At 49.9% G+C, this 70625-nt stretch overlaps 2 protein-coding genes and 3 pseudogenes across 2 annotated transcripts; 1 reads left to right on the top strand and 4 right to left on the bottom strand.

The window, feature by feature from the left end:
* Nucleotides 1-12115: 12115 nt before the first annotated feature.
* LOC128940211 (epimerase family protein SDR39U1-like) lies at nt 12116-16520 on the bottom strand (annotated as a pseudogene).
* Nucleotides 16521-18323: 1803 nt separating this feature from the next.
* Nucleotides 18324-19268, bottom strand: LOC128940114 (olfactory receptor 12-like). Its single transcript, XM_054281411.1, has one exon. It carries the CDS (start codon nt 19263-19265, stop codon nt 18324-18326), a length of 942 nt encoding a protein of 313 aa, XP_054137386.1. The 5' UTR covers nt 19266-19268.
* Nucleotides 19269-22752: 3484 nt separating this feature from the next.
* On the bottom strand, nt 22753-24586 carry LOC128940113 (olfactory receptor 6Y1-like). The gene is made up of 2 exons (XM_054281409.1): nt 23673-24586; nt 22753-22834 (listed from the first exon to the last, which is right to left on the bottom strand). The coding sequence occupies exons 1-2, from the start codon at nt 24584-24586 to the stop codon at nt 22753-22755; spliced, it is 996 nt and encodes a 331-aa protein (XP_054137384.1).
* A 3865-nt stretch (nt 24587-28451) lies between these two features.
* LOC128940112 (olfactory receptor 6B1-like) lies at nt 28452-29410 on the bottom strand (annotated as a pseudogene).
* A 5271-nt stretch (nt 29411-34681) lies between these two features.
* On the top strand, nt 34682-42978 carry LOC128940111 (histo-blood group ABO system transferase 2-like; annotated as a pseudogene).
* Nucleotides 42979-70625: the final 27647 nt, after the last annotated feature.

Raw genomic sequence — 70625 nt, 5'->3', positions numbered from 1 at the left:
CCTTGTCAAGAACATCCATGATGTACTGAACCAAGAGCAAATCAGCCTCACTGAGCTCAGGCAAACCCTGGAAATTGCCATGGAGCAGAAGGATTTGGAGAGGTGAGGAAGAGCAAGAGGTGCAGGCAGAGGAGCAAAGTGGCATCTGCTCCCTGCCCTTACCTGCTCTGCATCCTCTGCCTCCCTGTACTTGTTCTTCCTCCATGTCTGTTGCAGTTTTACAAACAACCTGAAAACCAAAGAACATGAGCAGGGAGGTTTGGGCAGGGAGGGCTGCAGGAGGTGCAGCTACCTGTCCCTGCTTGGGGGCATTTCAGCTGAGCCCAGGGAAGATGGGGGCTCCAGAAAGGACATCCCTGACTGGCCCAGCACATGCACCCCATCCAGGGCAGCATCACTGGTGCATGAAGGGCTGGTTGGGCTGGGAGCCCCCGGCCGTGCCCAGCGCTGCCGCTCAGGAGCCGCTCGCCCGGGGCTGCCCCAAACGCGACGTGTTGGAAACACAGCCGGGAGAGTCCTGGGCAGCGGCTCCAGCGCGGCTGCGGGGCCCCAGGAGGAGCTGCTCTGCACGGGAAAGACTGTTGGTGGCACAGCAGTGGCAGGGGCAGGGAGCAGTTACCTTCTCAGCCACACATTCCTTCTGAGTAGCTGGCAAACAGCTGCAGAACATTGGGAACACACCTGGGAAAGGAGGCAGACGTTTAATACCAAAGTTTTCTTGTCATGCTCTACAGAACATGGGAAACCAAAGATTCTTCATCCAACCCAGCCCGTTCTGCACACGTGCGAGTCTGTGCCAGCAACAACAACTTTAAAGAGAACCTATCCTCCCTTCCCAGTTTCCTGTCCCTGTCTGCAGCAACTCCAAGAGCTGTTCTGAATTCCCACAGCTCCCAATCTCATGGCTCTGTGGCTGAAGGGAGGAGAGCAAAGCAAAGCTGGGGAGAGCCGGGACAGAAGGCAGGACAAGCTTCCCTCAGGCGGGCTGGACCCTGCTGAGCTGGCTGCTGTGGATGCTGCCACAAGCTCCAGGCTTGGAACAACATCTCCTGTGGTAGCCAGCACATGCAGGGCCATCTGCAGTGGCACATGGGGCTTGTCACCTGAGCACTCCAGCTACAAGGCAGACAGCTCTGTGTCAAACAAGAAATTGGCTTACGTGGAAGACACCCCGCAGTATCACCAAAACAACTGCGATGACAGACAGCAATACAACAAACGAGATCGTGTCATCCATGGTCTCTGGCTTTGGCTGGGAGAATAGGAAAGAAGATGGTGGGGCTAAGAGAATTACTCGTTCCATTCTCCCTTGCCCAGAAGGACACACGCAGCAGTGCCCGCAGCTCTCCTACCTCCTCTGTGGGCTCCTGATCCTCCTCCAAAGCTGTGCGCCTGGAGATGTTCTCTTGCAGAGGACACCGGCCCATGCCATCGTAGGCGCCCTTGTTCTCCTTCCTCTCACTGAGCACCTTTAGAAGCAGCCCCGTCTTTGAGACCATCTTGGCACACACCACCTTGAGCTGGGGCAGGCTGCAGTCCATCCTCAGGGCTCGCTCCACGTGGGCCATGAACATCTGCACGCTTTTGTCCGGCACCAGCAAGCGCAGGTGACGATCAACCACGGATTCCAAGAGCTCTCCTGGAACTGGCGCAAGGTCTGGACCGTGGGGGCTCCAAGGTTTATTGAGGAACCTGAAGTCTCCTTCCTGCTGCTTAGAGTTTGTGCCTGTGGTGTCAGGCATGATCAGGAGGTGCCCACCTAGAGACGATCGCTCCTCCCCAGCCGTGGCTCCTCTCCTGCTGCTCCCAGCGGGGCCTCTCTGAACCAACGGGTCAGAGAGGAAGTCCAGGTTCCTGTTTAGACGCAGCTCATCTTTGGTGACGGTGGCTCTGGGCTCTCCCTCTGCTTTCACAGGGCTCAAACCCTGGTAGAAAAGATGATTATGTCCAACCCAGTAACGGGTGTCCTCCTTCTTTCGCTGTTTCTCAGAATCGACATAGTTCTGCCTTTCAGCTGGATCTTCCAAGTCATCTATGAGGTATCTGCCAACCAACTTGTCATGAATGGGGTTTAACCCACCAACTACATCCCAGGGGTTCAGTGCTTGCCAATTCAAAAATGGTTCCATCTGCTTGTGATCCCAGCTTGAGCGTGTCTTTTTCACCACATCCCTGAGCCTGACAGGCTGCGGGTGGTGTGGGACAATGCTTTTGGCAGTCTTGATCCTTTTAGTCTTGTACAGCTTCTTCTTGACCTTGGCTCTCAGGTCATGAGCGCTTGTTTTGCCTTCACGCCCCAAGAGATGCTGAGGGGGATGTGAATTTGTACTGGAACTGTCCAGGCTGCTGACATCACCCTCAGATCTCAGGGTCAGGCCAACAACAAGCATTACACTTTCACCATCTCCCAGTGAAGGCTCCTTGGGCTTGAGGCTCAACACGGGGATGGTGTTCAGCTCTCTGCCTTGTTCCAAGTCCATTATTTCTCCTCGACTCTGTAGAAGAGTTCTGTGAGCTGGAGAACAGCAAGAGAGCAGATCAGCAGCTGGGCACAAACACAGGCTCAGAGGTTATCCAAACCAGCAGGAGCTCATCTCAAGGCCAGGGAGTACAAGAACAGAGTGGAGGATGTGTTGTGGTGAGGAGAAGAGCCCTTCAATCCATGCCATTATGCCCTTGGGGCAGAGCAGTGAGCTGGTTCTTTCCTGGTGTCTCCTGGGGCTCTCTTTGGATGGAACGGAAACATCCCAGGGGAACGGGATTGCTGTCGGAGACGTTCCCACAGCTCCAGATGAGCAGGCTTGGCTTGCTCTGCAGGAGCCAGTGAAGAGGCAGAGACCCCAGAGGAAAGATCAGCACTGCAAAGGGGGCACACACTGGCAGGGGAGGAATGCCCAGGGACTCCTTTGCTCTGGGGCCGTTGCCAAGAGCAGCAGCTGAAGCTGTCAGAGCATGAAAAACTTCCTCAAGCGCACCAGAGATGTGGCACTGTGCTGTGGGAAACCTGGGGCTGAGGCAGTGAGAGAAGCGAGCTCCCTGGGGCCCTTGCAAACCTGGCTGTCTCTGTTTGCAGAAGGGCAGCCTGGCCCTGCTGTGCACAGCATGTGCTGTGCCCCGTGCCCAGCTAGAGCAGGACGGGGCTTTGCTGCCCCTGCACAGGCCAAGCGGGGCATGACGGTGCTTGGTGTTCACCCTGCAGAGCACATCAGGGGCCCTGCCCTTTGCCCTGCAGTGGGCACTGGGGTGGCACAGAAACCAGGCTGTTAGGGCAATTAGGGGCCTTTATGGGCAGCCCTTGCCTTCCAGCACCTGGGAAGGGCACGGGGCATTCCTGCTTTCCTTTCTTGGGGGGCATGGTGTGGGCAGGAAATGGGTAGGTTTGGTGGGCCCAGTGAGCTGTTCCTTCTCCAGACAGTATGTGACACACAAGATATGTACAATCACCAGGAACTTTCCTTCCCAAGGTGTTGTGTCCAAGGCCTATACTGCAAGGGCAGGTCAGCACGCCCCAGCACGGGGCAGTGCTGCAGCATCTGCCCAGGCTCAGGAGAAGGGGCAGATTGGAGCTCCCCCAGCCCCTCCGCACACTCACCGCACTGCGGGGCGCTGGTCCTGCACAGCTTCTGGCACAGGAACTGGATGGTCCTGCAGGGGCTCTCGCGCAGGGGACGCTCCTGGCACAGGCAGCAGGCCGCCTCCTTGGGCACTTGGCTGCAGACAAGAGGGGATTCTTGGAGGAACACCCGGCCACCCAGTGCATGGCTCAGAGCCCAACTCAGGGAACACACCCATACCACGCCTGGGGCTGGTGCCTCACTGTGTGCCACAGCTCTGGGAAAGGGCCCTGACTCCCAAGGCAAAACATTAAAAAGGGGATTTTATCCTGGAAAGTAGAACAGCTCCCAAAACACCACGTGACACAGAAATGCACCCGCCTGGAGTTCAAACTCCCCTTTGAGCAGCCTGCAGCAAGTCACGCCCAAGGTGAGATTCTGCCTCTGAGCTGGTGAGCTTTGGCACTTTGCCCAGGAGGAAACAGCAGCTCTTGAGCTTACTGGGCTTGTTCTGATTTTGTGGCACACGGATTTGTTTCCCAAGCAGATCCCCTGTCCCACCACTCTGGGCCTGCTGGCGGCTGGGGCTCAGTCCCACACACTCACAGGGTTTCCAAGCTCACTGTGGTCTGCAGCAGCTGCAGCAGCATCTGCGATTTCACTTGGGTGGCACTCAGGTCTCTGCAAACATTGGAAAGAGCTGATGAAACTCTCTGGTGACATTGCCACAACTCTGCTCTCAGAGCAAGCCCCGGGCCTGGATGAAGGTGGTGCTGTTGGCAGAGGCATCCACTTCTGCCTGCTCCAAGAGAAGCCAGGCAAGTTGAGGCTCCAGCAGACCCAGGCTGGCCAAGAGGGACATTTGCTCCTGCACCACTTGTGCTGCTTTCCTGAGAACAGGGCACTGCAGAGAGACACAGCTCTCTGTGCATCTGCTCCAAATGAGCCAATACTTACAGAGAGCTCACTGAGGGCAGCTTGAAGAAGGCAGCATCATCAATGACAGCCAGCGGGTTGTGGCTGAGGATCCTGAGAAACAACAGAGCTCTGTCAGGGCTGATGGCAAGGATGTGAGCTGGCTGTGCCGGGCACGTGGGCAAGGCCTGGCCCCATTCAAGGAAGCCTTGCTGGGGAGGAGCAGGGCAGGGGAAAGGGCCTTGGCAGCTGCACACTCCTGGTGCTCCCTGGCTGACATCCACAGTTGGAATCAGGACTTTGCCAAGGGCAAATCTGCTCTTGCCCACTGACCCTGCAGAGACCCTGCAGAGACTCGCCCTGCTGTGCCTTTAGCCCCGGTGCCACTTACAGCTCCTGGAGGAACTGCATCCCATGCCAGGCCTGGAAAGTGTCGCTGCGGATCTGTGTGAGGCCATTCCAGGAGAGATTTCTGGGGAAAGAGGAGGTCACACAAAGCAATCAGGCCTGCCCTACAGAGAGAGGGGGCAAAGAAGGAGCCCTTTGCAGGAAAGGTGCCAATCCACAGTGGAAGAGGGAGGAAAATGCTGCTTCCTCAGCGTTTGTAGCCTGCCCAGGAGGGCAAGTGAAGGACACACATGCTGACTCTATTTCTGTTCCAGGATGCAGCCAAGGCTGCAAGAAGTGGCTGCTCTGATGGCTGTGTGTGGACAACCCCGCTGGGCTCTGTCCCCTGGCGTGGCCGCCCAGCCATGGGCATTGACCTCTGCAACTCAGCTGGGCTCTGGGCAGGGCAGATTTAGGAACTGTGGGGAAAACAACAGCAGCATTTGCCTACACAGGCAGGGTGCCCATGGAAAGACTGAGCTAAAACCACCAGAGAGAGACTTAATCACTCACAGAGACTTCAGGAAAGGCAGTGGCTCAAATGCCCGTTCCTCAACAGACAGGATCTCATTGCAGGACAAATCCCTGTTGCAGGTACAACAACAAATGTCACTTCCATTTGCCCTGTTGGTTTTACCTGCCTCTGCAGCCTGGATCCCAGGAGGGACAAAGGCCACGTGCCCGTGCCTGGGCTGAGCAGCAGGGCCCCAGGCAGGGGCAGGCAGGAGCCCCCCCGTGTGGGCAGGGCACGGTGCTTACAGGTGCTTCAGCAGGAACAGCCCCTCCAGGGAATGCCTCTTCACTGCCCGCAGCTCATTGTCCCTGAGCACTCTGCAAGGGAACACAGGGACATTGTGACAGCGCCCACAGCCCAGCAGCAATTGGGATTCTCATGGGAAAATCTCCTGCAGCAGCTTGACTGAAGCATCTCTTTGGGGCACCGCTGCAGGGATCGTCCCCACTCCTGGCCACAGCAGGCCCTTGCTCCTGGCCGGCTGACGCTGACCACAGCTTGATCCCTGGGCAGACAGACATGGGGATGGTGCCCTGGCTGATAGAGACTCAAGGCAATTCTTGCCATGCTGGGAAGCTGTGGTGATTCACACCCCTCCTGGCAGAGCAGCCAAGCTTGGAATTCCAATGAAAGCGGGTGGTGTGGGGGCTGCTGCTCCAACCCCAGACCAAAGGATGCAAACTCCCCACACTCCTGACATTTGAAATGCGGCAGGGCACTTACAAGGTCTCAGTCCATGGGTAGTGCTTCCAGGTTCGTTTTCCAACATCCACAATGGAGTTGCCAGTGAAATCTCTGTAAAGAAACAAAAGCCCCGGTTTCCCCTCAGGAAAGCCCATTTCCCTGCCTTTCGGCTGCTGAGCTGGAATTGGGCTTTGCCTGGAGAAGGCGCAGCGTGCCCAGCCTGGCTTCACCTGGCTCATGCTGAGCTCAGGCCCACAAACCCCCCCTGTCTCTGGCCAGGGATTGCCCCGGTTGTCCCTGGAGGGGTTTGCAGAGCCAGGGAGCCGAGGAGGGGCAGCTGCAGGGCTCTGAGGGGCCGCGGCACTCACAGGAAGGTCAGGGCTCGGCGGCGGCTGCCCGGGGGCACGGTGGCCAGGCCGGCGTGGCCGCAGTTCAGCCGCCCATGGCCTGGGCAGTGGCAGGGCTCTGGGCAGAGCTCCTTGCACACTGCTGGCGAGGGGACCACTGCCAGCAGCAGGGCCAGCAGGAGCAGAGCGCGCACCAGACGCATCTCCAGGCCCATGGCTAGGCAGGACTGGCTGCAGTCACCTGGGACGCAGACCTGAGCTGCAGCTGTGGCAGCTCCTGTGTCCCAGTGCTGCTGCCAATGTCACAGTGGTCCTTCTGATGACACTCTAGCAATGCTCTTGTCACCGGGATGGTGCTTGGCATCAGAGCTTGCAGCAAACCGCAGTTCAGGCCATGCTGTCACCAAATGACTGTCTCAGAGCCATCAATCTGCAGAGTCATGGAATGGATGGGCTAGGAAGGGGCCTTAAAGCCCGTCCAGTTTCACCCCTGCCATGGCAGGGACACCTTCCACTATCCCAGGCTGCTCCAAGCCCTGTCCAACCCGGCCTTGGACACTGCCAGGGATCCAGGGGCTGCCCCAGCTGCTCTGGGCACCCTGTGCCAGGGCCTGCCCACCCTCCCAGGGAAGGATTTCTCCTGAACACAAGATCTAAGCCTGCCCTGTGTCACTGTGAAGCCATTCCCATCTGTACTAGGTCGGTGTGGCCAAGTTTTGGCATGGCTTTGGGGCCACAGGTGCTGTTGAAATTTATTTTGCTTCTCATTATCCTGCTCTGATTTTATGGGTAATAAATGTAATGAATATCCCCAAGTTCTATCCGTTGTGTCCGTGACCGTGGAGGCATCTCTCCCTCCCTTTCTGTAAAGTCATGAGCCTTTCGCTGTCCTTTTTCTCCTCTCCACTTGTGCGGAGCGCTGAGAGCGCCTTTGGTGGGCAGGCGGCAGGCAGGCGGGGCCAAAGGCCGCCTGGCGCTGGGAGGGCGCGGGGAGCTTGCCGAAAGGCGGGCAGTGTGGGCATGGCCGCCGGCAGAGGCTGAGGGAGCCGCAGCGGCAATGGCGGGAAGCGCCGGGAGCCTGAGCGGCGGCAGCTCCGCCTGAGCGCGCCGGCCCCGGCAGCGAGCGCCGTGCAAAGGGAGCCGCGGGCAGCTCGGGCAAGGCCGGCACGGCCCCGCAAGCAGCGGCCAGAGAGGCGGCCCGGCCCGGCCGGGAAGCGCGGCCGCTCCGCCGCACGGGCAGCTCCGGCTCCGGGCGGCGGCTCCGGCAGCGGCCGCCCCGGCCGAGGGGAAACGCGCGGGACAACAGCTCGGGCCGGGGCGGCTGCGGCAGCGCTGGGGCCAGGGCGGCCTCCAGTCCTGGGCATGGAGTCAAGAAAATTCCTTCTGTTAGAAGCTGCTGGAAGCTTCCAGCTTCCACAAAATGTCCACCTGAACCAATCCCTGGTGGCTCCTAAATGTGGATGTCCACCCTGGAGCCCACTGGCATTGGCTCTGCCAGACATGACGGAAGGTTCTGGCACCTTCTCAAGGCTGGCCCAAGTAGAAATGGCCATTAGACCTCTGTGGTAACAGATTTCAGAAGAAAGCAAAATCAAGTTGTGACACAATTTTAATTTGGACTAGAGAAAAGCAGTAGTGAGCACATGTGAGGAGAACCACCTGCAGGCTCCACGGGCAGTGCAGACTGAGGCTGAGGAGATCCTCCAGGCTCCAGAGCTGAGATTCCTCTGCAGGCATTGGGGAGACCATGGTGGGGCAGCAGTGCTGCTGCAGCCCGCAGGGATGCACGGGGCAGCAGAGATTCACCTGCATGCTGTGCAGGAGCCCTGCAGCAGAGCAGCTGGATGCCTGCAGGAGGCTGTGATCCTGTGGGAGAGCTGTGGAGAGAGGGGCCCTGCTCCCAGGCTGGAGCAGCCTGTCCTTGCAGGACTGCACCTGTGGGAGAGTGACCCATGCCGCAGCAGCTCTGGGAGGAACGTTGCCTGTGGGACGGACTGATGCTGCAGAAGTTTGCAGTGAGCTGCTGTTGGTGGGATGGAGCCACATTGGAGAAGTTCCTGGAGAACTGTCTCTCATGGGAGGAGCCCCGTGGTGCAGCAGGGTGATAGATCTGCTCTCTGAGAGCCGGGGAATAACCCCCATTCCCTGTCTCCTTGTGCTGCTGGTGTAGGCAATAGTGCTGGGAAGGAGGGAGGGGTGAGGGGAAGGTGTTTTTAAGGGCTTCTTTTATTTCCTATTATCCTGCTCTGATTGTGTTAGTAATAAATTCATTTAATATCATTAAGTCAAGCCTGTTTTGTACTTGATGGTATTTGATGAGTGTTTTCTCCTGGTCCCTAACTCATGAACCTTTGTTAATATTCCTCCCGTCTGTCCAGCTGCAGAGAGGAGTGAATGAGCAGCTTTGGGAGTGACCAGCATCTGGCTGGGGTGAACCCACATCAATCTCAAACTGAATTTAGCCAAATCCATAGGGGGAACAGAAACTGCTTTTACAAATACAACAGCAACACCAGGAGGAACAAGAAGAAACTTTATTTCTAGTGAATGCAGGGGGAAACATTGCCACAAGGGAAGAGGAAAACCCTGAGATGCCTCCTCTGGGTGTCCAGAGCTTGTGCTTGCCTGCAGCACCCTCCGGCCTTCCCTCAGCAGGGGCAGCAAGAAAATAACAGCCAAGGAAAAAGCATCCAAGGAAACAATCACAACCAATGAAACAGCATCCATGGAAATAACAGCAACCAATGAAACGGCATCCAAGGAGAGCCTCAGCTAAAATGGGAAGTAAAAAATTGCTGGCATCCCAGTAAATTTTTCGGAGTCTTCCACCTTAGTTCTTCACACTATGCCTCTTCCTGGGATGCTTATCTATGGGATTGATAGGCATCCCTGAGGCTCTGAAGCCATGGCAATTACGACTTCCTGAACAGAGAATAGCAAGGGGAACAGGTTGGGGAAGCATCTTGACCGGACTGGGAACAGGAGCAAGTCACAAGGGAGCTGTCTGCCCTTTTCTCTTCTACATTCAGTATCTCGCTATCCTTCCTCCATCTCTGTCACAGTATTACAGAGAGCCTGAAAAAATCAGAAAGGGAAAATAGGGTTAAAGAGAGAAGGCAGCTGGTGATGGAGGCTGTGGGCAACCGGGCTGCCTGTGCTCTGCCCTGTGTGGGCAGCAGCCGCTGGAGGAGTTGGGAAGGGGCGTTTCCAACGCTGCAAAGCAATGGAGCGAGCGAGGTGAATGGGGACAAAAAGGCTTCTGGCCACCCCATGCCCAGAGCTCCCAGCTCCCACTCTGTGAGCAGGGAGGTCTGGCCAGGGAGGGCTGCAGCAGGTGCCAGCACCTCTCCCTGCTCGGGGCTGTGCCAGCAGAGCCCAAGGAAGATGGGGAGCCCCAGCAGGGATGGCAATGGCTGGCAATGCAGAGAATGAGCCCTGCATGCAAAAGGCAAGTGGAGAGGATGGGAGTGAGTTCTTCAGCAGCCACTGTGGGGAGGGAACGGGGAGAAATAGGGCAGAGCCATCAGCAGAGGAGACTGTTCTGGAAACACAGAGGCATTGCAGGTGCTCATAGAAACTCAGGAGCACACCAGACATCCATCCCAGCGCTGGCGTGGCAAAGGCTGGTTGGGCTGGGAGCCCCCGGCCGTGCCCAGCGCTGCCGCTCAGGAGCCGCTTGCCCGGGGCTGCCCCAAACGCGACGTGTTGGAAACACAGCCGGGAGAGTCCTGGGCAGCGGCTCCTGCGCGGCTGCGGGGCCCCAGGAGGAGCTGCTCTGCACGGGAAAGACCCTCGGTGGCACAGCAGTGGCAGGGGCAGGGAGCAGTTACCTTCTCAGACACAAATTCACACTGTCGCAGAGTTTGGACTCAAGTTCACAATGTTGAGAGCGCTTCTAGGGAAGGAAAATGAGAGATTTGCAACATCAGTTTTCCTGTAATATTCGGCCAAACAGGAGAGGGCAAAAGCTCTCATTGCTGTGTGGCTGAAGGCAGGAGAGCAAAGCAAAGCTGGGGAGAGCCGGGACAGGAGGCAGGACAAGCTTCCCTCAGGCAGGCTGGACCCTGCTGAGCTGGCTGCTGTGGATGCTGCCACAAGCTCCAGGCTTGGAACAACATCTCCTGTGGTAGCCAGCACATGCAGGGCCATCTGCAGTGGCACATGGGGCTTGTCCCCTGGGCACTCCAGCTACAAGGCAGACAGCTCTGTGTCAAACAAGAAATTGGCTTACGTGGAAGATCCACTTCAGGATCAGGAAAACGAAGATGAAGAAAAGCAGCAAAAGCACAAACTTGACCATGTACACCACAACTCCTAGTTTGCGCTGTGAGGAAACGAAGATCACGCAGGTAAAAGGATTGATCCTTCCATTCTCCTTTGCCCAGAAGGACACGTGCAGCAGTGCCCAGCAGCTCTCCTACCTTCCGTGTGTGTCCCTTGCCATTGTCCACGGCCATATGAATGATCATCCTCTCTTGCAGACGACACTGGCCCATGGGATCATAGGCTCCCTGGTTCTCTTGCCTCTCAGTGAGCAGCTTTAGAAGCAGCCTGGTCTTCATGACCATCCTGGCACAGGCGTGCTTGAGCTGGGGCAGGCTGCACTCCCTGTTCAGGGCTCGCTCCACGTGGGCCGTGAATGCTCGCAGGCCTTTGTGTGCCTCCTGCAGCGGCCGGGGATGATCAACGTTGGTTTCCCGTCCTTTTGGAACTGGCGCAAGGTCTGGACTTTGGGGCCTCACAGGTTTGTTGAGGAACATGGAGTCTTCCTCCTGTGTGGTGTCAGGCATCATCAGGAGGTGCCTGCCTATAGAGGAATGCTTCTCTTCAGCTGTGGCTGTTCCTCTCCTGCTCGCAGCGGGGCGGCTCCCAATCAACAGGTCAGAGAGAAAATCCAGATTCTTGTTTAGACCCTGGTCAGATCTGGACCTTCGCTCCACTTTCACAGGCTCTGAAACCTGGTAGAAAAGATGATTATATCCAACCCCATACTGCCTATCCTGCTTCTTGTGCCATTTGTGTCTCTTGATGTAGTGCTTGCTGGCAGCTGGATCTTCCTCCTCATCTCTGTGTGGGGCAGACATGAAAGTATCATCACCACGTTTTAAACCACCAGCTACCGCTGAAGCCTTTGATCCTTGCCAGTATAAACGTGACTCCATTTTCTCCTGATGCCAGCTTGAGGGTGTCTTTTTCACCACATTGCTTTTGGCAGTCTTGATGCTTTTAGCCTTGTGCAGCTTCTTCTTGACCTTGGCCCTCAGGTCATGAGCGCTTGTTTTGCCTTCATTCCCCAAGAGATTCTGAGGGGGATGTGAATTTGTTCTGGAACTGTCCAGGCTGCTGACATCACCCTCAGTGCTCAGGGTCAGGGCAACCACAAGCGTCACACTTTCACCATCTCCCACTGAAGGCTCCTTGGGCTCGACGCTCAGCACTGGCATGCTGTTCAGCTCTCTGCCTTGTTCCATGTCCATTATTTCTCCCTGACTCTGTAGAAGAGTTGTGTAAGCTGGAGAACAGCAAGAGAGCAGATCAGCAGCTGGGCACAAACACAGGCTCAGAGGTTACCCCAGGCAGCCGGAGCTCATCTCAAGGCCAGGGAGCACAAGAGAAGAGTGGAGGATGTGTTGTGGTGAGGAGGAGAGCCCTTCAATCCATGCCATTATCCCCTTGGGGCAGAGCAGAGAGCTCACACAAACAGAGCCCAGCCCAAGTGGGAAGGCCTCAAGCCACAATGTCCTTGAGAGCAGCAGGCAGCTCAGGGAAGGTGAAGCGGTAGCCGCTCTCCAGGGTGCGTTTGGGCAGCACCCTCTGTCCCTCCAGCAGCATGGCCGCCCTCTCTGCCCCAAAGAGAGCCCGCACGGCCCAGGCGGGCACCGGCAGCAGCGCCGGGCGCCCCAGGGCTGCCGCCAGCTCCTGGCAAAGGTGCCATTGGAGGTGCCAGGTGAGGACGGGGCAACGCCGTTGAGGACGCCTCGCACTGACTCCGTCTCCAGGGCGTGACACACGATCCCAGCCAGGTCCTGGATGTGGATCCACGGGAAGGGCTGCAGTCCAGAGCCCATGGGGCCTCCGAGTCCCAGGCGGAAAGGCAAGAGCATCTGGGAGATTGCGCCGCCATCTCGGCCCAGCACCACACCTGTGGGGAGAACAGAGTGACACCAGGTGCTGCTGCCAGAGGGCAAAACCCCCTTCACACCCACACCAACAAGCAGGAGAATCCTTAAGGGGCTGGCTGGAACAGCACCCCAACAAGGGAAGAGAGAAGAACTGATGCCCTTTACCCAGCTCTTCCCAGCAGTAAAGCAATCCCCATTAATAACCACAATGCCCCATCTCACCTGATCTCACCACAACACCACGAGTTGGGCTCCCAGGGATGAGAGCTGCAGCCTCCCACGAGCTCACCAGGTGTGAGAAGAAGTCAAAATCCCCTCCTGCACTGTCTTCAGTGTACTCAGCTGTGGGGCTGGGCCGGTAAAAACCTGCAGGGTGACAGCAGAAAGGGGGTCAGGGTTGAATGATCACACCAAGCCCCCCTTTCCCATCAGACCTTCTCTGCCTCCAGGAGCCCAGAACTCCTGTGAGGAAAGGCTGAGAGAACTGGGATTGTTCAGCCCGGAAAAGAGACCTAATTGCAACATTCCAAGACCTGAGGGGAGCCTACAAGAAAGCTGGAGAGAGCCTACAAGGGCCTGAAGTGCCAAGGACAAGGGGGAATTGCTTCAAATTTAAAGTCAGTTTAGACTGGCTGCTAGGAAGGAAATCTACCCTGTGAGGGTGGGGACGCCCTGGCACAGGGTGCCCAGAGCAGCTGTGGCTGCCCCTGGATCCCTGGAAGTGTCCAAGGCCAGGCTGGATGGGGTTTGGAGCACCCTGGGACAGTGGAAGGTGTCCCTGCCATGGAACTGGATTGGATTTAGGGCACCTTCCAACCCAGACCATTCTGGGATTCTGTGAGCTTGATCACTCCACCAGGGATATCCTCACGAGAACAGCTCAGGGTCTCTGATCCTGACAAGTTTTTGAACTACCAATGTGCTCTACAGGTTCAGCAGGATGCACTAACACTCAGGCAGCCCCAAAACCCAAACAGGCCTACAAACAACACACTGAGCTGGCTGGAAGGTTTAAACCATGGCAGCTTTAAAGATAAACCTCAGCTTTAAAGACTGCAGCAAGCAGGAAGTTGGAGATTATGCAGAAGGCCTTACTGACACAAATTGATTCTACAGGATGCCTAAAGGCTTTCACAGGAAAACACAGAACTGCCCTAGACAAAGCACAGGGAGCCAAATTCCTCTCCGGCAGCACTAAAAGCTTATCAAGGCTTGCCTAAACACAGTGACACTGATAGCAATACAGCTGACATTTCAAGGCAAGAAGGTGCTCCTGAGGAACTGTCTGCAGGCAAGGCCTCTCCAGGTCAGCACGAGTGCTGTCTTGGCCAGGCCCAACCAATACCTACGCCAGTGACGAGGACCCAGGCACGGGGAGGCTGCTCAGCAGCACCGATGGCTTTGGCCAAGGCCTTCGTGGTCTCCACCCGGCTGCTGACGACCTCCCTGCAGAAGGCATCATTCCACCTGGGAAAGGGAGAGCCAGGGATCAAACACCTCACAGGACTGCCACCAAGGGGGACCCAGCCAACACCAGCTCACACGCACAGGGTGATGCCTCAGGTTTTAGTTTTTATATTTCTCAGGTTCTCTGTTGCTTTAGTGGGTGGCTCTGGGCTTCTATTAGGGGATGGTGAGCTCTGTGCACAGAGCAGGGAGACAAAACAATTCCTGCTCCAGCTGGGGACCAAGGACAAATGAGCCAAATCTCAGGCCAAGAGCACAAACAGCGTGGGCTGGAGAGGGAAAAACAAGGATGGGACTGCATGGGCCAAACCTGGAATTGGACAATTAACTCCAATATGCAAATGGAGAGGAACTTATAAAAGTGAGAGACCTCATGAGCATTGTCGTGCATTTTGTGACCATTTTGGTTCATTTTGGGACCATTTTGTGTTAATTTTGTGGCCATTTTGGTTCACCTTGGGTGCAGCCCTGGCTGGGCTCTTGTAGTGCCCAAGGTGGATCCATGGAGGAGATCCTTTGAATAAATCCCTTCATTATTCTGTAATTGGACAATTAACTCCAATATGCAAATGGAGCAGAGCTTATAAAGTGAGAGACCCTGTGACCAGTGGGGCATTTTGTGACCATTCTGGTTCATCTTGGGTGTAGCCCTGTGCTGTCCAAGGTGGATCCATGCATCCTCCTAATTAATCCCTGCTTTATTCTGGAGCTCTGTCCAGTCTCTGTTCTAGGGCAGCCTGCACAAGGCATCAAGGAGAAGTCACAGGAACTCCCCTCACCTCAGAGCAAAGGGAGGACATGTCATCTTACAGCACAAAGGCAGAGGAACTCTGGGAGATGGTGGCTCTAACCCTTACAAGACTGAAGGGTTTGGACTGCCTTCAGACAAAGTCAGCAAAGGAGCTAGACAGCAAAGCTGGTGCTCCTCCCAGAAGTCAAACTTTGCATGCAGGCATGCCACCCAGTCTCCTTTTGGAAATGTGGAACTAATGTTTCTGGCCTCCAGCTGTAGATGCAGGAGGGAACTTTTCTTCCAAAGGTCTCTCAGCACCTTCCAGGCCCACAGAAATGCTCTGGGTACTTGAGGGTGCAAATGTCAACCCAAGAGATTCCTGGTCATGTTGTTTCCTCCCTTTCCACATTCGCTGACAACACTAGCCTGTCTTCACTCCACATTATCCCAAGAGCACTATGGAACATCAAGTTACCTGCGGAAAGGGTTGAGGACATTTTCACCAGCCAAGTTGACCACAGCTTCGCACAGGGGCAGCCCGGAGTGGGACAGCTCCTCCTGGGCAGGAGTGACAGACATGACAAATCAGGCCACCCCTCTGATCAAGCCTTCCCTGCAAATAAGCAGAGCAGGCTCCCAAGAACTTCACCCAGTTTCTTCCTGGCATTTGCAGAGACAGCACGAATGGAGAAGATTTTGTTTCTTGGAGCTACAGCAGTACCCATTCTAATGACTGTGACCCATGGAACACCCAGCAAAAGGACATCCAGAGGAGCCAGACCTCCCCTCCATGCCATGGAAAGCCATGGCACGCAGCCTGGTTTCTCAGCCCTGTCACACTCGCCCTGCTGTGACAGCTCTCATTTCATACCCAGCTGATCCGATCCGTGCCCCCTGTTCGTGACACATGGGTCACTTGGTGCCCTGGGCTCCGCAGCAGCTGGGTCAGGGCTCTGCCCACGAAGCCCGTCCCACCACCTGGTTAGAGAGACAACATCAGGGCTGTGTTGCTGTGCCATCACCCCTCTGCAGCAGAGGCGGCCCATGCCTGGGGCTGCATCACCGCAGCACCGCCCGCCCTCATGGCCAGCTCCCATAGCCAGGGAGGAAGCGGCGGCTTGGCTCCAACCCAGCGGGCAGCACCCACAACCCAGGCCCGCCTGGCCCTTCTCCAAAACTCCGTTCCGCTCAACACTCCCGCTCCCTCACGGGACCCGCTCCCTTACGGACCTGCTCCCACAGGCACCCGCACCTCCACGGGCCTCGCTCTCTCTGTCCGCCGCTCCCTCACGGCCCCGCACCCTGAGACCCCCGTTCCCTGAGGCCGCGGCTCCCTCATGGCCCCGCTTCCTCAGGGCCTCCGCTCCATCAGGGCCCCCGCTCCCTCACGGGCTCGCTCCCTCACGGCCCCCGCTTCAGACCTTCAGACCGCCGCTCTCTCAGGTCACCCCTCCCTCACGGGCCCTGTTCCCTCAGACCTCCGCTCCCTCACGGACTCCGCACCCTCACGGTTCCCGCTCGCTCACGGCCCCGCTCTCTCTCTGTCCGCCGCTCCCTCACGGCCCCGTTCTCTCTGGGCCCTGCACCCTCACGCCCCGTTCTCTCTGGCCCCTGCTCCCTCACGGGCCCCGTTCTCTCTTGCCCCTGCACCCTCACGCCCCGTTCTCTCTGGCCCCTGCACCCTCACGCCCCGTTCTCTCTGGGCCCTGCACCCTCACACCCCGCTCTCTCTGTCCGCCGCTCCCTCACAGCCCCGCTCCCCCAGCCCCGCACTCACCCACCACCACCCGCATTGCCGCGCCGCGCATGCGCCGAGCAGCGCCCACGGCGCTTGCGCCCCCCCCTCCGCGCACGGCGCCCCCTAGCGGCGCGGAGGCCCTTAAAGGGCCAGCGCATCCCAGCGCCGGGGCCGTGCTCGGGAATGGGCGGCGAACCGGGCTGGAACCGGGCTGGAACCGGGCTGGAACCGGACTGGGGACACGGGGAGCGGCCCGGGGCTGAGGGGACACTCGGGAACCGCCTGGGCCCAGGGGCTGAGGGGGCACTCAGGGAACAGAGCAGAGCGGGGCTGAGGGGACATCCATCATCCATCCATCCATCCATCCATCCATCCCTCATCCCTCCATCCATCCATCCCTCCATCCATCCATCCATCCATCCATCCATCCATCCATCCCTCATCCATCCATCCATCCATCCATCCATCCATCATCCATCCATCCATGGATCCATCCATCCATCCATCATCCATCCATCCATCCATCATCCATCCATCCATCATCCATCCATCCATCCATCATCCATCCATCCATCCATCCATCCATCCATCATCCATCCATCCATCCATCATCCATCCATCCATCCATCCATCCATCCATCATCCATCCATCCATCCATCCATCCATGATCCATCCATCCATCCATCCATCCATCCATCCATCCATCATCCATCATCCTTCCCCCAGCCCCAGTCTGTCACTCAGTCACAGAACCATTAAAGTTGGAAAATACCTCCAGGATTGTTGTGTTTGACTGAACATCACCATGAGCTAAATCATGGCACCAAGTGCTGTGTCCTGTCTCTTTTTGGGCACTTCCAGGAGTGGTGTCTCCCTTGCTTCACTGAGCAACCACAGCTCTCCTCATCCCTCTGGCCACCAGCTCTATGAAAGTGCCATATCCTGTGGTTAAGAAAAGAAGAAATGCGTTTTCTACGAGGAGCCAGCTTGGATATTTGAGTTTTAAGAGCTATTTGCAGAGACACATCTCTGTGCTTCACTCTTGTCTGACTTAATTTAGCTGTGGATGTGCAGAGTGAGAATGCCTCCACCTGAACTGGCTGTGTTCCAGAAATAAGTGCCAGAATCTGTTTGTGTCCTATTTTACATGTTCAGTACACTTAGGTGTGGCAGCAGATTCTGCTGCCAGAATCTGAATTTTCTGTCCTATTTTACATGTTCAGTACACTTAGGTACTCTTCAAATTGTCCAACCCATCGTGTTAATTATGGCTTTAAAATGCTGGTATCTTTTGAATGGCTGTAAGAGGCCTCTAAATTACAGGTCAGATGGATTGTAAATATCTAATTACGGTTAAATGAAACCTCACTTTCATCTGCTCTAGAAAAGGAATAAAGCTGGCCAGAGAAAAATCGGGGAAAAAAGAGATACTTTTGTTCACAAGAATGTAAAAGAAAATGTCAAAATTGTGTGTCACTGTGATCAGCCATTTAACAGATGTGTGGTCTTGGCTTACTTAATTGACCTTACCTTTAAATTCTTATTTTTATTCTGGTTTTATGGGTAAGCATCAATGATTTAAGTGTAATTGATGTAAACCTATGAAATAATTTCATAGAAATCAAACATATTGCCCATTGAAGGATATCCTACATCCTATGAAAAATTGTTTAGTTGAAATAACAATTACTAGATTGTCATAGATTTGTTTATATATCCTGCTTTTACTGACCATCTAGAAACACAAAAGACTCTTGAAAGCAGGTCCTGATGTCCTTAATTTTACATCCTGTCCTTTATTTCACATTCAGGTCCTGATGTCCTTTATTTTACAAATTGGACCCCGTGCTCATTCTCAGCTTCAGGAATGGTGCTTAAAAAACCCTTTCCTTTTTAACTGTTTTTTCAGAGCCCCTTTTACCTCCCTGTTTCTGAGGGTGTAAATGAAAGGGTTCAGCATGGGAATAACAACAGTGTAGAGGATGGAGATGATGTTGCTCTTGCTGGGTGAGGATGCAGCTCCAGGCTGAGCATACATGAAGAACACTGTCCCAAAGAACAAGCAGATTGTCACCATGTGAGACGAGCAGGTGGAGAAGGCCTTGTGCCTGCTTTCTGCTGAAGGCATTTGGATGATTGTGACGATGATATAAGCATAGGAGACAAAAACCACCAGGGCAGTGCCCACAATTATTGGTCCACACACAGCCAGCATTACGAGCTGGTTGACAAGGGTGTTGGAGCAGGAGGCGTGGATCACTGCAGCAACTTCACAGAAGAAGTGCTTGATTTCTCTGTGCCCACAGAAGGACAGGCTGAAGGTGAAGCCTGTCTGGATGGTGCAGTTGATGCAGCGTGACAGATAGGAGCCCACCACCATGAGCACACAAAGCCTTCTGCTCATAACCACCTGGTAGAGCAGCGGGTTGCAGATGGCAGTGAAGCGATCATAAGCCATCACAGCCAGGAAAAAAGCTTCTGTTGTGCCAAAGAGAGAGAAGAAGAACATTTGGGAAGCACAGCCAGCATAGGAAATGCTCCTTCTGCCCAGCAAGAATGCCAGGGCTGCCCTGGGAGTGATGGCAGAGGAATAGCAGATGTCCAAGGTGGACAGGTTCCCCAGGAAGAAGTACATTGGGGTGTGCAGCTTGGGCTCCATCCTGATGATGAGGATCATGCAGATGTTTCCCACCACAGTGACAAAGTACATTGTGGAGAAGAGAACTGAGAGAAGGACTTGGGATCCTGGGTGGGATTTGAACCCCACCAAAATGAACTCACTTATCCTGGTGTGGTTTTCCATCTTGGCTTTCCAAAAGGAAATTAGGATGGAGTGGATTGCAGATACTTTGCCTGGAGAAGCAATTGTAGAAGAAGAAGACAAACAATGAAATACATGAAACATAAGAAATATAAATTAATAAAATTAATTGTAAATTATATACATTATGTAAAATAATATAAACAATACAAAATATTTAAAAATATTAATATAATGTAAATACTATATAACTAAGAATAAAATAAATGATAATATTATATATAATTAATTAAATATATAAATATATTAAAATAAGTATTAATATGACTAATAAATATTGATAATAAATCAATAAATATAAATATTATTATGACTATAATACTATATATATAGTATATATTATGTAATATATACTATATATGACATATAATCAACAGTATATTGATTGTAGTTATATTATTATAAAATAATTATTAATTAATAAAATTAAATAGATATCTGGAAAAATTCTAAAATTAATTATATATCATATCTGCCAGTTTTTGTCAACTACTACAGGGTAATTTGTAAGCTAATAATCCTGTAATATTATCTTCAGTATAAAGAAACATTCTGCATGCAGCTTATCCAACCTAATTTAATTTAATAAACTTTACGACCAACTAGAAACAGACATTCCATTCTACAGTTGAAGACCTATTTCAGATTTAACTGGCAGAAAATAATCTCACCCTAAGACTGCAACTAACCCACAAGATTGCTCTCCCCTAAACAAAAGAACAGGAAAAATGCTGCTTCAGGTGATGCAAAACAATTGTAAATATATGAGCCAAGAAATGTATTCATTTAGATAATAGTTTAAAAAAATTTCATGTCTATTATTTTTTAAAAAGCTGAGTGACAGAAATGGTATTTTATTTGCTTTGCTGTCATTTCCATTAGATAATTTTTCTTAACCAGCATATACTTAATATTTTAAAAGCATTGAATTAATTTTTAACAATTTCTCCAGCTATCCCTCCGTGGTCCTTGAAATGTGGCCTCACCTCTAGGTACCCTCAGAAGGTATTAAATATATTTAATCCTTTGTTCTATTTAATCCTTTTTTCTTATTTACCCACGAGTCTTAGGAAAGGGAAATAAATTTGGAGAAAGAATTTCTCTTTGCATAACCTTGCTCATTAAATATTTAGTGAGTTTTCCTGGGGATTTTTGTGTGCAGAGAGCTCAGGTTTAGGCAGTCAGGTCAAGTATCACTCAAAGCCTTTCCAAGGTTGTTGTCTACAACTTTCACAATTCCTAAGCCTTCCCTTATTGTCAAAAGAGAGAAATAGATGCATCCACAGTGTGATCCTTCTAGTCTCACCCTACCTGTTCAAAACAGGGGAAAAACTGTCCCTTAGAAGTAGCTGGTTTTGATAAAAAAATAATAAAGCAAGCCAGAAGAGAATAAGAAAAAAAGAGATACTTTTGTCCACAATAATGTAAAAACATCAAAATCTTGTGTCATTGTGGTCAGGCATTCAACAGCTGTGTGGTCCTGGCATATGTAATTGACCTTATTTTTAAATTCTTATTTTTGTTCTGGTTTTATGTGTAAGCATCAATGATTTTAGTGTAATACATGTAAACTTATGAAACAATTTAATGATAATCAAACATATTGTCCATTGAAGGATATCCTACATCCTATCCGAAATTGTTTTGTTGAAATAACAATTACTACTGCTTAATTTAATGGCTTTTTAAAGAAGGTAAACACCTCAGCTAAGAATGAAGATGCTGCAGATACTTTTTTAGCCAGTGAGAAAGGAAGATTTTTGATTCACCTGAGAAGTCTCTGGATCTATCTGTCCCTTGATTGATCAAACAAAAAGTCTAAATGCAGACACATTAAAAACTGTCTTCCTGATAATGTATTTAATTTCCAGAAGAACTAACTGTATACATAATTACTACATTCTATATAATGAGAAAAAAGAGAAAACAGAAACTTTTAATCCAATTCTATCATCCCATTTAACAAAGCAAAACTCAGATTTCACACACCACAATACACATACCTTGTGACACAGTTATTGAAGCCAGGTTTGGTTTTTTGGAATTCAGGTTTCTTGAACACATTGCCAAAAATACTGAACATTTTTTCTACTCAGCTGACTTTTCTCTTGTAATCAATACATCACTGGTTTTTCCTCTGACTGCTTCTAAGAGCATTCTCCTTAGCATGTTGCTTATGTATACTTTAATAAGTGTACATAAAAAAACCCAGGGATTCAGTTTCCACAGTCCTGGACCTTCACAGCAAACATCTGAAATCTCAAATGAGATATTTTTCCCTTGTGCCATTTTTATTTGCCTGCAAAAGTAGAAAACTATAAGGGATAGAAGAGATAAAATAACAAACACAAGCAATAAAGTGTAAAGCTGTTTCTGCGCGTCTTCTACCCCTACTTTTTTCACTGCTTCTTATGCAGAACCCTTCCTGCCTCTTGTAGATTTTTTTTCTGCTCAGCAAAACACTGTGGACCTAATCAAGATTCTCATTAACCATTAGAATATGCTTCCTTCTGTTGTAGTTGAGACAGAGACAACACAAAGCCACATTCCATTTTTAGAAGGCTTCAAACTGTTTTTATTATGGCATGCATGCTTTTTATGCATTGTTATAAAACTCATAAGTTTACACTTTACTCATTGGTCACAAAAGACAAATGAAGTGTTCATTGGAAGAGGCAGCTGCAGGTTTGTCTTATTTATCCTGCTTTCTTTCTTGATTTCTATGTCAAGGACTTTGGTAGGAAATTCTTTCAGGGGTAAACATGGATCCCCTTCTCAACCTTCTCTCTGGCTCACAGAAGTCACTGTAAAACCTCTTCCAGATTATCAAAATAGAACAGACACCCTTGCCTTCTCCCCAAGCAATAATGGTTCTCCTCTCTAAACAGAAGCAAGTTTTCACTAAATGTGTTTTCTTCTCTGACTCCAGGAGTGTGCTCACCTCTAAAACTGAGAAATCTGGTTCAGGTGAGGGCCCAGCCTCTAAGGGAACACTGCTGTGGGGTGCAGCAATCACCCCAGGAAGGGAAAAACATCTCACAACTCCTGTTTGGGTATCTCACACACCCTAGGACATGGCTGTCTTTCAAAAAGCAAATTTGCATTCTTCTCAGCACAGGAGCGTCCCATTTAGTTACAGCAAACTATATTAAATTTTCTTTGTTTTGGCACGTGGTTTTAAATAAATCTGCATGAAATAGATGTTTCTGTTCTTGATATAATGGCTTCCCATATTTTGTGACTGACAATTGATCAGTGCCTTCTAAACCCAGACTATCTTACATTTGCATACATTCCTATCAGTTTCTCTCATCTGCACGCAGAGAGTGAGATTAAGAGAAAGTTTCCCAAAAGCTGAGATTGGACTTTGTTTTTACCTTCTTAACTTGTGGGTAGTGACTTATTTACAGTACTTTAAAAGTACTTGAATTTGTGAAAGTGTTTATTAGGAAAATTTCCAGAAATAAGCTTAGATGCAAGAGGGAACTTGCATTCTCAAAAGGTTTGTGTTTGTGTAAGACTTTTCTGTGTTCTCTCCTTCCCTAAGGTACCTCCTCTGTTGAATAAATTATGAATTATTTTTTTTTCAGGTTATCTAACAATATTATTATTAGTGTACATAAACCCCATAATAATTGGATGATAATCCTCTTCCCAGTGTATTTGAAGGATTTTCCTAAAATTATTTCAAAACAATCACTTCAGATCAGGGCTTTAAAACCAGTCAATGTGTATAGGCAAATCACTGCATTAAAGGAACTTCAAACCTTGCAAAATTTAAATTAAAAACTCAGGAAGGAGTTGTGGAGCTGAGACAGAGGCCAAGTCACAATGCAGCTGTACCATGTGAATATTCACATTATACCTTCTCTAATGCCATATTAGAAACATTTTCTTCATCAGAGGATGGTTCTTTTTATCCTACACCAGGAATCTAAGAATGTTACAATTACCCATCCTTTGCTGCTGCCTATTTCTCTCAAGGGATAATCACAAAATCTTGAACTAAATAAATCACACATAACTGATTTTCACATGCATTTACAGTGTTTTCTGGACTCTGTTCCATTTAGAGCAAACAAATCTGGGCTTTATTTTCCAGCATTTCCAAACACCTTTAAAAACAGCAGTCATTCAGTTGGAGACTTTTAAGAAAAGGTGACAGCATTGATTCTTAGGAGGAAAACAAGCAAAAAAACCCCAAACCCACACATCTCGAGTCAAAACCATAGTATATACATAAATATATCAAGGTTTAGTTCAATAAATATGAGTGGTGGTTGCACGGATTAAGGTTTGGACCTCCTGACTTCATCTCCTCAGCGCTGCCGTTGATCTTCATGAGCAAAGCCCCTTCAGTTGATTTCTTTGGTGTCTCTTCTGCAAGTAAAAGTCCTCCTCATGGCAACCCTGACCTCTTTGTTTCTAAGGCAGTAGATGAGAGGATTCAGAAGTGGCACAACCGCCGTGTACAGGAGTGACACCAGCTTGTTGGCACGATAGGTGTACATGAGCTTGGGGTGGGCGCAGGTGAAAAGAGTGGTGGAGTAGAACAAAACCACCACGGTCAGGTGGGAGCTGCAGGTGGAAAAAGCCTTCTGCCTCCCCTGGGAAGAAGGAATCTTCAGCACAGTGAAGAGGATGCAGATGTAGGAGGCCACCACAGCGCACAGAGGCAGCATGATGACCAGCAGGGCCAAGGTGAAGTCCACGAGCTCGGCCAAAGAGGAATCGCTGCAGGAGATGTTCAGGAGGGGGGAAATGTCACAGAAATAATGATTGATTTTGTCCACGTCGCAGAAGGAGAGGCTGGCTATGAAGCCCAGCTTGATGGAAGAGGTGGCCAAGCCACACATCCAGCAGGCAGCCACCAGCTGAGCACAGAGCTTGGGGCTCATGATCAGGGCGTACCTGAGGGGTTTGCAGATGGCCACGAAGCGGTCGAAGGCCATCACGGCCAGCAGGACGTCCTCAGTGCAAACAAAAGTCACAAAGAAATGCAGCTGTGCCATGCAGCCCTGGAATGAAATCCTTTTGTCATGGGACAGGACATCTCTGATCATCTTTGGCTCAATGGCAGAGACATACCAGATCTCTAAAAAAGACAGATTCCCTAGGAAAAAATACATGGGTTTTTGCAGGCTGTGGTTATTTTGGATGATGAGAATGATGAGGAAGTTTTCCAACACAGTTAATAAATAAGCCAGAAGTAAAGCAGAGAAGAGAAGCAGCTGCTGTTCACCAGTGGTAGGAAAACCCAGGAGAAAGAAATACATGACTTTGGTTTCATTCCTCCCACCCATTCTGTAGAAGAAAGATGAACCTTATCCACCTGCAATAAATTAATGCAATCACACCTAACTACCAGGCTTAAATTCATAGCCATAAGTTACACCACCACTTAAAGACTCTGTAAAAGTTCAGACATTTTTTGCTGGGTTTTTAGAAATGAACTTTGTGAAATTTATCTGCTCATTTCAGAATTTTTTTCATTTTAGAAATTAAAACATGCTTTTAAATTTACATTTCATGGAGATAAACACACATTACAAATTGACATTTCATGGAGATAAATATACATTACAAAACTTTGTGGAGTTTATCTGCTCAATTCAGATTTTTTTCACTTTAAAAATTAATACATGCTTTTAAGTTTACATTTCATGGAGATAAATATACATTACAAATTGACATTTCATGGAGATAAATACACATTACAAATCTCACCTTAGACAAATGATGACTGATGCTAATATATTTTCCATCCAGTATAAAGAAGTGACAGGTTATGAGCTTATAGACAGACATTCACATTTCCAATGCTTTAGTTTCTACATCTAAACATTTCTAAAGTTCTATCATATATATCCCAGGAACTGTAAGAGAAATGTGAAGCAGCATAAGGATATATTCATTTTTAAAATAAAAAACCTCTCCAAATACATCTGAAAGAGCCCACTAAAGGTTTCTGTATCTGGCTCTGAGCACACTTGCATCTACACAAATCTATGGAGATGGTACACAGAGATCTCAGATACAGCATAAGTACAAGCAAATTCCAATTTTAGGTCTGGTTTGTTTGCAGCTACCTCAGATTAATCCTTCAAAAATAAGAGTGGCTCAGCCTGTGCTGTTAAAAACAAAACTGTTCTCAACCTCCTGTAGTGTGAATCCACTGGTGCTGCAGAATGTGATCAGTAGGGAACAGCTGAAATGTGGACTGATATGTCAGTGCTGTGATCTATACCAGCACAGAGAAATCAACACTTTATTTACCTGTGGTGTCTCATGAGGTCTGATTCAGAAATTGTGGTAACCTCCCAATGGAAGCAATCACAGAAAGAGGAGGGATGTTATTGTTTCCTCTGTGATTCCATGCAGAGCAGAAGAAACTCTGAAGATTTTTTTTTTCTGAGACACTGAACAATGAAAGAATACCTGCTAGTGTCTGCTGATTTTTATAGGGCAGATGAAAGTAAAAACATACCCTGAGGCAGGGAACATGGCAGTCTTTTACCAAAAGGTAATCTAGAAAAATATTTTAATGTCCTAATCTAAATCAGTGACCTTAACTGGTAATGGCTTTTGGAGTGAGTGATTTTGGATAAGTGTAGTTTCACCCACACTGGAGTTGTGTTCAGACCCACAAATAGCCAAATTATGCACTTTCTTAATTTTTTAAAACACTACAAATGTGTTCAGAGCAAAAGGAGGATCAGAGATAACATTTATCTGTCCCCTGGTGAGGTCAGCTGCCTCCCAAACAGAGCTGAGGAGCTGCTGCAGGATTCTATAGCATGAAAAGTACAAAACCTGATGTGGTTCCCCCTCCATGCTGCAGCTGTTTGTAAAATCTCCCTCCACTTGGTCTCATATTAATTAGATATCTTCCTTAAGCCAGAACCATGACTAAAATGACATTTATTGCATTTAAATTACGTTTATTACATGAAATTACATTAATTACACTTAAAATTACAATTATTTTCATACATAATGGAAAATAATGGGATTTTAGCATCTAGGAGAGGTGGAATCACAGAACTTATTTGGCTGTTAGGGCATAGTTTGATTTATTTTGCAAATATGTAAGAATCTAGTGACATTTGACATACCTTATGGTGTGCTGCTGAATTCTAACTTCTGGCCAAAGCCACATGTGCATGCTCAGGAATGTAAGGGAACCTCATAAAAAAGACAACTTTAAAATAATGTCAGTGCATGGAGAAGGGAGTAGTGTTAGTTCTTACCTCATTTCTGTTAGGCTGATGAGGGTCCAACTACCATGGACCAGTTTTGGGTTCCCCGGTATTTACATAATTTTAATTTATATAATTTTATTTATATAATTTTAATTTATATAGTTTTATTATTTATGTAATTATAATTTATATTATATATGTGTATATATATATATATAATTCAAGGAAAATGTGGATTAACTAGAGAGGTGCTTACCAAGGCCTGCTAGGATGTGAAGATATGACTCAGGGTACATGAACCATGAAAAGAAGTTATTGGGTTTGTTAAATATGGGGTATTGGAGGCTGTGACATGCTATAAAAAGGGATAAAAACAATGATTTGCAACTCAGTAACTGCTATTTAGGCCATTGGATGTGAGGTCAGAGTGCTTAAACAGCTTCCCTGAGAGATTTTAGTACCTCTGACATTTTCAGCTCTCAGCTAGACCAAGGCACTTCTGATGTAACAGAGACGTGGGCAGAGTTATGCTATAAAATTATAAATTATAAATATATATTAACATCTGGAGTACTGCATCCAGGAGTGACATGGATCATCTGCAGAGCATCCATTCCCTGGATAGGATTGAACATATTGCTCAATCTGTGGGTACCAGATTCACTTCCCTAAACATCAATTTCTGTTGCAGTTTGTCATGCCACAGAGTTTTCCATTTGACATCCAGATCAAAGAATCATACAAAAACTCGGGTTGGAAAGGCAGAACTTTAATTACAGAATATTTTAACTCACTCTGCTGTCACAAACATATTTCAGAGTTTCAGGGACTTGTCAGGTCGAGCTTTGCAAAGCTCAAAGGACAGAGATTTCTTGACCTATTTGGGACTGTGTTGTGGTGCTTCATCACTCTATCTTATCTGAATTTAATTTTGTTGGAACAAGTTCCTGTTGCTTTTGTCTTTTCAGGCATGCCCACTTAAGAATTGCCTCTATCTCCTCTGTAATCCTCTTCAGGTGGTGGCAGACTGCAGCTAAACACCTCCTCAACATTCTCTTTTCTAATAAACTGCTCCCATCTGTCTCTCTCTGTGTGCTCCCACCCTTCTGTCATTTGGTAACTCGCTGCTGGAATTTCCATTTTTGTCTTTCTTCTAGTGGGAAGTTTCAGACTGGACACAGTACTGTTGATTTAGTCCTGGGTAACAAACAGAGCCCAGGATCATTTACCATCAGGCTGATGATGCAAGATTTTGTGTCTGTGTGTTAAATTACCCTCAAATTCTTCCTGACCCTCCCCTTTGAATGTTCCTTGGGGAAAGATCTGTGCTTAGACAACTGATTCTTCTCTTAGTGCTTATATCTCCTTATGTGATGTTGAAGGACCACAGGAAAAAATTTAAAAATCAGGAGGTTGATTTAGCATTTAAAATGGAAATGAAACTGTGCAAATTAACCCTCTTCCCCAAAAGTAAAGGTTTATTTTCTGAATCTGAGCTACTTCCCAAAGTTATATTTGAAGTTAATGAAGAAGAAACTTCTCAGTGGAGTTTCATGGTCTCCTATCACAGCTATCTAAAATGACTGAAGTTCCCATCCTCATTCCTGTGAAGAAAGCTGACATAACTATTTCTTTGGTGCCTCAAGTTCTTGAATCCTAGTTTCATGTTAAGTTGAATCAAGGTCAGAATGCAATTTTGTTCTTTGATGCATACCAACAAAATACATTCAGAGAGGACAATTATGGGTATTGCCTTTTCCACTCCTCGGAAATGATGTGTGATGTGTTCAGTTAGAAAAACCTTTTACATTCACATAGATTCAGAGATTTTAGCTGAACATGCAGATTGACTCCAATAACCAATAACTGGAGAACCCCAATAACCCTTTCTGTCAAAGTAAAAATCTTATTAGGTTTTCATAGAATTCAGACACATTCAGTTGGAAGATCATCTCCCAAGAATTCATTAGTGATCAGAGGCAGAAACTCTGGAGAGAGCAGTCCTGCTAGACAAGACCTTCAGCAAAGTGTCCTTCACCTCCTGGTTCCTCAGGCAGTAAATGCATGGGTTTAGCATCGGGGTGACAATGGTATAAATGATGGAAACCAGCTTGTTGAGATCCCTGGAGTCTGCACGCCTGGGCCGAGCATATATGAAGAGAGTTGCTGAGAAGAAAATGATGACCACAGCCAGGTGAGAAGCACATGTGGAGAAGGCTTTCTTCCTGTTCTGAGCCTTGGGGATGAGCAAAACAGTCCTGATTATGCAGGTGTAAGAAACAATGATGACAGAGAGGGGGATCAACAAAGTGAACAAGGCCGAGATGAAATCCACCATCTCAGCAAGGCGCCGCTGGGTGCACGAGAGGTTGAGCAGCGGGCTGATGTCACAGAAGAAGTGGTTGATGACCCCGGGCCCACAGAAGGAGAGCTGGGAGATGAAGGAGACCTTGAGCACAGCTATGAGGAAGCCAAGCGGCCAGGAGGCCGTGGCCAGCTGCAGGCAGGCCCTGTGGCCCATGGCGAGGGCGTAGTGCAGCGGGGCGCAGATGGCCACGTAGCGGTCGTAGGCCATGGCCGCCAGCAGGACACACTCAGTGCACACCAGGGCAATGAAAAAGTACAGCTGGGCCATGCAGCTTGTGAGGGAGATGCTCTTGTTCCTCACCACCAAGGTGAGCAGCAGCTTGGGAACGGTGACTGAGATGTAGCAGGCCTCAAGGAAAGCGAGGTGGCCCAGGAAGAAGTACATGGGCTTGTGGAGCTGGGGGGGGTGATGATCAAGGTGATGATGACCATGTTCTCGGTGACAGTCAGCAAATACACAGCCAGGAAAATGACAAACAGCACAGCCTGCAGCTCTCTGCTGGTGGGGAATGCCAGGAGGATGAACTCATGGACGTGGGTGTCATTTTCTTGTGCCATGATGACCTTGAAGGCCTGGAATGTTGTGGTATTCACATTTTCTAAGACATCCCTTTGATCAGCATTTTTCTCCTGAGAAGCTGCAGAGAAAAAGGAGAACAATTATTATTTCATTTGCTTCTCCTGTGTTTCTCTCATCTGGAATGTGTTTGGAAATTGTTTACCCACAGGTGATTGTTTCATTGGATTCTGGTGTGAGTTGTTTTCACTCATTGGCCAATCAGTGCCAAACTGTGCCGAGACTCTAAAAAGAATGATGAGTTTTCATTATTATCTTTTTAGCATTTGGTAATATAGTATAATATAATGTAATGTAATGTAATGTAATGTAATATAATATCCTTTTAAAAACATGGAGTCAGATTCATCATTCCTCCCTGCCATGAAAATCCCTGCAAATACAATAGAATGTATGAGGAGCAAAAAGGAAAGAAATAAGGGAACATTTTGTATTATCTCCCCCAAGCATCCTCTTCATGCCTGACTTTCAAATATACAGTTTAACTAGAGATTCCACACCAGTTATTTAATTGACATTCCTTATTATTTAACCATTCCTTATTATTTAACTTCTGAATTATTTTTGTGGCCTACAGCAGGATTGGTGATTGGAATCTTGGCTCCAAGAAAATAGTTAGGCTTCACTGATTTCTTCACAGACCTTATCTTAACTTAAAACACAGTCAGAGGGGAAGAGACAACATTATTAAATGCGTGTTTGATCTTTTGCATTAATTGATAGAATTAATCTTAATTTTTCACAAAATACCTGAAGTATGATGTTTATGCCTCTTATTTTCACTTCTTAGGGAAGATTTCAAACAACATTTTTTTTACATATTCCTGCACATTCCTATCCAATACTCAACTGACTTTCTGGAATGATGTTCAGTATTTGTTATTCACAAAATATTTTCTATAGAAGACATTAAGAGAAAAAAAATCCATTAATGTTCTGAAGAAAAAGAAATATGTATTTTTGTGATATCATTATTTGAGTTTCAAAATATTTATTTCAAATTAAATTTTTCTCTTGCATATAGATAGTCTCTGTAGAATCAATCTGATTACATAACTTACATATTTCATAATAAATACATAACTGCTTCCAGATAATAAAGTGACAAAATACTAAATACAAATTCATTTGTAAGGATGGCTTTCACATCTCCCAGCGTTCCATGAGATTTAAGCTGTGGTAAATACTAACAGGAAAGGCGGGTAACTCATTTTTCAATGTAGCCAGTAGAAATTCAAGCAGAACAAGGAAAAAACCTCGTTTAAGTGATTTAGCAGGCTACAGAATACAAACCATAATCGAGAAGTGCCATAACCAAAAGGATATTAAAAAAAGAAAAATTATAGTTCCCCATTCTATTATTGACTTTAAAAATTCCAGATCTACTTTAAAGTACCTTAGAATATTGACTGGCACTACTTTAATTTTAAATTAAAAGAATTGAAAGTGTCAGAATTGACTGACTCTACTTTTAATTTTAAAAGGGTGATTAACTGGAGCATTTCAGATACCTTCCTCAACTAACAGATCACTCTCAGGTGGCACAGAAAGCCAACTTCCATGTTTCAAGAATGAAGCTTTTCAATGTAAAAATAATGGTGAATGTTTTTTACATTCTAGTCCACTGAAAGTAGAATAAAAATGCCTTTTTACCACATAAACATGCCCAGAAGCACTGCTATTGCATAGAAAACACAGAGAGAGAGTGAGGGAAAGGTTATATTTGACTTATACTCTCAACAGAGGTCGTAAGACTTTTAAAAGCACATCAAGTACAATTAGAAATTTCCATATTTCTAGTCTTTTAATCTGTCAAATCCAAATCTGCTTTCCTTTCCAAGCAATCCCTTTCTCTTCTTTCTCACACTTTGAGAAAAATGTCCATGTTTCTCTTGAAAAGTGCTCACAGCATCACAGAATCAAAAAACCATAGAATCACAAAATCACAGTATCCCAGAATCACAAAATCACAGAATCACAAAATCACAGTATCCCAGAATCACAAAATCACAGAATCACAAAATCACAGAATGCCAAAATCACAAAATCACAGAATCCCAGACTGGTTTGTGTTGGGAGAATTTTAAAGCCCATCCCAACCCACCCCTGCCATGGCAGGGACACCTTCCACTGTCCCAGGCTGCTCCCAGCCCTGTCCAACCTGGATTCGGGCACTTCCAGGGATGCAGGGGCACCCTCCCCACCATCCCAGAGAAGAATTTCTTTCCAATATCTAATCTAAACTTATTCCTTTTCAGTTCAAAGCCATTCTCCCTTGTCCTGCTCCAATTCTCGATAAAAACTGGGAATGCCATTTCCAGGACACTCACAACTTATGTTGGAATTTTCAGAGCTCAGGTGAGATCAGATGAGAAGAAAAAGCTCTAACAAACCTACAGAAAAATAAATTAAAAGCTTTTTGTCTAACGAGAGATCATATCTATGCTTGTCTCTCTTCTACTAAGCTAAACCTTACCCCTGTGCTGTTCTGTCTCTCTCCAGTGGCTGGAAGCTGCTTTGTTGGTGGCTGCTTTGTTAAAAGCTGTGAGCACAAACAGTTCCTGCAGGCTTTTGTCACTTCAGCTGAGCAGGAGATTTCCCAGGATGCTAAAATATCTCCCAGTACATTATCCTTCAAAGCCCAAGAGAGCTGGGAACAGAATTAGAGGGAATAATTTCCCCTCTTTTTTCTAAACCTCATGGAAAGCGTTGCTCTGCTGCTGTTGGTTGTTTGCTTGTTAATTTTTTTATGTCCTAACTATTGTAGCACTTTCATACTTTTTTTCTTCCTTCTCCCAAGTCACTGTGTCTGTGTGACAAAGCATCAGAGCAGAACTCAGGATATTTGTACTTTGCTGGTGGCTCATGATGGGTAAAACTCTTCACTTATCAATGCTTTAGTTTCTCTGTCCATTAAATTGTGGAAGAGGTTTTACAGTGACTTCTGTGAGCCAGAGAGGAGTTTGAGAAGAGGATCCATGTTTACCCCTAAAAGAATTTTCTACCAAGGTTGCTGACACAGAAACCAAGAAAGAAAGAAGGAGAATAAGAGAAACTTCAACTACATATTCTAATGAGCACTTTGTCTCTGGTGACCAATGAGTAAAGTGTGAACTTATGAGCTTTGTAAGAATGTATAAAAAGCATGCAGGCCATAATAAGAACAGTTTGAAGCCTTCTGAAAATGGAGTGTGTTGCTTTTTGTTGTCTCCATCTCAACCAGGACATTAAATAATTATTGCACTGGTCTTTAATATTACTTGAGGTTCCACAGAGACAGCAGTACCCAAGGATTAAGTATCAATAATATTTTTAGGTGTGAAAGACACCATTAAGAGGGGAAATCCAACTCACTGCACGTGACTCCAACTTAGAGTGAGATACAGCCCAGAGAGAAGACACCCAAACATTCAATACACACCCATATTCAATCAATAAAACCACTTTTCATCCCCTTAATTTGGTCTGGCTCTGTTTTTAGGTAACCCACACAGGTTGCAGTGCCAGGGAATAACTGGCTGCTGCAGGTTTCTTGTTGTTTCCCCATTGCTCAGGTGTCAGCACTCCCACAAAAGGTGAGGATTGGGGTGGAGGCTCCTGCTGGCCCCGAGCCCAGGGCTGACACACACACAGGAGGATCTGGGAGCTGGTACTGGTTCAGCAGGGCTGGGAGCAGCAGAGAGCTGCAGCTGCTGGGGTGTGAGCGTTGGGAGAACCACAGGTGAGTGCTGGAACCCTGGAAAATGAGAATTTTGGATTTTCTGTGCTGCCAGGCACTGACCTCCAAGAGAACACTGCATTTGACCTGAGGCCATGGAACAAGCTTCCAAAATGGAATGATAGAACTGGGATTGTGGGTGTAGAGTTTGAATAGAAGTGTGTAATATCACAGGGTGATATCACCTTAAACTTAGAGTTTAAGGGTTTAGAATATAGTAATATATATAGAGCAAGATGGAGGTTTTAGGGTGGTGGCTGATCTTTCTTCTCCTCCTTCTTTCTTCTCCTTTCCTTTCTTTTTTCTTCTCCCCCTTCTCCTCCTTCTCTTTCACCTTCTCCTCCTTCTTCTCCTTCTTTCTCCTTCTTTCTTCTTCTCTTCCTTCTTCTTCCCCTTCTCCTCCTTCTTCTCCTTCTTTCTCCTTCTCTCTTCTTCTCTTTCTTCTTCTTCACCTTCTCCTCCTTCACCTTCTCCCCCTTCTCCTTTTCCTCCTTCACCTTCTTCTCCTTCTTCTTCTCCTCCTCCTTTTTCTCTTCCTTCCCTTTTCGTCCTCCTCCTTCTCCTTCTCCTCCTTCTCCTTCACCTTCTTCTCCATGGGTTTGGGTGGTTTTGTGTATTTGGATAAAAAAAATCCACATTGTGGGCCACGGGTGATTGGTTTTTGGGTTAAAAGCAGAAATAGTTGAGGCGTCATTTCTTAATTGGATAAGTTTTTTTCCCCTAAAAAGACCTTGTAGAGAGAGAGACGGGGCTATTTTGTAGCTTGCTAGTGAAATGCTGTAGAACTCATGGCTTGTAAAATTGTGATATAGATAAGAAATTAGGCTGAGAAACGGGTGACAGCAGGAGGAGATGCTGAAATCAGAGGATGGTCAATATTGACAAACAGAATGCCCCAGAGACTTTTCAGAAGGCTGGGACAAAGGAAGATGTGGCCGAACCCCAGTTGTGAACAGCCCCAGAATGGATGGAGAAGCTGAGCCAGAGAAAAGGACTGTGACTTTCAAATTAGAAAAAAAGAGAACTGAGCAGTGAGGGGCAGAGCAGGAAAATCAAGGCAGCAAGGTCAAAAAGGAGAGCTAGACAAAAATAAATAAAATAAAATTAAAAAATAAAATAACAAAATATAATAGAAAAACAACAGAAAAAGGCAGGGACAGAGGGAAAGGAAGAAAGAAAGACCAAGATCAGAGAGGGCACTGGCTGGGGAAAAAAATAAAACCTGATTCAGAGAAAATCTGGTATGAGAATTATTGCTTTGAACAATTAAAAATGGTTTACTATACTATTGTAAAATGAGAGCTCACTGTGTAAATATGTAGTATGTATTATAAATACCTAGATGTCAAACTTTCTATCTAGAAAAACTAATTTTTCTCTGTATTATGTCCAGACTTGCAGTGCAAAACAAAATACTTATTCAGTATTTCATAACCAGTATTTGCTGCCTTTTTGTTTTTGTGTTTGTTTTGGGTTTTTTCCCCACTTTGCTGTCAATCCAGAGTTCACAATCTTTTTTTGCAGCACTAAGGAGATGGGAATGACAAAATTACATGGCCTGGCTATTCTAGTGACAGCAGGGATCACTGGTGCAATCTGGTGGGTGTTTAACCTTTGACAATTATTCTCAACAAGAATTTCTTTCTACTGCCCAGACTCAGACAGGTTTCTTCTAACTAATGCAGGTACAATGTAAGCTTTGAATTTACACAAATTCAAAATCTCCTTTTACATTCAAAATATGAAAATAAGCAAGGTGTGAACACTTTTAACCTTTTCTGTGAAATTCTAAAAGTCTGAATAATTATATATAATATATATAATATATTATATATAAAAATATACATTTTACATATAATATATATATATATATATATAATATCGAGAATATTTCAAGTATTCATCAATCTAAAAATGTTGTTTCGTGGTGGTTGGTTTCATGCCAACATTGAAATCTGAGCACTGATTGGTTTGACTTCAAACTCCCAAAATCTCACTTCCTTTCAAACCAGGACAGGTGTGTATTCAGTGTTCTGGAGCCTGAAATCAGAGCAGGTGGGGTTAATTCAGAGTTGGCTGGAACAATATTGAAGATCTGTTCCAGTTGTAGGAATCAGGACAAATTTTCAGCCATTCTTTCTCTGCAGCAGAGCATCAAATGCTCAAATGTGAGCACAAATGCTCACATTTTTGTTTAAATTTACACTCAGATCCCACAGAATGGCCAGAGCATAGGGATGCTGTGAACATCTGGATTCAAGAGGCAGCTGCAGAGTTCTGGCATCAGCTGAGACCAAGTTCTGCTCAAAGCACACACATTTCCTTTGGTGCAAACAGTCTGGGGCAAATTAAATGACTCGCAGATCCTCAGAGCTGATTGATCTTCAGATAACTTTAGGCTAAACTCCTGTGTGAAAAACACCAATCACTTTTTAATAAAATTTTAAAAATTTAATGGTAATAAAATGGTTATAAAAATAGTAATATAACTGGAGTAATGAAAATTTTGACAATTTGGATTAGGACAATACGAGAAAAAAAACCCCTAAAGAGTTACAGACATCTGGGTGCCTCTTTCTGGGCAAAATAAGCCCAAAAAAGGACCCATATGAACAGAGGATTAACCCTTAAAAGCAACAGCCTGTTGCATATTCATACACCTCATACATGATGCGTAAATTCCATTCAAACACAGGATTCTGTCTGGTCAGTGTCAGCTTCTTCCTCTGAATCCTAACAGCGTCTTCAGGGCGGAGCGAGGTGGGAAGAAGTTCATTTCCTCTGATAAGGGAGCAATAAATTCTCTTTCTCTGAAAGATTCAGGTGTCCTGTGGCTGCTGAGTCCTCTCTTTAAAAAGTCTCTTACATGGCACAGTTTCTATTTTAACATTATGTTATAACCTAAAACTCTATTTAACACACTACTTAAGAAAATTAATACAGCATCACTTTCTGACATAACACATATAATATTCATTTTAATATTTTCCAAAAGCCAATCATAAAATACACATTTTTTGCATCCTGTCTTGAAACAGCTGAGATTTGCAAATCCTCATCACCATACTGACCCCACAAATGTTCTGTTAGATTTGTTTTATAGTTTCAGTCACAATGGAAGTGGGTGAGAGGCTGATTTTGGTTTTATCATTGACTCATTTCCTTCTTATCCTGTCCAAGGTACCACTACCCTTTCTCCCCAGCCAGAGCTCAGGAACACAAAGCCTCCCCTGGAGACGATTCAGTCCTGTAAGTTCATTCTGCAAAATGAAAAAGTAATAAAAGAGGTATGGACATACAGGAGAGCATCACGGACATATTTTATGAAAAATCCTTCTGTTAGGATGTTTTCTCCTGACAAGCTGAGAGGCCTCAGAAGTGAAATGTGAACAATGGTGATCTGCTGCTGTGGAATGCAACAGGTGCATTCCTGGGATTGGTCTCATGTGGTTGTTTTTAATTAATGGCCAATCACAGTCAGCTGGCTCAGACTCTCTGGTCAGTCACAAGATTTTATTATGATTCCATTTCTTTCCTTTCAAGCCTTCTGATTAAATCCTTTCTTCTATTCATTAAGTATCGTTCTAATATATAATTTTCTTTTAATATAATATATATAATAAAATAATAAATCAAGCCTTCTGAAACATGGAGTCAAGATTCTCATCTCTTCCCTCATCCTGGTACCCCTGCAAACACCACCACAGGAAAGAGTTTACCAAAGGATCAGTCCAGGCCGTGAGGACAACACTCACCTAAAAGACTCCTTTTTAGGCACCAGATCCATGCCCTGGAAGTGCAAATTTCCATTTTGATATGAGCCACCCTGCAGGGTCACATTGTATATGAACTCATGTAAATAAAAAAATAGTGTTTGTGGTGGAGTCTGGATGCTCACTGACATTGAACCACACAAAGATCTCTTGCGGCGCTCATCTCTCATAAAAAAAAAAATCTGAAACTTCTGTGCCACAATTCATTTATGTACCCTTTATTTCTCCCTGTATAATATTTCCAATATTTTTTTTATTTTCATTTGCAGAAAAATAGATGAAACATCTCTGATGCTTCCATGGTAAGTGCACCTGCTCTGGCACAATGGAATATCATGACCATGAAATCCCATTGATGTCAGAAACACAGAGTGGCACTGACAGGATAGCCGAGAGCCAGACCGAATGAAATAGAAGCCTGACTAGAAAATCAACTCTTCCATAAACCATCAAAAATGCATAGATGAAGAATCTGTAATTTGTTACTTTCAGAAAGGAAACCAAGTAATGATGATGAAAGTTGAAAATATTTTGGTTTAATTTTATCTTAATTCAGTTTTTTGCATCCTCTGTCACAACTCAGAAGCCAAAAAATCAAAATACTATTTTTTGTGATGGCAGTCACCATCATACCTGATGTGTAAACACCTATGGAATTAACATTTTTGGTCACTGGGATAAATTATTTTCTGGAATTGCCTATTCAGAAATCTGTGCTGCAATCAGAAACCTATGCTGTGATTTCAAAGTGAGACTGGAATGATTAATTCAGTGTTACATCTGTGTTTGTTTTGATGAATTTCCTGGGCCATCTCAAGCCTGCCTTCATTCCCAAGCCCTTGCAGGAGGAGGGATGTGCTGGTGCTGACACCATGGCTGGCTCCAGTTGTCTGGGAAGGCACGTTCAGCAGAGACATCCTGGATGCTCAATATCTGCAGAAGAACCTGGTCACTGGCGTGGTCACTTTTGCTGTTGAAAAGTACTGGTTTGTCCTTTATTTCTTGTCAAATAGTTAAACCTCTCTGCAGTACTGCTGGTGGAGCATGATTGTATCTGCAAGGGGTGAAGGAAGGAATGATGAATCTGACTACAGGTTCTCAGAAGGCTAATTTATTATTATTTTTATTTTATTTTATTTTATACACTTTGACTATCATATATAATTATTAATTTTATATATAATTAATTATTATATATTATCTTAAAAATACTATACTATACCAAAGGATACAGAAAGGATACTTACTGAATGCTAAAAAGATAGTAATGAAAATTATATATATTCTATATATAAATTATACATATATGATTACATATATTATTATATATATAATTACATATACTATGTATATCTTATATAAAAATAACAATATATAATTTATATAAAAATAATAATATATAATGTTATATAAAAATTACATATAATAATTAATTATATGTATAATTAATTTTTATATATTATATTATAAATACTATACTATACTAAAGGATACAGAAAGGATTCTTACTGAATGCTAAAAAAAAATAATAATGAAAACTCCTGACTCTTTCCAGAGTCTCCACAGAGCTTGGCCCCAACTGGCCAAAGAGTGAAAACATCTCACAGCAGAGTAATATTTTCCTCTTTGAGCCAGGTCTCATAAGCTCTTGGAGATTTATATCACACCCAAGATAGCTCAGCTAGCTTAGAAGGCATAAAATCAGCAGGATGGCTTCTGTGGTAGTGTTGGAAAGAAAAAGGTATAATAAAAGGCAAAATAACAAAACTCTTTGCAGAGAAAAACCCAGCAGCTGTGTTAAATAAAGGACACTAACATCATAAAAAGGAGCAATAGATAGAAAAAGAGAAAGAAAATGAATTTGAAAAGCTGTCACTCCTCAGCAGAAGGAGCCTCTCCCTTCTCTTCCTTTCCATGTCTCTTAGCTATGTCCAGTTCATCGAAGGGTTCATGAGCTCTGCCAACAAATACTTCCTTGCTGGGCACCCCGTGAACTTCTACCTGTTCACAGACTGTCCCGAGAAGGTCTCCCACCTTCAGATGGCCCCTGAGAACCACCTGTTTGTCATCCCTGTCCAGCATGACCCCAGGTGGCAGGACATCTCCAGGAGCCGCATGGACATCCTCAGCTCCTACACCAGAGCCAGTTCCAGCACGAGGTGGATTATCTGTACTCCGTGGATATCAATGTCCAGCTCCTGGCACACATTGGCGTGGAGATCATCGATGCCTTGGTGGCCACCATCAGCTCCTGGCAGGTCACCCCACAGCAGGAGGACAAAGCCTCTGAGAAACACTCTGAGTCACAACCTGCCGTCCCTGAGGGACAAGGGGACTTCCACTACACTGCCAGCTTCTATGGGGGCAGCGTGGCTGAGGTGTACAAGCTGAGCAGAGCCTGCTCTGCAGGGCTGCTGCAGGACAGAGAAAATGGCATTGAGGGTCCCTGGCACCACGAGAGCCACCTCAACAGGTACCTCCTGCAGCACAAACCCACCCGGCTGCTGTCCCCAGAGTACTACTGGGACACAGAGCTGAGCTCCAGCAGCGTCCTGGTGAAGAGGACGTGCCCTGTGCACCAGCACAGCCAGAGGCAAGATCCTCAAACAAAGAGTGTGAGGCCTTTCTTCTTCTCTGTCTGAAGCTTCCCTCATCTGCTCTTGGGAAGGATGAAAGTTTGACAAGAAAGTCTCACAGATATGTGTGCTTAGCAGAAAGTTTTTTAAATGTAGAGTCTGATGAAGGAATAGAGATGGAAGCAAGTTTTGGTATAGAAGAAAAGAATTGCTGAGCCAGTCTTACTGGATAACCAAGGAGGCAAAGGGTGTGTTAGTTAGAAGGGGTTTTTATGGCTTAGAGCAAAGGATAAACCCATCTCAAACAAGAAAATGTTTTTACCAAGCACAAAGATAGACAGGCAAACAAGTCAGCGAAGTTGCAAGTAGAAAAAAGGTCTCAGAATTTTCCACTGCAGGAAAAGTGAAAAACAACTTCCAGCTTAAATTGTAATGTACTAACTTTGAGGGATTGGAGAACAGTAACATGAATATGGTAATTACAGTAGTTATGATAGGCTAGAGATAAAAGTTAAGGTATAGATTGGTTCTACTGTATGAAGATGCTCAGCAAAGAGAAGTATAGAATGCAATGTAACTAAAAGAAAAATATATAATGCATTGGAACCAAAAGAAAAGTATAGAATGCATTGGAACCTAAACTAAGGGTCTCTGGAGCTGACAGCTGTAGGCACAGCTCTGTTGCCCATGACCCTGGACTGCTGTAACCTCTTGGATAGAATAAACTGCATTTTGTATACAATAAACTGCATTTTGTATACAACAAACTGTATTTTGAAGAGCCACCCGGAGTCCCACATCCCTCATTTCAGCTCTTAAAATCTGCCTCATGATCATCATGAAAGGGACACAGATTGGGGACCACCAAAGAAAAAGGATCCTTGTGTGACATTCTGGCCCTGCTGGAGAAAGTTGCTTGCCAAGGACCCCAAGGCCTGAGCACATTGCTGAGCTGTTGTTCACAGGTGTGTTTGCTACATGCTACACTGAACCTGGTGAAAAGATTTATGGGGGAGGCATTTTAATGGTGGTATGTGCCTTATTGCAATTTCATTCCTTAAGAATACAGATTTGAAAACAGAACAAGGAGACAACATCGTGCTCAAACCTGGTTTGTCCAAAACTGGGCAGTAAAAGGTTACTGAAAGAGGGCCAGACAAGAGGAATCTGTGTGATTTGATGAGTTTTCAGATAAAGATTGGTGTGAACATTCAGCTGAAGCATTCTGGGGAATTGAGTTAGTTGGTCACTAATTTACTTAACTAGCTACTTAGGCAAAAGTAATCAAATCATTTTAGATCAATGGAAAAGGACACAGATTTAGATGTAAGACTCAGAAAAAGTCAATTCTGGTATGAACCAGCCCTTTTGAATCACTTCAGAGAGCACAGATGATGTTGGTCCCATGAAATCAGAGTGCTGAATTAGGTGAGATGGCCTTTGAGCCAGGACTGTGGGAAAGACAGCCAAGAGCTGTGGAAGAACATAGCCTTTGAGTCGAGGAGCTGTGACAGCCAAGAGCTGTGAAGAATACGGCCTTTGAGCAAAGAGCTGTGTGTGTGTTGTACGAGGCCTTTGAGTCTCGGGGTAAAATATGGATTGTGGGAAATGTATGTCTTGTACTTAAATATCTGTATCATATTTGAACATCTGTCAGTAAAAGAAAAAGGGGGAAATGTAGGAGGAGTCCTTGTAAGGCATATGTATTGTATAAGTGGCTGTGTGTTATGGTTTAGGCCTGACAAAGCCAGAGCCCCCATAAATATACCTTTTACCTGATATCTGCTGTGAGATGTGGCCAGGAAATAAGCAAAGCAGGCTCCAACTTAAACATAAAGAGAAGTTTATTAACTTACTAGACTACAGACACAATTACTAAACTACACACACAAAGAGAATGAAAACTACACAGAAACACTTCCTTATCCTCCTCCCACCCAATTCCCAAACACATTTACATTTCCAAAAAATTATCCACACTCGGTCTGGCACCACCCTTTAGAAAAAAAAATCAAATCTTCAGCTCATAAGGGATAGACGGAGTCCTTCCTTGTGCCACGGACTTCTTGTCACAATCAGCAATCCGCCCGGTATCTTGCTATCTCGTGACATCTCCTTTCCATGCCAAGGTGCTCTCACCACCAGGCATGGGATGGGGCAGGGGCCTGCCTTCAGGGCCTTTTAAGAATGCCTCGTCTCATTCCAAGCAGAGCACAGTCACATCCCTGGGACCCTTGTCCCCCCCATGTCTTCTATACCCCCTGGGGCCGAGGGGTCTCAAAACCAAACTCTCTTGACGCCGAGCCTCCGCTTCCCCCTGCAATACAGCCTCTGCATCACCAGGAAAGAGTCCATGGATATACAACAAAAAAGAGTCCAGCAAAAACTGCCACTCCATCTTCCTCCATTCCTTCAACATCTCTCTTCTCCCTTTGCCAGACCCCCCTTACTGGCCTGGTTTCTTCCTTCATCTTCCACTCCTATCCCTTTCCCAGGAAAGGCAATGTTCTGCGAAGCCTTCATTCTCCACAAGGGTTAAAAGCTCTCCCAGGCGGCCGGACTGCCCGCTGCCCCCCCCTTTTCTCCTCCCAGCCGTGCTGCCTGCCGGCACATGATATCAAGTTTCAAGATATACAGTTTGCGCACGGGCTGCATTCTCTCCATCCCAAATGGGCGGGGGGGGGGGGGGGGATAAACAGGTCGCTCAAGGGTCCGCCACCCTTCCTCCGAACCCGGGCCTACCGTAGATGGGCCACGTGGCTTTCCCCTCCCCCAGCCCAGCCAGCAACTGGGCCGGGGGAGAGACTTCTTCACGCCGGAAATCCCAAGAGGCCTCTGAGGGACAAGAGCCCTGCTTTTAACCCCTTGGGTTCGTAGTCTCAAGAGGCGGATCCAAATGTCCCACTGGTCAAACTAGGTGCTCATCTTAAATTCCAGCCACCCATTGGTAACCACAGCAAAACAACATGTCCCAGATGTCCCATTTCCGGTCAAACCACGACACTGTGCCCCAGTCCTAGTTATTCTAAATGAGCTACAGCTGTGGAGTCCTTAGTTGGGCAGCAGCTGTGACTCATTTAGAATAACTAGGACTGGGGCACAGCCACTTATACAATACATATGCTTTACAAGGATTCCTGCTACACAAAAACCCACCTGAAACCCCATTTAAAACCGGGGGCAACGCCCCTGACCTGTCCCAGGGCTCGGCAGGAGGTTTGTCCCTGGGAGACGCCCCTGTCCGGCCCTGCCTCTCCCGGAGTGTCCCCGTTGTCCCGCAGGAGCTGGAGGAGCGCAGCCCGCGGGGTCCGCAGGTGCTCAAAGCCACCTACGAGAAATTCGAGCTCCACCTGCGCGGGGAGGACGCGCTGGTCAAGAACTACGGGCTGCTCTCGTGCTTCAAAAAGGACCTGCACAAGGTGGAGACCTACCTGAAGGTGATGAGGTGCCGGCGCTACGGAGAGGGGAACTGCGCCCTCTGAGCCCGCCCCGCTCCAGGGAGAAGAAACCGGAGAATAAAACCCGCTACTGCCGACACGAGTCTGGCTTTGGGGGGCACGCGTCTGGATTTTTGGGGGCACGAGGCTGGCTCTTGTGGGGGCACAAGTATGAGTTTTGGGGGACATGAATCATGCTTTTGGGGAGCACAAATCTGGATTTTGTGGGGGTCATGAGTCTGGCTTTTGGGGGGCACGAGTCTGGCTTTTGGGGGACAGGAATCTGGGTTTTGGGGGGCACGGAATGTTCGGGGGATGGGAGGGGCGAGATGCCGCAGGGAGAGGTGTGATTTGGGGCTGTGACGTGTATTTTGGTTTGGAGGATGAGGATTTGGAGCTAAGGAAGGGGGATTTAGGTCTGAGAATTTGCTTGAATTTGGAGCTGGGGGAATTTGGGGTGGAGTTGGGAGCGGGGGATGAGGATTTGGGGCTGGGAGGTCAGATTTGGGGATAGACTTGGGACTACAGGGTGGATATGGGGTGGGGCACAATTGGGGCTGAGATGGCTGGATTTGTGGCTTTGGGGAGATTTAGGGGTAGATTTGGGATTGGGTGGTGGATTTAGGGCTGTGAGGGGGATTGGGGAGAGGATTTGGGGCTGAACAGCAGTTTGGGGCTGGGGGTGGATTTGGGGCTGCAAGGATGAATTAGGGCTTGGATTTAGGGTTGGGGCGGAGTTGGGACTGAGGGGAGTGAATTTGTGGCTTGGGAGGGATTTGGGGGTAGATTTGGGACTGAGAGGCAGATTTGGGGCTGGGAAGGTGGATTTGGGGTCTGAGGAGGGTGGGGGCAGGGGGTGAATTTGGAAGGTGCTGAGTCCAAGGTGGTTGGTTGGTGGTACTCATGAGGTGGGTGCTGGCACCAGCCTTGGCACAAGCCCTGAGCAGAGGATTTTCCTGTCACTGCATTTGGGACCACCACAGCTTCCCTGGGGAGGCTCAGTTTTGTGCCACAGCCCACTCACCTCCGCAGGTGCAGGCACTTATCACCACAAACCTCATGGCAAAGGGGGAAAAGCTGACAGCAAGGGAAGCCCTGGCCCTGCAGGGTCATGCTTGTTATCGAAGCAGCTGAAATGAGGGCACACAGAGGTGTCCCCAAATCCCCTCAGTTGTTTTAACTTATTCCCAGTGCTCAGCTCCATCAGTGCTTGTCCTTGTGGTGCCATTTCCTGGGACCCTGATGTGCTTCTGCTTGTCCCATTAAAAGAAGGGTTTGCATTTCCTTGTCTGCTTGGAAGCAGCCAACTCCATGGTGGCTTTGGCTTCTCTGGAGCTGCTCCTGCCATGAGCCAGCCCTGGGCACTGCCAGGGAATGGTCCCAGTCCCCAGGCTGCCAGAGCTCCCAGGGATGCCCAGGGTGGGATTGTTGGGGTGTCTGTGCAGGGCCAGGGGAGGGACTGGATGATCCTTGGGGGTCCCTCCCACTCAGGATATTCTGACTCTTCCTGCAGTTTGCCTGGAGCAGTGTCTGCCCACCCTTGTGACACCTGGTTCCCTGTGGTGACATTGAGTCACCTGCTGTCCCTGGGCATGGATCCTTACTGAAGAGCAGCAGCAAAACTGGAGCTTTTTGGGGTTTGACACAACCAATACCCATCAGATTTTTTGTTGAGAAGATGGAATTTCTGCTGGCTTGCTGTCTCTCCACACTCCCCCTTGCAGGCCCTGCTCTCCAGCCCCTTCCAAAGGCACAGCAAGCTGTGGCCAGTACTGCCCCCAAGGGAAGGGAGCAGCAGAGTCAAACAGAAAGCTCTGTTCCTGCAGAACCATCCCTCAGCTCCCTGCCTGCTCCCTTCCCTTGGGACAGGGTGGGAGGCAATTCAGAACCCACCCTCCACAAAGCACTGTCCAGCCCAATGGAAAGGGGAACAGACAGGGGTTTGGAAGGACTTGCTCAGGATGTGAGTGGCCGTGTGTCCTCCTGGCTCATTGCCTCGTGATGTCAGTCAGTCCTTCCAAAGCAGAAACATTCCCAAGTGGTAAATTCTGGGGAAGCTGCCCCTCATATATGGCAAAAATATGTGCACAGGGAGGAAACTAGAACACGTTGTAGAGAGGAATTTACACTTGATTTCTCTCCCAGGCCAATGAATTGTCTTTGGAACAGTTTGACCTCAAAGAAGAAGTTTTATTTGATCTCAGTTTTAATGATGCCACAGAATTAAAGCAGCTCTGTCTTCATCGTTTCCAAGAGTTTTGCAGTGTTTTATTAGGGATGAAAGTTTAATGTTCTGAGACACCATGTGCGTCGCATCCAATGTCTGCTTCTCCTCCAAATATGTAACAGCAACAGAAATGGGCAATAAACCTAAATGCTACTAAAAGTAAGCCCCCAGATAAATGCTGGTTTTAGAAAGGAGGTGTTTTCCTGTCAACTTATTGAGGTCAGCTATATCTGGAACCAGCAGAGCTGCAGGATTATTTAGACAGAGTATCAGACGTGTGCAGCACTTCCAGAACAACAAAAGGAACAAACCCTCCCTCCAGGAGCCCACGTAAAGCCCAGAGCTGCTCTGAGAAAACTGGAGGGGGAAGGTGTCTTACCAGCAGGAGTAGCTGTGGGACTTATTTGCACAGGCACAGGAAAAGTATTTCTCTAAGAAGAGAAAAAAAAAAAAAAGCCTTGTAATAAATGTGTTGAGCCACAAGAGTCTTGTCAACCACAGGTGTTGAACCCCAAGTAGTTGGGGCATTAACATTACGTAAAACAAAGGTTCCTTCTACTTTCAAACATGTTTTCCATTAAATGAAATGAGATTGTGTAACCTGGTAATGAATAACCATCTGAGGCAGCTCAAGCAATGGGAAGGGACACCAAGCTCACCAAATCATGAAGGGAGGGGGGTGTCTTAATTCATAACAAACTCCTGCCCAGGTATTTTGACCTCGCTTTGCAAAAAGAAAAGCTCGGGGATGAGCCACAGGAATGATGTGAAATCCCTCTTGAAATTAGAGAAATGTAACCTGTTTAACAACTAGAGAGAGCAAAGGGGTGATTTGCTACAGGAGAAATCACCTGGCCCTGGCTGAGCTTGAACCGCAAAGGCAAAGGTAAAGCAAAATCCACTGTGAGGACACAGAACTTGGGGAACTCCAAGTGGGAAGATGTGGTGATTCATAAGGGAGTGACCAGGGAGCCTGGTATCTGTGAAGGTATATCCCTGCTGGGGCAATTTCTATATTCTATTGGCTTATAAATGCATCAAAATATGAAATTATCACCATCCCCAGCAGTGTCACCAGAGGGTGAGGGGGGAATTCTGCCCTGCTCAGGTGAGACCCCACCTGCAGAGCTGCCTCCAGCCCTGGGGTCCCCAACACAGGAAGGACGTGGAGCTGCTGGAGTGAGTCCAGAGGAGGCCACGGAGCTGCTCTGAGGGCTGGAGCCCCTCTGGAGCCAGGCTGGGACAGCTGGGGGTGCTCACCTGGAGAAGAGAAGGATCCAGGGAGAGCTCAGAGCCCCTTCAGGGCCTAAAGGGGCTCCAGGAGAGGAGAGGGATTTGGGACAAGGGGTGGAGGGACAGGACAAGGGGGAGTAGCTTCCCCAGGGTTAGATGGGATATTGGGAAGGAATATTCCCAAAATTCCGTGTGAGGGTGGGGAGGCCCTGGCAGAGGACTGAGCAGTAGGGGCAGGGCTAGCTCCTGTCATGGTAACAGAATCACAGAGTCAGTGAGGTCAGAAAAGCCCTCCCAGATCATCGAGTCCAACCTGTGCCCATCCCTGTGGAAACCCAGGGCACCACAGGGAATATTTCTCTCTCTGCTCTGGGGTGCCCTGACCCCCAGGGCAGCACTGACTTTGACCCTCATTCAAGGAGAAAGTTTCCCAGACTTCAAGCTAGACTGGAATCCACAAAAGTGTGAAATGGATTATAGAGAATAGTGTAGGTGGATCACTGGGTGAGAAATTGAGGTTTTGGGATGTTTAGTATGTTGTGGATGGAAGCAAGATGGAGGGCACAGGGTGTCATCCTGGGTTTCTTCTTCTTCCTTCTTCTTCGTGGGTTTGGGTGGCATTTTGCAATTGGACAGAAAAGTCTGCATTGTCGGCTCTGTGGGATCAGTTCTTGGGTTAAAATAGAAAATAATCTAGGTGTCAGTTCTTAACTGGATAGTTTAGTCTTAAAAGACCTTGTACCAAGAGATTGTTGGCCATTTTGTGCCTTCTAAAGAAAAGCTGCAGAACTCATAGTAACGAGATGTTTTACTGATAAGAAATAATAAACACCTGAGTCCAAACATTAATTACTGCCTCAAGTGCCATTCATCCAGACCCACAGAAACCAACAAGTGGTACCCCCACGATCCCCACCTTGTCCCCCAGCCCAGAGCACTGAGTGCCACAGGCAGCCGGGTCTCAAGCACCTCCTCAGACAGTGATTCCACTGCTTGAGCAGTCTATTCCAATGTTTAATCCTCCTCCCTGTGAAGAAATTCTTCCTAAAGCCCAACCTAAACCTCTCTGGCACAACTCAAGCCATTTCCTCTCCTCTTGTCCCTCCAGGCAGCCCCTCATGTCAGGGAGAGCCAGAAGGTGCCCCCTGAGCCTCCTTTTGTTCAGGCTAAACAGCTCAGCAAGAGAGAAGAGAAGAGAAGAGAAGAGAAGAGAAGAGAAGAGAAGAGAAGAGAAGAGAAGAGAAGAGAACTGCTTTTACAAACATACCAGCAAAATGGGGACTAACAAGGAAAATTTTAGTTCAATGGGGTTTTCATAATCAGTGGAGTTTGATCCACCAACTCCATCCCAGGGGTTTAATCCCTGCCAGGTCAAATGTGAGTCCTGCTTCTGGCACCAGACAAACGAGCATGCACACATTCACAAAAAAACACGTGCAGAGCCCTGAACATACACAGATATTTCTCCCAGCTCACAGCTCACTCTGGCTGCACAAAACCAACCTTAACTAGGAAATAACCTCCAAGGAAAGAACTGTGAAAGAAGTAATACTGAACAGGGAAGTGGAAAGATAAGGAGTGTCAGGGTTTAGGAGAGGAAGAGGGACTGCTGGAGCCACTCTGAAGCAGCCATTGGACAAATGTCCCAGACAGACACCTGCCAAGAAGCCGAGGATCACCAAGGGTGTGACCAGCAGGCAGAAGGAGGGGACCCAAAAAGCAGGGGGAATGGAAACAGGTCCCTGCTGTGGGCAGCAGGAGAATCCCCTCCTGGCCCATCTCACCTTCCCAGCTCCCTCTACACAACAGGTGGAGGCTCTGGGCCTCTGGTGCCGGGACAATCACGGTGTGGCCAAGCTCCATCCAAGCTGGAGGGGCTGCCCAGGGGAGTCCGTCCAGCCACGCTGTTTGAGAGGCTCCCGGGGGACGCTGTGCTGAGGGGCAGAGGAGTCCAGGGAGGCTGCACATTGTGTAGGGAGAAATCCTTGAAGGCACAGGCAGGAACAGGCCATGCCCGTGTGCCCAAAGACGAGCTGGTGGGGAAGCAGAGCGGCTGAGCAGGGAGCTCTGCCTGGGACTCCAGGAAAACACAGAATTGACAGCTTTGGAAGCAGGGCAGCACACAGGAGGATGGCGAGGATGTCGTTGGGGCATGCAGGGAGAAAGGTAGAAAAGCAAAGGCCCAGCTGGAACTGAATTTGGCCAATTTCATAAGGGAGAATAGAAACTGCTTTTACAAAGACATCAGCAACACCAGGAGGAACAAGGGCAAACTTTCTTTATACTGAAAGCAGGGGCAAACATTGCCACAAGGCATGAGGACGATCCTGCAGTACTGACGGCTCCTCTGGGTGTGGCGAGGTCGAGGCCACCCACAGCTCTCTCCTCTGAAGAGAAGGATAAATGTGCTGGCTCATGGGGTGCTCTGCAGTCACTGGGCACAGGCACCTCGTCCTGGGGTGACAGCATTCCCTCACTGCTGCTGCTTCTCTGAGGCACTTCCCTCTCAAGTAACAGCAAGGAAATAACAGGAAGAAAGCACCCAGGGCAAGCCTCAGCAGTTTCTTTGTTCATAGGGGAGGTGGAGGACAATGGTGGGTGTCCCAATCACTGTGTCACCTTCTTAAATACTTTTCCCCATCTCCTGAATTCTTTGCATTGCGTCACATCCTGGAATTCTTCTTCTTTATTAGGGGCATCCCTCATGTATTGAGGGGCAGGAGGACTCATCCTGAGAAGGACACGTGCAGCTGTGCTCAGCAGCTCTCCTACTTTCTCTGTGAGTTCCTTGCCCTCCCTCAAGGCCATGTGTCTGGACATGTTTGTGATGATGTTCACAGGGGTTTTCAGGTGAGGGAAGAGACGAGAATGTTGACTCCATGTTCAGAAGGCTTGATTCATTATTTAATGATATACATTACATTAAAACTATACTAAAAAGAACAGAAGGAAAGGCTTCATCTCAGAAGGCTAGCTAAGCTAAGAATAGAAAAGAAAAGAATGATAACAAAGGCAGCTGCCTCAGACTCTCCATGGGAGTCAGCTCTGCTGTGATTGGTCATTAATTACAAGCAAACAGATGAGACCAATCATAGCTGCACCTGTTGCATTCCACAGCAGCACATAGCCATTGTTTACAGTTTGTTCCTGAAGTCTCTCAGCTTCTCAGAAGGAAAAAATCTTAAGGAAAGATTGTCAATGAAAACATGTCTGCAACAGATGTTCTCTTGCAGAGGACACCGGCCCATGCGATCATAGGCGCCCTTGTTCTCCTTCCTCTCACTGAGCATCTGTAGAAGCTGCCCCGTCTGTGACACCATCTTGGCACACACCACCTTGAGCTGGGGCAGGCTGCAGTCCATCCTCAGGGCTCGCTCCACGTGGGCCGTGAACATCTGCAGCCTTTTGTCCGGCACCAGCAAGCGCAGGTGACGATCAACCACGGCTTCCAAGAGCTCTCCTGGAACTGGTGCAAGGTCTGGACCTTGGGGGCTCCAAGGTTTATTGAGGAACCTGAAGTCTCCTTCCTGCTGCTTAGAGTTTGTGCCTGTGGTGTCGGGCATGATCCGGAGGTGCCCACCTAGAGAGGATCGCTCCTCCCCAGCCGTGGCTCCTCTCCTGCTGCTCCCAGCGAGACCTCTCTGAACCAACGGGTCAGAGAGAAAATCCAGGTTCCTGTTTAGACGCAGCTCATCTTCGGTGACGGTGGCTCTGGGCTCTCCCTCTGCTTTCACAGGGCTCAAACCCTGGTAGAAGAGCTGATTATGTCCAACCCAGTAACGGGTGTCCTCCTTCTTTCCCTGTTTCTCAGAATCGACATAGTTCTGTCTTTCAGCTGGATCTTCCAAGTCATCTATGAGGTATCTGCCAACCAACTTGTCATGAATGGGGTTTAACTCACCAGCAACATCCCAGGGGTTCAGTGCTTGCCAATTCAAAAATGGTTCCATCTGCTTGTGATCCCAGCTTGAGCGCGTCTTTTTCACCAGATTCCTGAGCCTGACCGGCTGCGGGTGGTGTGGGACAATGCTTTTGGCAGTCTTGATTCTTTTAGTCTTGTGCAGCTTCTTCTTGACCTTGGCCCTCAGGTCATGAGTGCTTGTTTTGCCTTCATGCCCCAAGAGATGCTGAGGGGGATGTGAGTTTGTTCTGGAACTGTCCAGGCTGCTGACATCACCCTCAGATCTCAGGGTCAGGCCAACAACAAGTGTTACACTTTCACCATCTCCCACTGAAGGCTCCTTGGGCTTGAGGCTCAACACGGGGATGGTGTTCAGCTCTCTGCCTTGTTCCATGTCCATTATTTTGCCTTGACTCTGTATAAGACTTCTGTGATCTGGAGAACAGCAAGAGCGCAGATCAACAACTGGGCGCAAACACAGGCTCGGATGTTACCCCAAGAAGCAGGAGCTCATCTCAAGGCCAGGGAGCACAGGAACAGAGTGGAGGATGTGTTGTGGTGAGGAGAAGAGCCCTTCAATCCATGCCATTATCCCCTTGGGGCAGAGCAGAGAGCTGGTTCTTTCCTGGTGTCTCCTGGGGCTCTCTTTGGATGGGACGGAAACATCGCAGGGGAATGGGATTGCTGTCAGAGAGGTTCCCACAGCTCCAGATGAGCAGGCTTGGCTTGCACTGCAGGAGCCAGTGAAGAGGCAGAGACGCCAGAGGAAAGATCAGCACTGCAAGGGGGGCACAAACTGGCAGGGGAGGAATAATGCCCAGGGACTCCTTTGCTTCAGGGCCGTTGCCAAGAGCAGCAGCTGAAGCTGTCAGAGCATGAAAAACTTCCTCAAGGGCACCAGAGCTGTGGGACTGTGCTGGGGGAAACCTGGGGCTGAGGCAATGAGAGAAGTGAGCTCCCTGGGGCCCTTGCAAACCTGGCTGTCTCTGTTTGCAGAAGGGCAGCCTGGCCCTGCTGTGCACAGCATGTGCTGTGCCCTGTGCCCAGCTAGAGCAGGACGGGGCTTTGCTGCCCCTGCACAGGCCAAGCGGGGCATGACGGTGCTTGGTGTTCACCCTGCAGAGCACATCAGGGGCCCTGCCCTTTGCCCTGCAGTGGGCACTGGGGTGGCACAGAAACCAGGCTGTTAGGGCAATTTGGGGCCTTTATGGGCAGCCCTTGCCTTCCAGCACCAGGGAAGGGCACGGGGCATTCCTGCTTTCCTTTCTTGGGGGCCATGGTGTGGGCAGGAAATGGGTAGGTTTGGTGGGCCCAGTGAGCTGTTCCTTCTCCAGACAGTATGTGACACACAAGATATGTACAATCACCAGGAACTTTCCTTCCCAAGGTGTTGTGTCCAAGGCCTGTACTGCAAGGGCAGGTCAGCACGCCCCAGCACGGGGCAATGCTGCAGCATCTGCCCAGGCTCAGGAGAAGGGGCAGATTGGAGCTCCCCCAGCCCCTCCGCACACTCACCGCACTGCGGGGCGCTGGTGCTGCACAACTTCTTGCACAGGAACTGGATGGTCCTGCAGGGGCTCTCGGGCAGGGGACGCTCCTGGCACAGGCAGCAGGCCGCCTCCTTGGGCACTTGGCTGCAGACAAGAGGGGATTCTTGGAGCAACACCCGGCCACCCAGTGCATGGCTCAGAGCCCAACTCAGGGAACACACCCATACCACGCGTGGGGCTGGTGCCTCACTGTGTGCCACAGCTCTGGGAAAGGGCCCTGACTCCCAAGGCAAAACATTAAAAAGGGGATTTTATCCTGGAAAGTAGAACAGCTCCCAAAACACCACGTGACACAGAAATGCACCCGCCTGGAGTTCAAACTCCCCTTTGAGCAGCCTGCAGCAAGTCACCCCAAAGGTGAGATTCTGCCTCTGAGCTGGTGAGCTTTGGCACTTTGCCCAGGAGGAAACAGCGGCTCTTGAGCTTACTGGGCTTGTTCTGGTTTTGTGGCACACGGATTTGTTTCCCAAGCAGAGCCCCTGTCCCAGCACTCTGGGCCTGCTGGCGGCTGGGGCCCAGTCCCACACACTCACAGGGTTTCCAAGCTCACTGTGGTCTGCAGCAGCTGCAGCAGCGTCTGCGAGTTCACTTGGGTGGCACTCAGGTCTCTGCAAACATTGGAAAGAGCTGATGAAACTCTCTGGTGACATTGCCACAACTCTGCTCTCAGAGCAAGCCCAGGGCCCTGATGAAGGTGGTGCTGTTGGCAGAGGCATCCACTTCTGCCTGCTCCAAGAGAAGCCAGGCAAGTTGCGTCTCCAGCAGACTCAGGCGCGCCAAGAGGGAGATTTGTTCCTGCAGCACTTGTGCTGCTTTCCTGAGAACAGGGCACTGCAGAGAGACACAGCTCTCTGTGCATCTGCTCCAAATGAGCCAATACTTACAGAGAGCTCACTGAGGGCAGCTTGAAGAAGGCAGCATCATCAATGACAGCCAGCGGGTTGTGGCTGAGGATCCTGAGAAACAACAGAGCTCTGTCAGGGCTGATGGCAAGGATGTGAGCTGGCTGTGCCGGGTACATGGGCAAGGCCTGGCCCCATTCAAGGAAGCCTTGCAGGGGAGGAGCAGGGCAGGGGAAAGGGCCTTTGCAGCTGCACACTCCTGGTGCTCCCTGGCTGACATCCACAGTTGGAATCAGGACTTTGCCAAGGGCAAATCTGCTCTTGCCCACTGACCCTGCAGAGACCCTGCAGAGACTCGCCCTGCCGTGCCTTTAGCCCTGGTGCCACTTACAGCTCCTGGAGGAACTGCATCCCATGCCAGGCCTGGAAAGTGTCACTGCCGATCTGTGTTAGGCCATTCCAGGAGAGATTTCTGGGGAAAGAGGAGGTCACACAAAGCAATCAGACCTGCCCTACAGAGAGAGGGGGCAAAGAAGGAGCCCTTTGCAGGAAAGGTGCCAATCCAAGGTGGAAGAGGGAGGAAACTGCTGCTTTCTCAGCGTTTGGAGCCTGCCCAGGAGGGCAAGTGAAGGGCACACATGCTGACTCTATTTCTGTTCCAGGATGCAGCCAAGGCTGCAAGAAGTGGCTGCTCTGATGGCTGTGTGTGGACAACCCCGCTGGGCTCTGTCCCCTGGCGTGGCCGCCCAGCCATGGGCATTGACCTCTGCAGCTCAGCTGGGCTCTGGGCAGGGCAGATTTAGGAACTGTGGGGAAAACCACAGCAGCATTTGCCTACACAGGAGGGGTGCCCATGCAAAGACTGATCTGAAACCACTAGAGAGAAACTTGATCACTCACAGAAACTTCAGGAAAGGCAGTGTCTCAAATGCCCGTTCCTCAATGGACAGGATCTCATTGCAGGACAAATCCCTGTTCCAGGTACAACAACAAATGTCACTTCCATTTGCCCTGTTGGTTTTACCTGCCTCTGCAGCCTGGATCCCAGGAGGGACAAAGGCCATGTGCCCGTGCCTGGGCTGAGCAGCAGGGCCCCAGGCAGGGGCAGGCAGGAGCCCCCCGCCGTGGGCAGGGCACGGTGCTTACAGGTGCTTCAGCAGGAACAGCCCCTCCAGGGAATGCCTCTTCACTGCCCGCAGCTCATTGTCCCTGAGCACTCTGCAAGGGGACACAGGGACATTGTGACAGCGCCCACAGCCCAGCAGCAATTGGGATTCTCATGGGAAAATCTCCTGCAGCAGCTTGACTGAAGCATCTCTTTGGGGCACCGCTGCAGGGACCGTCCCCACTCCTGGCCACAGCAGGCCCTTGCTCCTGGCCGGCTGACGCTGACCACAGCTTGATCCCTGGGCAGACAGACACGGGGATGGTGCCCTGGCTGCAACAGACTCAAGGCAATTCTTGCCATGCTGGGAAGCTGTGGCGATTCACACCCCTCCTGGCAGAGCAGCCAAGCTTGGAATTCCAATGAAAGCGGGTGGTGTGGGGGCTGCTGCTCCAACCCCAGACCAAAGGATGTAAACTCCCCACACTCCTGACATTTGAAATGCGGCAGGGCACTTACAAGGTCTCAATCCATGGGTAGTCCTGCCAGGTTCGTTTTCCAACATCGGCAATGGAGTTGCCAGTGAAATCTCTGTAAAGAAACAAAAACCCCGGTTTCCCCTCAGGAAAGCCCATTTCCCTGCCTTTCGGCTGCTGAGCTGGAATTGGGCTTTGCCTGGAGAAGGCGCAGCGTTCCCAGCCTGGCTTCACCCGGCTCATGCTGAGCTCAGGTCCCCAAACCCCCCCTGTCTCTGGCCAGGGAGTGCCCCGGGTGTCCCTGGAGGGGTTTGCAGAGCCAGGGAGCCGAGGAGGGGCAGCTGCAGGGCTCTGAGGGGCCACGGCACTCACAGGAAGGTCAGGGCTCGGCGGCGGCTGCCCGGGGGCACGGTGGCCAGGCCGGCGTGGCCGCAGTTCAGCCGCCCACGGCCTGGGCAGTGGCAGGGCTCTGGGCAGAGCTCCTTGCACACTGCTGGCGAGGGGGCCACTGCCAGCAGCAGGGCCAGCAGGAGCAGAGCGCGCACCAGACGCATCACCATGTCCATGGCGAGGCAGGACTGGCTGCAGTCACCTGGGACGCAGACCTGAGCTGCAGCTGTGGCAGCTTCTGTGTCACAGTGCTGCTGCCAATGTCACAGTGGTCCTTCTGATGACGCTCTAGCAATGCTCTTGACACCGTGATGGTGCTTGGCATCAGAGCTCGCAGCAAAGCGCAGTTCAGGCCATGCTGTCACCAAATGATGCTGTCTCAGAGCCATCAATCTTCAGAGTCATGGAATGGATGGGCTTGGAATGGGCCTTAAAGCCCGTCCAGTTTCACCCCTGCCATGGCAGCAGGGACACCTTCCACTATCCCAGGCTGCTCCAAGCCCCATCCACCCCGGCCTTGGACACTGCCAGGGATCCAGGGGCTGCCCCACCTGCTCTGGGCACCCTGTGCCAGGGCCTGCCCACCGTCCCAGGGAAGGATTTCTTCTGAGCACAGGATCTAAGCCTGCCCTGTGTCATTGTGAAGCCATTCCCATCTGTATTGGGTATGTGTGCCCTGCTTTTGGTACTGGAAGTTGGTGGGGCGGACATCCAGCAGTGGATGTTGTCGTGGGGGACTTCGGGCAGTTTCTGTGAGAAGGTGCCTGAACCTTCCCCCATGTCCAGCAGTGCCTTTACCAGTGTCCTCCATGTTGGATATCACTCTGGCTAAGGCTAAGGCTTTTTAAAATAGTTGTTACATACTTGAGGTAAGATACCTAAGAAGGCAAGGGTTATAACTTGTGTGGAACAAAAGACAGTGACAGGAGTGGGAAATGTGAGAGGAACAGCTCTGCAGACACCAGGGTCAGTGGAGCAGGGACAGGATCTGCTCAAGGCACCAGAGCTGAGATTCCCCTGCAGCCCAGGGTGAAGGCCATGGTGAGGCTCCTATGCCCCTGAAGCCTATGGAAATTCACAGGGACGCAGAGATCCACCTGTAGCCCCTGGAGGACCCATTCTGGAGCAGGGGGATGCATGTAGGAGGCTGTGGGAAGCCTGTGCTCAAATACACTTGCCTTAGCTAAGAGAACCTGAATTGCTGGTAGTTCAATACTTCCTGGGTGCCTTGAAAGGAAGAAGGAAGAGGAACAGAGAGGGAACGCAGGTGTCTCCCACAGTGTGATTCAATGTGAAGGACTTCTGGGAGATTGAGAAGAATTTAAAGAAGATTGCCCTTGACCTCCTGTTCTGATGAAGAAACTGCTGAGACTTTACGTCAGTGTTATTTCTTTGACTGTTGTTCTCATTTCCCTGGATATTTCTTTTCCTGTTATTTCCTTGCTGTTACTTGAGAGGGAAGGTCCCAGAGAAGCAGAAAAATTGGGGGAATGCTATCACTCCAGGATGGGTGCCTGTGCCTAGTGTCTCTGGAGCACCCAAGAGCCAGCATATTTATCCCTCTCTGCAGAGACAACCCAGGCTCTAGACACCCAGAGGAGGCATCTCTGGGCTTTCCTCATCCCTTATGGCAACATTTCCCCTTGCATTCAGTAGAAATAAAGGTTGTTCTTGTTCCTCCAGGTGTTCCTGATGACTTTGTAAAATCAGTTACTGTTCTCCCACATGGAATTGGCCAAATTCAGTTCCAGCTGGGCCTTTGCTTTTCTGCCGTTCTCCCTGCATGCCCCAACAATATTCTCGCCATCTTCCTGTGGTGCTGCCCTTCTTCCACAGCTGTCAATTCTGTGTTTTCCTGGAGTCCCAGGCAGAGCTCCCTGCTCAGCCGCTCTGCTTCCCCACCACCTCGTTTTTGGGCACACGGGCACGGGCTGTTCCTGCCTGTGCCTTCAAGGATTTCTCCCTGCACAATGTGCAGCCTCCCTGGACTCCTCTGCCCCTCAGCACAGCGTCCCCAGGGAGCCTCTCAAACAGCGTGGCTGGACGGACTCCCCTGGGCAGCCCCTCCAGCCTGGATGGAGCTTGTCCACACCGTGATTGTCCCGGCCCCAGAGGCCCAGAGCCTCCACCTGTTGTGTAGAGGGAGCTGGGAAGGTGAGATGGGCCAGGAGGGGATTCCCCTGCTGCCCACAGCAGGGACCTGTTTCCATTCCCCCTGCTTTTTGGGTCCCCTCCTTCTGCCTGCTGGTCACACCCTTGGTGATCCTCGGCTTCTTGGCAGGTGTCTGTCTGGGACATTTGTCCAATGGCAGCTTCAGAGTGGCTCCAGCAGTCCCTCTTCCTCTCCTAAACCCTGACACTCCTTATCTTTCCACTTCCCCCTTCAGCTCTGCCACTGGGCTGAGCAGAGCATGCACCTGGTCCTACCTCACCCAGGTGTTATTTCTGCCAGCCCCAGTGCCAGTGCCTGGCTCCAGCACTCCCTGTAGAGTTTTCCCATTCCAACGAGGCCTTCCGGGATAGCTCATTGGATATCAAAGCAAGAGGCTTTGCAGTGGTGCTTCAGGCTGGTGGATGGGAAGGGGAATGGCCGTGTCCTCCTGCAGAGGCCATGGCACTGGTGTCCCCGTGGTGCTGGCTTGGTGCTGCACAAGCAGCATTGTCCCCTCTGCACTCCTGAGGTTTTTGCCTTGTCCTCCTTCCCTTTGCCCTCCCTCACTCCCACCTGGCTCCCAGGGTCATGGTTGCATTGTTGCAGCTCCTGCTAAAGAGCTGCTGTCATTGAGCAGAATCATCTTCTCCAGGAGGTTTAATGCACAGGCATGAAACGCACCTTTGTCTAATATGGCTCAGAATAGGCTTAAAATAGTGTCAGGGTGTATAAGACAGGGAACACAGAGATCAGGGAGGAATTTCTCCATGGAAAGTGTGGTCAGGCCTTGGCAGGGGCTGCCCAAGGAGGTGGTGGAGTCTCAATGCCTGGAGGTGTCCAAGGAAGGGCTGGAGATGGCACTGAGTGCTGTGGCCTGGCTGCAAAGGTGGGGATGGGGCCCAGGATGGACTGGCTGAAGCCGGAGGTGTTTTCCATCCTCAGTGACTCTGAGGCTTCGTGACTCCGTGCCCAGGACTGGAGGCCGCCCTGGCCCCAGCGCTGCCGCAGCCGCCCCGGCCCGAGCTGTTGTCCCGCACGTTTCCCCTCAGGCCGGGGGGGCCCCTGCCGGTGCCGCCGCCCTGAGCCGGAGCTGCCCGTGCGGCGGAGCGGCCGCGCTTCCCGGCCGGGCCGGGCCGCCTCTCTGGCCGCTGCTTGCGGGGCCGTGCCGGCCTTGCCCGAGCTGCCCGCGGCTCCCTTTGCACGGCGCTCGCTGCCGGGGCCGGCGCCCTCAGGCGGAGCTGCCGCCCCTCAGGCTCCCGGCGCTTCCCGCCATTGCCGCTGCGGCTCCCTCAGCCTCTGCCGGCGGCCATGCCCACACTGCCCGCCTTTCGGCAAGCTCCCCGCGCCCTCCCAGCGCCAGGCGGCCTTTGGCCCTGCCTGCCTGCCGCCTGCCCACCAAAGGCGCTCTCAGCGCTCCGCACAAGTGGAGAGGAGAAAAAGGACAGCGAAAGGCTCATGACTTTACAGAAAGGGAGGGAGAGATCCCGACCCGGTCACGGGTACGGACACAAAGGACGGAACTTGGGGATATTAATTACTTTTATTACCCATAAAATCAGAGCAGGATAATGATAGGGAAAGTAAATTTCAACAGCACCTGTGGCCCTGAAGCCATGCCAAAGCCAGGCCACACCAACCCAATACAGATGGGAATGGCTTCACAGTGACACAGGGCAGGCTTAGATCCTGTGCTCAGAAGAAATCCTTCCCTGGGACGGTGGGCAGGCCCTGGCACAGGGTGCCCAGAGCAGCTGGGGCAGCCCCTGGATCCCTGGCAGTGTCCAAGGCTGGGTTGGATGGGGCTTGGAGCAGCCTGGGATAGTGGAAGGTGTCCCTGCTGCCCTGGCAGGGGTGAAACTGGACGGGCTTTAAGGCCCCTTCCAAGCCCATCCATTCCATGACTCTGAAGATTGATGGCTCTGAGACAGAGTCATTTGGTGACAGCATGGCCTGAACTGCGGTTTGCTGCAAGCTCTGATGCCAAGCACCATCCCGGTGACAAGAGCATTGCTAGAGTGTCATCAGAAGGACCATTGTGACATTGGCAGCAGCACTGGGACACAGGAGCTGCCACAGCTGCAGCTCCGGTCTGCGTCCCAGGTGACTGCAGCCAGTCCTGCCTCGCCATGGACCTGGTGATGCGTCTGGTGCGCGCTCTGCTCCTGCTGGCCCTGCTGCTGGCAGTGGTCCCCTTGCCAGCAGTGTGCAAGGAGCTCTGCCCAGAGCCCTGCCACTGCCCAGGCCGTGGGCGGCTGAACTGCGGCCACGCCGGCCTGGCCACCGTGCCCCCGGGCAGCCGCCGCCGAGCCCTGACCTTCCTGTGAGTGCCGCGGCCCCTCAGAGCCCTGCAGCTGCCCCTCCTCGGCTCCCTGGCTCTGCAAACCCCACCTGGGACACCCGGGGCACTCCCTGGCCAGAGACAGGGGGGGTTTGGGGGCCTGAGCTCAGCATGAGCCAGGTGAAGCCAGGCTGGGCATGCTGCGCCTTCTCCAGACAAAGCCCAATTCCAGCTCAGCAGCCGAAAGGCAGGGAAATGGGCTTTCCTGAGGGGGGACTGGGTCTTTTGTTTCTTTGCAGAGATTTCACTGGCAACTCCATTGCGGATATTCGAAAACGAACCTGGCAGGACTACCCATGGCCTGAGACCTTTTAAGTCCCCTGCCGCATTTCAAATGTCAGGAGTGTGGGGAGTTTGCATCCTTTGGTCTGGGGTTGGAGCAGCAGCCCCCACACCACCCGCTTCAATTGGAATTCCAAGCATGGCTGCTCTGCCAGGAGGGGTGTGAATCGCCACAGCTTCCCAGCATGGCAAGAATTGCCTTGAGTCTGTTGCAGCCAGGGCACCATCCCCGTGTCTGTCTGCCCAGGGATCAAGCTGTGGTCAGCGTCAGCCGGCCAGGAGCAAGGGCCTGCTGTGGCCAGGAGTGGGGACGATCCCTGCAGCGGTGCCCCAAAGAGATGCTTCAGTCAAGCTGCTGCAGGAGATTTTCCCATGAGAATCCCAATTGCTGCTGGGCTGTGGGCGCTGTCACAATGTCCCTGTGTCCCCTTGCAGAGTGCTCAGGGACAATGAGCTGCGGGCAGTGAAGAGGCATTCCCTGGAGGGGCTGTTCCTGCTGAAGCACCTGTAAGCACCGTGCCCTGCCCACGGCGGGGGGCTCCTGCCTGCCCCTGCCTGGGGCCCTGCTGCTCAGCCCAGGCACGGGCACATGGCCTTTGTCCCTCCTGGGATCCAGGCTGCAGAGGCAGGTAAAAGCAACAGGGCAAATGGAAGTGACATTTATTGTTCTGCCTGGAACAGGGATTTGTCCTGCTATGAGATCCTGTCCATTGAGGAACGGGCATTTGAGACACTGCCTTTCCTGAAGTTTCTGTGAGTGATCAAGTTTCTCTCTGGTGGTTTCAGATGAGTCTTTGCATGGGCACCCTGCCTGTGTAGGCAAATGCTGCTGTTGTTTTCCCCACAGTTCCTAAATCTGCCCTGCCCAGAGCCCAGCTGAGCTGCAGAGGTCAATGCCCATGGCTGGGCGGCCACGCCAGGGGACAGAGCCCAGCGGGGTTGTCCACACACAGCCATCAGAGCAGCCACTTCTTGCAGCCTTGACTGCATCCTGGAACAGAAATAGAGTCAGCATGTGTGCCCTTCTCTTGCTCCCCTGGGCAGGCTACAAACGCTGAGAAAGCAGCAGTTTCAGCCTCTTCCACCTTGGATTAGCACCTTTCCTGCAAAGGGCTCCTTCTTTGCCCCCTCTCTCTGTAGGGCAGGCCTGATTGCTTTGTGTGACCTCCTCTTTCCCCAGAAATCTCTCCTGGAATGGCCTCACACAGATCCGCAGTGACACTTTCCAGGCCTGGCATGGGATGCAGTTCCTCCAGGAGCTGTAAGTGGCACCGGGGCTAAAGGCACAGCAGGGCGAGTCTCTGCAGGGTCTCTGCAGGGTCAGTGGGCAAGAGCAGATTTGCCCTTGGCAAAGTCCTGATTCCAACTGTGGATGTCAGCCAGGGAGCACCAGGAGTGTGCAGCTGCCAAGGCCCTTTCCCCTGCCCTGCTCCTCTCCTGCAAGACTGCCTTGAATCGAGCAGGCCTTGCCCACATGCCTGGCCAGCTCACATCCTTGCCGTCAGCCCTGACAGAGCTCTGTTGTTTCTCAGGATCCTCAGCCACAACCCGCTGGCTGTCATTGATGATGCTGCCTTCTTCAAGCTGCCCTCAGTGAGCTCTCTGTAAGTATTGGCTCATTTGGAGCAGATGCACAGAGAGCTGTGTCTCTCTGCAGTGCCCTGTTCTCAGGAAAGCAGCACAAGTGGTGCAGGAGCAAATCTCCCTCTTGGCCAGCCTGGGTCTGCTGGAGACACAACTTGCCTGGCTTCTCTTGGAGCAGGCAGAAGTGGATGCCTCTGCCAACAGCATCCCCTTCATCAGGGCCCGGGGCTTGCTCTGAGAGCAGAGTTGTGGCAATGTCACCACAGAGTTTCATCAGCTCTTTCCAATGTTTGCAGAGACCTGAGTGATACCCAAGTGAACTCGCAGACGCTGCTGCAGCTGCTGCAGACCACAGAGAGCTTGGAAATCCTGTGAGTGTGTGGGACTGGGCCCCCGCCACCAGCAGGCCCAGAGTGCTGGGACGGGGGCTCTGCTTGGGAAACAAATCCGTGTGCCACAAAACCAGAACAAGCCCAGTAAGCTCAAGAGCTGCTGTTTCCTCCTGGGCAAGTGCCAAAGCTCACCAGCTCAGAGGCAGAATCTCACCTTGGGGGTGACTTGCTGCAGGCTGCTCAAAGGGGAGTTTGAACTCCAGGCGGGTGCATTTCTGTGCCACATGGAGTTTTAGGAGCAGTACTACTTTCCAGGATAAAATCCCCTTTTTAATGTTTTGCCTTGGGAATCAGGGCCCTTTCCCAGAGCTGTGGCACACAGTGAGGCACCAGCCCCACGCGTGGTATGGGTGTGTTCCCTGAGTTGGGCTCTGAGCCATGCACTGGGTGGCCGGGTGTTCCTCCAAGAATCCCCTCTTGTCTGCAGCCAAGTGCCCAAGGAGGCGGCCTGCTGCCTGTGCCAGGAGCGTCCCCTGCGCGAGAGCCCCTGCAGGACCATCCAGTTCCTGTGCCAGAAGCTGTGCAGCACCAGCGCCCCGCAGTGCGGTGAGTGTGCGGAGGGGCTGGGGGAGCTCCAATCTGCCCCTTCTCCTGAGCCTGGGCAGATGCTGCAGCATTGCCCCGTGCTGGGGCGTGCTGACCGGCCCTTGCAGTATAGGCCTTGGACACAACACCTTGGGATGGAAAGTTCCTGGTGATTGTACTTATCTTGTGTGTCACATACTGTCTGGAGAAGGAACAGCTCACTGGGCCCACCAAACCTACCCATTTCCTGCCCACACCATGGCCCCAGGCAAGGAAAGCAGGAATGCCCCGTGCCCTTCCCAGGTGCTGGAAGGCAAGGGCTGCCCATAAAGGCCCCTAATTGCCCTAACAGCCTGGTTTCTGTGCCACCCCAGTGCCCACTGCAGGGCAAAGGGCAGGGCCCCTGATGTGCTCTGCAGGGTGAACACCAAGCACCGTCATGCCCCGCTTGGCCTGTGCAGGGGCAGCAAAGCCCCGTCCTGCTCTAGCTGGGCACGGGGCACAGCACATGCTGTGCACAGCAGGGCCAGGCTGCCCTTCTGCAAACAGAGACAGCCAGGTTTGCAAGGGCCCCAGGGAGCTCGCTTCTCTCACTGCCTCAGCCCCAGGTTTCCCACAGCACAGTCCCACAGCTCTGGTGCCCTTGAGGAAGTTTTTCATGCTCTGACAGCTTCAGCTGCTGCTCTTGGCAATAGCCCTGAAGCAAAGGAGTCGCTGGGCATTCCTCCCCTGCCAGTGTGTGCCCCCCTTGCAGTGCTGATCTTTCCTCTGGGGTCTCTGCCTCTTCACCGGCTCCTGCAGAGCAAGCCAAGCCTGCTCATCTGGAGCTGTGGGAACCTCTCTGACAGCAATCCCATTCCCCTGCGATGTTTCCGTCCCATCCAAAGAGAGCCCCAGGAGACACCATGAAAGAACCAGCTCTCTGCTCTGCCCCAAGGAGATAATGGCATGGACTGAAGGGCTCTTCTCCTCACCACAACACATCCTCCACTCTGTTCTTGTACTCCCTGGCCTTGAGATGAGCTCCTGCTGGTTTGGATAACCTCTGAGCCTGTGTTTGTGCCCAGCTGCTGATCTGCTCTCTTGCGGTTCTCCAGGTCACACAATTCTGCTACCGAGTCGAGGAGAAATAATTGACATGGAACAAGGCAGAGAGCTGAACAGCATGCCAGTGCTGAGCGTCGAGCCCAAGGAGTCTTGAGTGGGAGATGGTGAAAGTGTAACGCTTGTGGTGGCCCTGACCCTGAGATCTGAGGGTGATGTCAGCAGCCTGGACAGTTCCAGTACAAATTCACATCCCCCTCAGCATCTCTTGGGGCGTGAAGGCAAAACAAGCGCTCATGACCTGAGGGCCAAGGTCAAGAAGAAGCTGCACAGGGCTAAAAGGATCAAGACTGCCAAAAGCATTTTCCCACACCACCTGCAGCCTTTCAGGCTCAGGAATCTGGTGAAAAAGACAAGCTCAAGCTGGGATCACAAGCAGATGGAACCATTTTTGAATTGGCAAGCACTGAACCCCTGGGATGTAGCTGGTGGGTTAAACCCCATTCATGACAAGTTGGTTGGCAGATACCTCATAGATGACTTGGAAGATCCAGCTGAAAGGCAGAACTATGTCGATTTTGAGAAACAGGGAAAGAAGGAGGACACCCGTTACTGGGTTGGACATAATCAGCTCTTCTACCAGGTGTTGAGCCCTGTGAAAGCAGAGGGAGAGCCCAGAGCCACCGTCACCGAAGATGAGCTGCGTCTAAACAGGAACCTGGATTTTCTCTCTGACCCGTTGGTTCAGAGAGGTTCCGCTGGGAGCAGCAGGAGAGGAGCCACGGCTGGGGAGGAGCAATCCTCTCTAGGTGGGCACCTCCTGATCATGCCCGACACCACAGGCACACACTGGAAGCAGCAGGAAGAAGACTCCAGGTTCCTCAATAAACCTTGGAGCCCCCAAGGTCCAGGCCTTGAGCCAGTTCCAGGAGAGCTCTTGGAATCCGTGGTTGATCGTCACCTGCGCTTGCTGGTGCCGCACAAAAGCCTGCAGATGTTCATGGCCCACGTGGAGCGAGCCCTGAGGATGGACTGCAGCCTGCCCCAGCTCAAGGTGGTGTGTGCCAAGATGGTTTCAAAGACGGGGCTGCTTCTAAAGGTGCTCAGTGAGAGGAAGGAGAACAAGGGCACCTATGATCACATGGGCCGGTGTCCTCTGCAAGAGAACATCTCCAGGCGCACAGCTTTGGAGGAGGATCAGGAGCCCACAGAGGAGGTAGGAGAGCTACAGGCACTGCTGCGTGTGTCCTTCTGGGCAAGGGAGAATGGAACGAGTAATCCTCTTACCCCCGTGATCTTCTCTCCTATTCTCTGAACAGAAATCACATCGCACTCAGGAAATGATCATGTTTGTGACTTTGTTATCTCTCTTCATTATCATTGGTGTGATGCTGAAGGTCTCCTTCCACGTAAGCCAATTTCTTGTTTGACACAGAGCTGTCTGTCTTGTAGCTGGAGTGGCCAGGTGACAAGCCCCATGTGCCACTGCAGTTGGCCCTGCATGTGCTGGCTATCACAGGAGATGTTGTTCCAAGCCTGGACCTTGTGGCAGCATCCACAGCAGGCAGCTCAGCAGGGTCCAGTCTGCCTGAGGGAAGCTTGTCCTGCCTTCTGTCCCGGCTCTCCCCAGCTTTGCTTTGCTCTCCTGCCTTCAGCCACACAGCAATGAGAGCTTTTGCCCTCTCTTGTTTGGCCGAATATTACAGGAAAACTGATGTTACAAATCTCCCATTTTCCTTCCCCAGAAGCGCTCTCAACATTGTGAACTTGACTCTCAGCCCCACGACACAGTGAATTTGTGTCTGAGAAGGTAACTGCTCCCTGCCCCTGCCACTGCTGTGCCACCAAGAGTCTTTCCCGTGCAGAGCAGCTCCTCCTGGGGCCCCGCAGCCGCGCAGGAGCCGCTGCCCAGGACTCTCCCGGCTGTGTTTCCAACACGTCGCGTTTGGGGCAGCCCCGGGCAAGCGGCTCCTGAGCGGCAGCGCTGGGCACGGCCGGGGGCTCCCAGCCCAACCAGCCCTTGCCACGCCAGCGCTGGGATGGATGTCCGGTGTGCTCCTGAGTTTCTATGAGCACCAGCAATACCTCTGTGTTCCCAGAACAGTCTCCTCTGCTGATGGCTCTGCCCTATTTCTCCCCGCTCCCTCCCCACAGTGGCTGCTGAAGAACTCACTCCCATCCTCTCCACTTGCCTTTTGCATGCAGGGCTCATTCTCTGCATTGCCAGCCCTTGCCATCCCTGCTGGGGCTCCCCATCTTCCTTGGGCTCTGCTGGCACAGCCCCGAGCAGGGAGAGGTGCTGGCACCTGCTGCAGCCCTCCCTGGCCAGACCTCCCTGCTCACGGAGCGGGAGCTGGGAGCTCTGGGCATGGGGTGGCCAGAAGCCTTTTTGTCCCCATTCACCTCGCTCACTCCATTGCTTTGCAGCGTTGGAAACGCCCCTTCCCAACTCCTCCAGCGGCTGCTGCCCACACAGGCCAGAGCACAGGCAGCCCGGTTGCCCACAGCCTCCATCACCAGCTGCCTTCTCTCTTTAACCCTATTTTCCCTTTCTGATTTTTTCAGGTTCTGTGTAAAACTGCCACAGAGTGGGAGGAAGTATAACGAGGAGGCACAGTATGTAGAACAGAAAAGTGCAGATAGCTCCTTCGATTGTTTTCCCTGTTCCCCGCCCATTCAAGGTGCTTTCCCGTGCTTTTCCCTATTCAAGAAGTCGGAATTGCCATGGATTCGACGCATTAGGGTTGTCTATGAATCCGAGAGACAGGCATCCCAGCAAGAGTTATAGTTTGAAGAAGTATGGTGGCAGAGTTTTCAGAAGTTAATGGGATGCCCGCAATTCTTCACTTCACATTTTAGTTGAGGCTCTTTTTGGATGCCGTTTGATTGGTTGCTGTTATTTCCATGGATGCTGTTTCCTGGGTTGTTGTTATTTCCATGGATGCTGTTTCTTTGGTTGTGGTTGTTTCCTTGGATGCTTTTTCTTTGACTGTTATTTTCTTGCTGCCCCTGCTGAGGGAAGGCCAGAGGGTGCTGCAGACAATCCCAAGCTTTGGACACCCTGAGGAGGCATCTCAGGGTTTTCCTCATCCCTTGTGGTAATATTTCCCCTTGCATTAGTATAAATAAAGTTTACTCTTGTTCCTCCTGGTGTTGCTGATGTCTTTGTAAAATCAGTTTCCGTTCTTCCACATGGAATTCGTCAAATACAGTTCCAGCTTAGCCTTTGCTTTTCTACCTTTCTCCCTGCATGCCCCAACAATATTCTCGCCATCTTCCTGTGGTGCTGCCCTTCTTCCACAGCTGTCAATTCTGTGTTTTCCTGGAGTCCCAGGCAGAGCTTCCTGCTCAGCCGCTCTGCTTCCCCACCAGCTCGTCTTTGGGCACACGGGCACGGGCTGTTCCTGCCTGTGCCTTCAAGGATTTCTCCCTGCACAATGTGCAGCCTCCCTGGACTCCTCTGCCCCTCAGCACAGCGTCCCCAGGGAGCCTCTCAAACAGCGTGGCTGGACGGACTCCCCTGGGCAGCCCCTCCAGCCTGGATGGAGCTTGCCCACACCGTGACTGTCCCGGCCCCAGAGGCCCAGAGCCTCCACCTGTTGTGTAGAGGGAGCTGGGAAGGTGAGATGGGCCAGGAGGGGATTCCCCTGCTGCCCACAGCAGGGACCTGTTTCCATTCCCCCTGCTTTTTGGGTCCCCTCCTTCTGCCTGCTGGCCACACCCTTGGTGATCCTCGGCTTCTTGGCAGGTGTCTGTCTGGGACATTTGTCCAATGGCTGCTTCAGAGTGGCTCCAGCAGTCCCTCTTCCTCTCCTAAACCCTGACACTCCTTATCTTTCCACTTCCCTGTTCAGTATTACTTCTTTCACAGTTCTTTCCTTGGAGGTTATTTCCTAGTTAAGGTTGGTTTTGTGCAGCCAGAGTGTGCTGTGAGCTGGGAGAAATATCTGTGTATGTTCAGGGCTGTGCACGTGTTTTTTTGTGAATGTGTGCATGCTCGTTTGTCTGGTGCCAGAAGCAGGACTCACATTTGACCTGGCAGGGATTAAACCCCTGGGATGGAGTTGGTGGATCAAACTCCACTGATTATGAAAACCCCATTGAACTAAAATTTTCCTTGTTAGTCCCCATTTTGCTGGTATGTTTGTAAAAGCAGTTTCTCTTCTCTTCTCTTCTCTTCTCTTCTCTTCTCTTCTCTTCTCTTCTCTTCTCTTCTCTTCTCTTCTCTTCTCTTCTCTTCTCTTCTCTTCCCTTCCCTTCCCTTCCCTTCCCTTCTCTTCTCTTCTCTTCCCTTCCCTTCCCTTCCCTTCTCTTCTCTTCTCTTCTCTTCTCTTCTCTTCTCTTCTCTTCTCTTCTCTTCTCTTCTCTTCTCTTCTCTTCTCTCTTGCTGAGCTGTTTAGCCTGAACAAAAGGAGGCTCAGGGGGCACCTTCTGGCTCTCCCTGACATGAGGGGCTGCCTGGAGGGACAAGAGGAGAGGAAATGGCTTGAGTTGTGCCAGAGAGGTTTAGGTTGGGCTTTAGGAAGAATTTCTTCACAGGGAGGAGGATTAAACATTGGAATAGACTGCTCAAGCAGTGGAATCACTGTCTGAGGAGGTGCTTGAGACCTGGCTGCCTGTGGCACTCAGTGCTCTGGGCTGGGGGACAAGGTGGGGATTGTGAGGGTACCACTTGTTGGTTTCTGTGGGTCTGGATGGACGGCACTTGAGGCAGTAATTAATGTTTGGACTCAGGTGTTTATTATTTCTTATCAGTAAAACATCTCGTTACTATGAGTTCTGCAGCTTTTCTTTAGAAGGCACAAAATGGCCAACAATCTCTTGGTACAAGGTCTTTTAAGACTAAACTATCCAGTTAAGAACTGACACCTAGATTATTTTCTATTTTAACCCAAGAACTGATCCCACAGAGCCGACAATGCAGACTTTTCTGTCCAATTGCAAAATGCCACCCAAACCCACGAAGAAGAAGGAAGAAGAAGAAACCCAGGATGACACCCTGTGCCCTCCATCTTGCTTCCATCCACAACATACTAAACATCCCAAAACCTCAATTTCTCACCCAGTGATCCACCTACACTATTCTCTATAATCCATTTCACACTTTTGTGGATTCCAGTCTAGCTTGAAGTCTGGGAAACTTTCTCCTTGAATGAGGGTCAAAGTCAGTGCTGCCCTGGGGGTCAGGGCACCCCAGAGCAGAGAGAGAAATATTCCCTGTGGTGCCCTGGGTTTCCACAGGGATGGGCACAGGTTGGACTCGATGATCTGGGAGGGCTTTTCTGACCTCACTGACTCTGTGATTCTGTTACCATGACAGGAGCTAGCCCTGCCCCTACTGCTCAGTCCTCTGCCAGGGCCTCCCCACCCTCACACGGAATTTTGGGAATATTCCTTCCCAATATCCCAACTAACCCTGGGGAAGCTACTCCCCCTTGTCCTGTCCCTCCACCCCTTGTCCCAAATCCCTCTCCTCTCCTGGAGCCCCTTTAGGCCCTGAAGGGGCTCTGAGCTCTCCCTGGATCCTTCTCTTCTCCAGGTGAGCACCCCCAGCTGTCCCAGCCTGGCTCCAGAGGGGCTCCAGCCCTCAGAGCAGCTCCGTGGCCTCCTCTGGACTCACTCCAGCAGCTCCACGTCCTTCCTGTGTTGGGGACCCCAGGGCTGGAGGCAGCTCTGCAGGTGGGGTCTCACCTGAGCAGGGCAGAATTCCCCCCTCACCCTCTGGTGACACTGCTGGGGATGGTGATAATTTCATATTTTGATGCATTTATAAGCCAATAGAATATAGAAATTGCCCCAGCAGGGATATACCTTCACAGATACCAGGCTCCCTGGTCACTGCCTTATGAATCACCACATCTTCCCACTTGGAGTTCCCCAAGTTCTGTGTCCTCACAGTGGATTTTGCTTTACCTTTGCCTTTGCGGTTCAAGCTCAGCCAGGGCCAGGTGATTTCTCCTGTAGCAAATCACCCCTTTGCTCTCTCTAGTTGTTAAACAGGTTACATTTCTCTAATTTCAAGAGGGATTTCACATCATTCCTGTGGCTCATCCCCGAGCTTTTCTTTTTGCAAAGCGAGGTCAAAATACCTGGGCAGGAGTTTGTTATGAATTAAGACACCCCCCCTCCCTTCATGATTTGGTGAGCTTGGTGTCCCTTCCCATTGCTTGAGCTGCCTCAGATGGTTATTCATTACCAGGTTACACAATCTCATTTCATTTAATGGAAAACATGTTTGAAAGTAGAAGGAACCTTTGTTTTACGTAATGTTAATGCCCCAACTACTTGGGGTTCAACACCTGTGGTTGACAAGACTCTTGTGGCTCAACACATTTATTACAAGGCTTTTTTTTTTTTTTCTCTTCTTAGAGAAATACTTTTCCTGTGCCTGTGCAAATAAGTCCCACAGCTACTCCTGCTGGTAAGACACCTTCCCCCTCCAGTTTTCTCAGAGCAGCTCTGGGCTTTACGTGGGCTCCTGGAGGGAGGGTTTGTTCCTTTTGTTGTTCTGGAAGTGCTGCACACGTCTGATACTCTGTCTAAATAATCCTGCAGCTCTGCTGGTTCCAGATATAGCTGACCTCAATAAGTTGACAGGAAAACACCTCCTTTCTAAAACCAGCATTTATCTGGGGGCTTACTTTTAGTAGCATTTAGGTTTATTGCCCATTTCTGTTGCTGTTACATATTTGGAGGAGAAGCAGACATTGGATGCGACGCACATGGTGTCTCAGAACATTAAACTTTCATCCCTAATAAAACACTGCAAAACTCTTGGAAACGATGAAGACAGAGCTGCTTTAATTCTGTGGCATCATTAAAACTGAGATCAAACAAAACTTCTTCTTTGAGGTCAAACTGTTCCAAAGACAATTCATTGGCCTGGGAGAGAAATCAAGTGTAAATTCCTCTCTACAACGTGTTCTAGTTTCCTCCCTGTGCACATATTTTTGCCATATATGAGGGGCAGCTTCCCCAGAATTTACCACTTGGGAATGTTTCTGCTTTGGAAGGGCTGACTGACATCACGAGGCAATGAGCCAGGAGGACACACGGCCACTCTCATCCTGAGCAAGTCCTTCCAAATCCCCGTCTGTTCCCCTTTCCATCGGGCTGGACAGTGCTTTGTGGAGGGTGGGTTCTGAATTGCCTCCCACCCTGTCCCAAGGGAAGGGAGCAGGCAGGGAGCTGAGGGATGGTTCTGCAGGAACAGAGCTTTCTGTTTGACTCTGCTGCTCCCTTCCCTTGGGGGCAGTACTGGCCACAGCTTGCTGTGCCTTTGGAAGGGGCTGGAGAGCAGGGCCTGCAAGGGGGAGTGTGGAGAGACAGCAAGCCAGCAGAAATTCCATCTTCTCAACAAAAAATCTGATGGGTATTGGTTGTGTCAAACCCCAAAAAGCTCCAGTTTTGCTGCTGCTCTTCAGTAAGGATCCATGCCCAGGGACAGCAGGTGACTCAATGTCACCACAGGGAACCAGGTGTCACAAGGGTGGGCAGACACTGCTCCAGGCAAACTGCAGGAAGAGTCAGAATATCCTGAGTGGGAGGGACCCCCAAGGATCATCCAGTCCCTCCCCTGGCCCTGCACAGACACCCCAACAATCCCACCCTGGGCATCCCTGGGAGCTCTGGCAGCCTGGGGACTGGGACC

The sequence above is a fragment of the Melozone crissalis genome, unplaced genomic scaffold (genome assembly GCF_028551555.1).
Source record: "Melozone crissalis strain CALT ecotype California unplaced genomic scaffold, PUWL_Pcris_2 ptg000032l_1, whole genome shotgun sequence".
NCBI classification, from domain to species: Eukaryota; Metazoa; Chordata; class Aves; order Passeriformes; family Passerellidae; genus Melozone; species Melozone crissalis.
This window is presented reverse-complemented; position numbering and strand designations above follow the sequence as displayed.

Coding starts and splice junctions, on each gene's coding strand:
- LOC128940114 (XM_054281411.1), bottom strand. CDS start 19,265: ATGGAAAACCACACCAGGATAAGTGAGTTCATTTTGGTGGGGTTCAAA.
- LOC128940113 (XM_054281409.1), bottom strand. CDS start 24,586: ATGGGTGGGAGGAATGAAACCAAAGTCATGTATTTCTTTCTCCTGGGT. Junction 22,835..23,672: donor GTTGCCATGAGGAGGACTTT/TACTTGCAGAAG, acceptor TCAACAGAGGAG/GTACCTTAGGGAAGGAGAGA.